Source organism: Triplophysa rosa, linkage group LG24 (genome assembly GCF_024868665.1).
Source record: "Triplophysa rosa linkage group LG24, Trosa_1v2, whole genome shotgun sequence".
Classification (NCBI taxonomy): Eukaryota; Metazoa; Chordata; class Actinopteri; order Cypriniformes; family Nemacheilidae; genus Triplophysa; species Triplophysa rosa.
This window is the reverse complement of record NC_079913.1, coordinates 15,485,393-15,557,481: the sequence shown is the minus strand read 5'-3', so window position 1 is coordinate 15,557,481 and position 72,089 is coordinate 15,485,393. Positions and strand designations below refer to the sequence as shown.

Below are 72,089 nucleotides of genomic sequence, written 5' to 3'. Positions count from 1 at the left end.
TAATGTACTCAAAAGCCACCTCCTTGATAATAATGGATCGCGAGAAAGCGCGTTTGACGTTCAGTTAGATCTTTGTGAACCTCCCAGCTCGTATTAAAAGTATGAACAATGTACATTCAGAACAACCTAAAAGAAAACTAGAATTCTGAAACTATTTTACCCAATTTGTGTCTTTTTTTTAAAAACGTCCCATAATGGGGTCCTCGCCATTTTATCTAATGGCTAAATTCAGGGATAAAGAATCCAAAAGGTCACCAGGACTTCAGCACACAAAAAATATTCTAGGGACGTTGTTCTAACATTTTTATAACGTTGTGAAAACGTTCTTTCAGAAGTTCTACTAAAAAACTGTAAGAATGATGTTTTAAAACCGTTTAGCAAGCCACACGATGCTCTTTTAATGTTACTGCGAGTACATTTTTTATTTTAGAAAATCTTTTCCAAAGTTCTGAGAATGTTTCCTGTTAACTTGAGAAGCAGGTGTCAAGACTCCTCTGTAACAGACGTCAATAAAACGTTGATCAGTAACCAGAGGAACGCGGATGTTTGGTTATCACAAACTTTGCGGAACATTTATGAAAGACGAAGCCGTTGTTTTATGGTCTGATTTGACTTTATAGACAGCAAAAAGACCTTGATGTTCACAAATATTTCCCATCTGCTTTGAATTTATGGTCTTCATGGAAATGGTGTGAGTCACAGGGGATGTGCAGTCCGTCCTCATCCAGAAGTCACATTGAGTAGAACATCATGGAGTCTTGATTACAGAATATTGAGCTCTGCAGAGATCAAGATTGAGCGTGCATCAAGTGTACAGGTTCCTGTGAAGGAGATATCTACAGCATAGCACTTCTTTCTTCTTTCTTATCTCCAGCTTCTTCTTACCTTTCGCTTGCCCTTGGTTTGTCGTCTCCGACAGGATGCCGGCTGAAACATAAAGCCTTTTCTAAAGCCACAGAGAGAGAAAGTTTGTTAAACGATATTGAATATTTCTGGGTCTGCCGGTCAAGACCTGTTTCTTTTATAGATTTGCTTCTTTGAATTTGACGGTTATGTTATTTGACAGGATGCACAATAACGAAAGTTAGGGTAAAAATAGAACAATTTATCTCGTACACTGAATAAGACTGTATGTCAATGTTCTGTATGTACCCTCTTATCGCACACATTTGACCTAATGCATTCTCTCCTAAAGTCTAAAAGGATGCACGACCCTGATTAAAAACATTTTCTTAGTCATTTTTTTTCAATATTAGCACATCAACAGAGGGTTTGAGAGAAACAGGAGTAAAGCGCTTCATGGCACATGTACGTCTTCCTGTGTAGTTCGTATTCACAAGTTCGGACATTCGCAATTACGACGGCATGTGCAATTTCATATTGTTTATGTTTGAAATTGAAAAACAAACGACGAGCATTAGATCAATTGATATATTTTAGCATTCTAATGCTGCTGCAGAGAATTATGGGAAATGTAGTTTAATCGCTCAAGTCCGTCAGATCATACCAAATTATCGGTGCGTTCTGACATCTTCTCAGTTCTTGTGTACAGGCTACATTAATTACAGAATGTCAGACTTCACAAAAACAATTTGTGACAAAGTCGTTCTCTTTGACTGGGATTGTTAAATTGACCAGCCACCGAAAATGAAAAATCCATTTCTGCATTTGTAAATGCGTTTTTTCAAACACAACCTGAACGCGCCATTACTTTCTTTTCTCATTAGTAGATGCTTATGATATACACCAAAGTATAACAGCACTAAACTTACAAATGAGATTTAGATACCAAATAATAGCCAAATACGAATTTTTTATTGCAATCGATGTTTATCAACATATGACATAAATATACCCCGAACCCAATAGGATGCATGACCAATGAATTCCCTAGAATCACATCTCTAAGTGTTTGTGATGGTGTTAAGAGCTAACAGTCTCGTACACATTACCGCGTTCTTATTTTGTAAAGTACTTTGACGTGAGAAGCCTATTACATTATGGATATGTCATGTTCCTGGAACAACATTCCCATCGACCCATTGTTTGTAGGGAAAGAATGTAAATCACGGCAACGATTGACACACAGGTCACCCATGGCTATGACCCATCCCATGCAACACAACACAACCGTGAAAAGCCATGCAAGCGGTATAGACACCATATACACTGTGCATGATTGTGCGAGCTCTTATCCGATACAGTTCCACTGTAAACAAGATTTGTTTTCCCGTGAATCAATAAACAGCTCCCAGGTCACGGTTTATCCGGAGATGTGCGCGTGTTGACAGCGCTGTAACAGGTGCGCATGCGGTCACTCTTCTAAGTATAGCGAGTGGCGTACCGGCCAAACGTCTTCTACTGTTGGATTGAAATACAACGTGCTTTAAGTGACAGGCATTCATGAGCTGCTGCCTGCTGAGGTGCCGAATTCTGAGCCACCTCGAACCCTTCCGAGTTTAATCCGTGTTGAAACGTCATGACATGCACAAAACATTGCTTTACAGTAGTGGAGGTGGTAACTGACGATTCGCAGGTAGCCTTTGAAGCGGATACACCAGCAGTTCAGGAACAAACAGGAGAGTTTCCCCGAGGTATTTCAGGCCAAGGCATGGCCTCACGAATAACTGACCAGGATCCAGAAGAGGATGCAGGTTTGGCGATAAAGCAAACCCCTGAAGGACAGAATGGTGTTTGAGGTTGGAGCAGGTTGAAGCACCTGCCACACCCCACTAGTTAAACTCTTCAGGGTCTGGAGCTCTTGAATTCTTTCTGAAAATGTACAAATCCAGTTAGTCATCTACCTAAGTGTGCTAAAATGCTTGGTTATGAATAGAAGCGAGGTTCTCTTGAAACTGCTCTGGATCATCCAGACATGACGTTTTGGTGCGTTGAAAGCTTTCTATTGAGGATGCGTCAACTGACTAGGCAGTTGCCTCAGGTTTCAGACACACAGCTGTAGCCATTCCAAGGTTTTTATGATATGAGATGCGAGCAGATGGCATCCAGACCCTAAGAGTGCTGGAAAACCCCATGTTTGGCGTTAGGACTATGAGGAGACACCATGGATTCTGATGAAGATGGTACACTGGTCTCATTCTCAGACCCAAAAGATTCAGACAACAGGTACTGGGAGACAAGGTTATCCTCATAGGTTGCTTTTTTATAGTTCAGGAGATTTGATGGAGTTCTCAGTTGGCACACAGCAGTTGTATATTGAAGTGCTGTTCTAATGTATTTGAAATGATACTTTTATAAGCTTACATGTCGTTGTAACATTCCAATACATAGAAAGCCTCTTCTATATACCACTGCGGTGTGCTGCAATGTACAGCATCTGCTAAATTGAACAATTTTCTTACCAAATTTCTCTTCTCTCTGCTTTGAGTCTCCCCATTCGGAAACGTCCTAGGGTTCTTCCGGTGAAACGGGAGGTGGCCAAACAAATGAAGGAAGGCGGGATTTCCTACGGACAGAAGCCGAGGTTAAGGTCCGCTTTAACTGTGAAAGCGCCAGCGCGATAAGGTAGCTAAATGTTTAATGATTGATAACTGTTTTATCATAGAAATGTTAGGGCTGTTCACATGTCGCGTGTAAAAACACGTGCAAAACTCTGGCTGTGTCGCTTTTTCCCTCTTTCTGGCGCTTGGGAGTTTGCGCTCCCTTGGGGTCTGCCAGTACTATTTGAGCGCGATTGACGCACATCAACATTTAAATAACAAACCTGAGTAAACAACCCATGTCCAGTAATGCGCAATACGGTCGCGAACAGACGGAGGTGGCCCGTTAAACGTTTTTGCATATGGGCCCGTACCTGACTAATACATTTTTATTATTATTAATTATTGTTAATATTTAAATATAAAACACACACAAATAGAATTATGGAAATGTGTAGTTTTCAAAATCTTTAACAAATGCAAACTGTTATTTCATGAAATGTTATTTTATACTATATCATTTTACAGTCTTGAAAGTATCCACTAGTTTTTAATTTTATGATTACATATTATATTATGTACTGTCATATCTAGACACACACTAGTCAACCCAAAATGATTCCAACTTTATTTACTGTACATGTATGAAAAATGATGCAAGACAATGTCCATTTGATTCATAAAATGTTGATGACGTACATTGTTTCAAGGTGATATACAGTAGATTTTTAATCAATAATTGGTTTATAAAATTGTGAGGAAAAAAGTGTATCAGATCCTTTATACCATGTTTGGCCTGTATGAATTCAATGAATGATGTAAATTAAAAAACCTTTCAAGAACATGTTTAAGTCACATAATTATATTTTTTTAATTAAAAAAGAAAAAAAATGTTTTGTTTATTATGCTTTTCATTTGAACATTTTTATGGAATATTCAAACACAAAAATGTTTTTTTATAGTAAATGTATCTTACAAATGGAAAAAAAATGCTATCTATAAATACTTCAAAATTGACATAACAGTATATAATTTTCGTTATGCGTTGTAATATTTAATATTAATTTGGAGTTAAAAATGAGCTGGAAATAATCCAACAATGTTCTGGAAAGCCGCCGAACTGTGGATGTGTATGACATGTGAGTGTGAATGGGTTCTGCTGTCAGACATATATCATTTATCCAAGAATGATGGGCATCTCCTCACACACTTAACCTTTACCACATCAATAGTGACATGAACATGCCAAGTTTTACTTAAGGCCGTAAAAAATGTATTGAGCAAATAAACCTTCTGGCTTCTCCGTTGAGAAGAAGCAATCTCATCAGCATAGTGGTGCGGGTCACGGCTGTTAAACTACACGGAGGTCAAAGACCATCCATCAAGGTTCACGTACGACTGCCACGGACAACCCAATGTGGAACTTTCCACAAACCTCCTGTAGGACTCTGCCGGAGATACGCTGGAGAACTTTAACAGCTTGCCCTATGGAAATTTCCATGAGGCCGAGACCAGAAATATATTGCGTCATGCAGCCAGAGCGTGCAAAGAAATGGAGACCTCTGAGACTGAACCTATTTGAGCTTAAACCGCAGGGACACGGGCATCAAGCCAGAGAGCAATATCACCAGACGGCTGAACCAGCAACATTTAAAAATGTCACAGACAGATTTCTTTGTGATGGACAAGGAGCATATTTTCATTAACGTGTCACTTTTGCTTAGATTCGGGATCACACAATCTAAAAACATGTGGAAAACGATCGCGGCCACTCCTCTATGGTTCTCCAGAGGAGATCCCTGTGGACTTTTGGCCCGTCTCACTATTAATAGATCTATCACGTACATCAGCATTTTATTCCGAATCTAGACCCAGACCATCCACAAATGTCTTGGTTCCATTTTGAACGAGAAGGTCAATGAGCAGGCAGAAGACAAAGGGAAGCACCATTCTCATCTTTATCTCTGGTTCCTGTAACTGGTTCCGTCTCTTATCGCCTCTGTGTCCTATCGTTGTGTCCCGTGATACCTGATAGAGTCAGACAGAGCCAACGCAACGCAACGCAACGCAACCTGTTCATAAGATTAGTCTTTATGAACTAGCACCCATAAAACCATTATCAGAACAATGAGCGGTCTGAAATAACCTGATAGTTTCTCCGAACACATTAGCTTGAACAAGACTTACTACAAAAATGTTTACCTATAGTTATATGCTGTTAAAATATGACGAATGTATCTCTGTTCATTGGTGAGTTGTGTATTATTCCATTTATGTATAAAACGTAACACAATACGCACAGTAAGTTAAAGTAAATCAATTCCCAATTTCCTTCAGCTAAAGAAAATTTAGATGACATGCAAATCACGCAAGGTTAAAGAGTACCTGAAAACCATACTTAAGTAAAAGTACAGATACCTTGCAGTGAAAATTACTCCATTACAAGTTACAAGTCACCAATTCCAAAACGACTTGAGTAAAAGTCTTCGAGTATCTGATTTGAACAGTACTTGAGTATTTTACTCATACTGAATGTAGGCTCAAAGAAGCACTAGTCCTCAACATGTCAGTGGAAAAACTAGAAACAGTCGATTTGTGAGGAGAGCAATCGCATTTATTTTCTTAAATCATAATAAGACTGAACACCTCAAAATTGCAACAAATCATGGCCGACATCATAACCTACTGTACGTCTATTACAAACACCCAAGTCTCATTTAAGCTCAACTGCTCATAAGTAAACCAAACTCCTTCAAAAAGGTCTCTTCAATATAACGGATAAATAAAGTAATGTTAAGTAAAATCAAAAAGTCAAAGCCTTTTTGCACTGGACATGCTGGTTTGGGCCTCATGGCCAGCTGCAGTCATGTCCTCATTTCACATACACTGTTAGCCCTTACCTGCCATTTCTACAGTAATATACTGTATTGGCAACACTGTTGCCTGCTAGTTACTGTAGGTGTTTTACAGTAAACTACTGCAATGGCTGTTTGAAGATACATTAATAAAGAATCTATTAACGCACTTAAGTCACACAGTCTTAGATGAACAAGTGTAAATAACAGATGAACACAATAAATCTGTCAAGATTTCACCAGAGGAGAATTAAACACAAACATCAATAACATCTTCACATATTACAGACACCACTTTCACTTTATTTCTGTCATCTGTGTAAGATCTTATTGAGATTGAACTCTAGTTCATAGTGGTTCAATTATGTTTTAAGTCACCATTATGGCGATCAGTGTTTGCTTTGGTTGGACTCTTTGACTTTCTTGTAGCTTTAAAATGTACACTTATACAATAACACTGAAAGGGACTTTACAGGAACCGCAACTTTATGTTTGCTTAGTAACTGAAGATACATCTGAAAGAATTCAATCATTAAATAATAATAATATAGCATTTAAGATTTATTAAGATATGTTTGGTAAAGTGATTACATGTTATAATGGAAAGATCTCTGTCAGAAAATCTTTCTTTGCAATTGAGACACAGTTAGACACTTGACATACAAACCTCATCAATGGTGACAAACAATCATGAATGAGTTTTGTACTATGTACCCAGCATGCATTGCAGCATGAAGCTGTTCAGTTGATTGTCACCATTGTTGAGATTCATATGTGAATTGTTCATTTCTCTGTGTCCGACTCATTCTATAGGTTAATATTTTGTCTATATAGTGTGAGAGCACTTTTGAAAATTGAAATACTATACATTCTTTTTACTGGTTTACATCACTTCATGGCAATAGTCCCACCACATGGTCAAATTTTGAGCAAACATGTTTAGAGCACATTTAGGAAGAGTTAGTTTTAAAAATAAGAGCTTTTGTAGATGTGTGACCTACAGTAACTAGCTGGCAAGAGTGTTGCCAATATATTACTGTAGAAATAGCGGGTAAGGGCTAACCGTGTATAAACCGCCAGCGATTGACATCTACCTGATACTGCACTCATATTCATATAAAGAAGCCATGTTGACAAGTTTTTGTAAGTTAGAGCAAAATCCACAAGATTGTAGTACCTTCATTGCCCTGTAAATGGCAATATTAATTATAAGATAGGTGTCATGCAAAATGTAATGTGTAATTGCATTAGTCATTACAAATGTAGTGGAGTAAAGAGTACATATACTTGTTCAAAAATGTAGTTAAGTAGAGAGTAAAAGTTGCTAATATCTTTAATACTCAGTACAACTACAAAGTAGCCAAACAGATACTTAAGTAAAGTAACTAAGTACATTTACTCCAATACTTTACACCACTGGCAAATCGTTACAAAGCCACTGACGATGGTTAGAAATGTTAATTTTCACAACTGACTCATGAATATTAATTAGGTGATGTAATATTCACCCAATAGTGAGTTAAGTATAGAGCAGTGGTTCCTAAACTGGGGTACGCCAGGTGACGGAGGGGGTACGTGCACAAAATGCTGAAATGTACTGTTTACTTAATTATTACGCACCTGACATTCAACCAGGCATGCTTTTCTCACAAGCTCAATCTCTAGTGTACACACAGCAAAATAGTAGTCAGGTAGTGCCATAAAAGGTCAAATTCATGACATCCAATAAATATGCGTCCACTCAAGTGTCACGCTTAAGCGCACGTCTTTACTTACCGCATTCACAGTAATTCGACTGCACGCGGCTTGGAACGAAGCAACAACTGCTTGTAAAGTTAAAATGGATAAGTGGCTGCAAAGATTTAGGCCCGCAGCCACGGAAAGAAAATCGAGTCACAGCAGCTCGGATGATCCACAGTCCTCTGACTTCACCCCGGGCCCGTCCAACAGCATTTCGGCTGCATTTCGAAAAGACAGTTAAGATAACTCGGGAGTAGTAGGGGAAAGGACTGGAAGCATCCTACATGGTGAGTTACAGAGTGGCTCAGGCGGGCAAATCCCATACTTAATTCTGCCTGCTGCAGCTGATATTGCGGGTATTATGCTTGGGCAAAAAGCCAAAAAAACAATAAAGAAGATGCCATCATCAGACAACACTGTCTCACATCGCATCGAAGAAGTTTTAAATCAGCTATTGCTTCGCATAAAATCCATCGAGTTCTGCGCTTTACAAATCGATGAATCAACTGATGTAGCTGGTTCGGCTCTGCTGCTGGCATATTTATGATGGTTCAGTTATGAGCTGTCCTCGCAGTTGCGCAGGTACGTTCCCGAGACGGACAATTCAAACACCTGGATTCGCCATCCATTCTCTGCCACCAGCACAGCGCACCTGCCTGTTTCTGAGCGAGAGAGTCTCATTGAAATCTCTACGAGTGGCGCTTTGAGAATTGTACGCCATTGGTAAAATTTTGGGAACCACTGGTGTAGAGTAACCAATAAGAAGAGGTTTCTGCTTGCTTCTTCTCACTGTTAAATATTTTCTCATATTCCAACTTAATATGCACAGTTGACTCCATTCTAACAATACCTGTCATGAACGTGGGTGGTGAGGACAAGGACAGAGGACCCAGACGCAGACAGCGGGTAAGGGGTTAACAAGACATTTAATAAACTATAAATACAAAACAAACACCCTCTGGGGGTAACATAACAAAACAGGGCAACGGGAACAAGGACTAACTAGACTAGACTAATAATAACGCTTGACATATAACTACAATAAACTAGACTACACAAAACACAGGTTCTCACCACAGATGACACAAACACAACAGTACAATGAACCAGCACAAGACAAGAGACACGAGGTCAATATATAGGGAGATAAATCAAGAGGGGACAGGTGCGGGGCATGAACTAATAATTATCACTAACGAGGAAACAAGAGGGCAGGAACAATGACGAGACCTGGACAGAGCATATAGAAGGCCAGAAGGGTCAAAATGCCTCTCTCCACATGAAACAAGAGGTTCTGCCATGGCTCTGCCACAAGATCAAGAAAAGCAAGACAAGATGGGGCAGAGCCATGACAATACCAATCACATCTGTAAAAGTCACATGAGGTTGCAAACAGTTACGACATTTTGAGCGCTTTTCCACCATCGTGCCGTACCGTTCAAATCTCTGTCTGAAACGGTTACAGTCATGTTTAAACGTGAGCTTGGTTCGACACGGCACGATTACAAACACGATTTGTCTTCGGCTCGGAATTTTAGACAAGCACGGTTAGACAACCATGCTGAATCGTGCTAATAGAAAGCGCTCTTTGTGTTGGCATGGTTTGGAGCTCAACCTCCACCCTTCCAAACTCTCTTAAAGGGGTCATATGGCGCGAATACGTGTTTTTCTGTGTCTTTGGTGTGTTATAAGTTGCCCATGCATGTATTAGACATGTAAAATTGCAAAAATTGTGTGGGAACAAAAGAAGCATTCTATCTAAAAGCGAAAGCTCACCCAGACCTGCCTGAAACGCCTCGTGTAACCACACCCCAGCGAATCTACGTCAGTTGGTGGTATGAGTTGATTAAAGGGCTCAGTATAGTCCAGGCGAATTGTGCTTTCGTTCTGCATTTGGGGGTAAAACGAAGCTCGAAAACGTTGAGAGACGGTATAGTGTTTTCGAACAATCCAACACCCCTTTGTTTCTGGAGGCGGGGTTTACATGACGTATCCAAATAGCCTCTGCGCACGTGACACACAAACAACACACCCACCTATTACGTAATGGCCATGGACCAATGGTGGCTCGAGGGTGTTTACCGGCCAACACAAACTTTCTCGGAGGCTTCTGTTTGGTTTGCTGCTGCGAACTAGTGAAACGAATTGTCGTTTGGACCAGATTTTGTTCGAAATCAGATCACAGATGGTCGTTTTTCCATTTCGAATATAGTATGCTGAGCCCTTAAGACCACCCAAATGTAGACGCAAGTAAGGTGGGCGACCTGTCATTACAATTGAAGATGAACCCGATGTTCCAAATATGGTCAGAGGCGTCACATTTCCCTCACACGCTTGCAGTATTCCACCAATCACTACGCACTGGTGAACTGGCCAATCATAGCACACCTCGCTTTTCAGAGCCATGAGCTTTGTTAATAATCTGTGTGTTTCAGAGAGGCGGGGCAAAGAGGAGATACAAATATGCACCGTATGTGGAAAAAACAGCGTTTTTAAACCTCAAATCTTGTATACACATTTCATTACATCTTAAACAAACCATAATATTAGTTTTAGCCGTGTCATATTACCCCTTTAAGATGTATGTTTGACATCTTGAGTATTTCCATGAGTATTAACAGGAAATTTTCGAACGTGAAGTCATCCACGAATCACCTTGAAATATCATTGCCGTCCCCCGGTCATGTGGTCCTCGACACAGCTCAGTAAAACACAGCTGAAGTCATTACAGCCCGAATCAGCTGTGCGAGAGACTATTTATATTGTGGAATCTCTCATGAGCAGTGAAAGCGCTGTGTGGGAAACGAACCGAGGGCAGATCGACTGCAACATTGCAGACAGACGCTTTGACTTGACTTGCTGTATAGCCACATGTGAGGAAATATGTCTGTTCTGCAGCTTTCCCACCCCAAAATCTTGTGTTACCAAATACGAATAGTAAGGGTGGAGTAATACAGTTAACAACTAATTCGATGAATTAGAAACAATAACAATATTTCCATGAAAATATTGTCTGAAGCACTTGATATGAGAAAGCAAAATATAAATAAAATATAAAACATTATATTATAAATCAATAATTATAATGGGTATTATTATTTAATAGATGGTCTAATAATATTATTATTAACAAAAATAAAAATCCACGGTTTTATTTTGTATAATTTCATTTAATTTTGTTTTTCTTTATTAATCTGTATTGACCTGATAGAGGGAATTCAAATGTTCTTTATAGTAGAGAATATCTACATGTATTTTGCTTCTCTAGGGTTGTATTGATCCAGCAAGGTTTGATATTCACTGATTGAACATTGGCTGTGGGTTTTCGATTGAATGTGTGACTTCAGTCTTCAGTGCTTTGTAAAACAGCTTCATTATCCTGCTGTTTCCTCGCTCGCTTTCAGATCTGCGCTGCATTTAGCACAGAAGTCATTCGAGTTGGCTGGAAACTCCGTTAGCATGACAGGGTAACACTAGGTTTCCGGAAGCTACGGCTCCGAAGAACATGTGCAAAATGGCCATCAATCCCCCGCGGTCGCTTTCATGTCAGAGATATGTGATATCACAATATGACCCAAGTGATGACACAAGTGATGAATACGGGTGAAATGAAAAGCAGAAAGATGTTCATTTCAGAGGTTGCATCCTCCAGGTCCCATTCGCGGGCCATATTGATGTCTCGTTTAAATAACCGTAATAAAATCGTTTATGGCTCCTCGTAAGTTGTAAAATATAGTACTTCTTTCTAAGTTTGTAACGTAATAGTTCCTGAAAGGGTGGAATCTGCTATCTCTGACCCAGATCGTTTGTTTGCTGCAATATGCTGTGATTGCCAACTGGCAACCGAGCTGTGGAAATACACTAGTGGGTAAACCGTCAGTGGGCGGGGTCACACGGACCAAAACCAAAACATACAATCCGGCACGGAACGCACATTTCAGAGTAGCATAACTGGCTATAGCGTTGTTTTTTGGACAAACCAATATATGAACTTGGCATGTTTCCTAAACGTCTACAAACATATTAAGGTATTGTTTTGATTTAATACAGTAAAATTAATACAGACAGCACTTTTAAAGAAACGACCTACGAAGGAAAATTCCGTCATCATTTTACTCTAGGGTCATCTCAGCGGTGTATGACTTCATTTCTGGGCGTTATATTAAAGGGGTCCTATTGTGCCTATTTACGAAGTCTGTATTACGTTTTTGATGTGCTAAACAATAGGTGTTTATGTTTCAATAAAAAAAAACGCTTTATATATGACATATTTCAGCTGTGTTTTACACCGTCAGTCAACAGGCTGTTGAGTATGAAGTCCCTCCTTCCAAAACGCTCTGATTGGTCAAGCTGCGCCGGTCTTTTGTGATTGGTCTACTGCTTAGAGTGTGTGTTGAGATGTCCCGCCCATTACCCTATCTGTGTTCCAGGGGGCGGGGTCAATGTACATTTGGGGATTCCAGGAAAAGGTTTGTTGTAGTCCCAACGAGCCGTTCATTGTAGTCTTTAAAAAGTGAATTCTGTTAACGAAAATATCTTCCTGTTCTGTGAACTTTGAGTGTTGCGACTTGGCAGATGTTGTTTATGCTCAAGCAGCTATACTACTCACTAACTCAATTTAAAGACCCTAAACTACATCAGACCTCCCCTTTAAATCATATCCTGACTTCTTTTAGCTTTGTATTGACATGAATGGTGCTCAAGTTTTTGAAGCCCTAAAACACCACATCCACCATCTCCTTAAAGCTTAACCTTGAGTGACAGATCCAGCGGAAACTGCGAAACGATTCTGACTAAACACCAAAGGTAAACAAATCCAAATCTCCTTTAGTCCTTCATAATATAAAGAATCAACACATTGTAGATGAAGAACACAAACAGTGCTTGACAGAACTTTCCGAACTGAGGCGAGTTTCACCAGAGCGGCTCGAGAGAAGTTTCCATGGCCACCGCTCCCTCGAGACGACCCAAAAAGTTAGAGATGTAGTGGCCCGTTTAAAGTTCGTTGACGTTTTGGACCGTACAAATAATGTGTCACAGTCCAGATGACACCTGAAAAGAGCAGAATCCTCCATCGGATTGTCACACAGTACACTGACCAGCGTGAACTTCATCTCACACCACTTTCCTCTGCTGAGGAGATATCAGCTCGTCTTTGGCAGTTGACCAGCGCTTCCTCTTTTCTCTCCACCCACAAACCGCCCAAAGTGGTTATTTCTGTCCTGGCGGGTTTACACCGTTTTTAGAATCGACATTACATCTTTCTCATAATGTGGTCACAGTAAATCGTCATTTAATGTACTTGTTTATGTAAAGCGATTCACGAGATAATGACCAGTCTTTGACACACTGTGGTCATCTATACCGTTTTCGTGTTTTGTTGTTTACAGCATCTTTTTCATTTTCCATGTATATTATAGCGTGGCTAGCACAGCCAGAGGTCTTAAAGGGATAGTTCACCCCCAAAAATGAAAATTCTGTCATCGTTTACTCACCCTCTTGTCATTTCAAACCTTTACGACTTTCTTTTTTCCGCAGAACAGAAGAAGATATTTTGAAGAACGTTGCATGGGCCCCATTCACTTCTTTCGTATGGATGCAAAACCAATCCAAGTGAATGGGGTCCAGGTAATAGCTTTTTTCAAAATATCTTCTTTTGTGTTCTGCGGAAGTAAGCATGTCATACAGGTTTGAAAAAGTTTCACTTTCTTCTCCCAACACTCCAAAAACATTCACAACAACATTGACACGCTCGTTTTTTATCGCTCTAAACATGAAGAGGCCCAAACGGGTTTAGAAAAGGTCACTTTGTGAGCTGTGTTTAATAACAAGCCCCGCCCACATTATTCAGTGTGTCTGAGGCATCCGTCACTATAATTAGCCCCGCCCACATCATTCATCCCCTTACTGTGACTGGTGTTGTAATATTTTGTAGCCGTTCTCCTGATTTCAGTTCCAGGTAAAGTTGAGGTTTCATTTTATTCAGAAAAGCTTATGAAAAGTCAACGCACCAAAGCTCCCAAAATATCAATATGTTTATGTGAATCAATATTGACTTTTCCTACGTTTTTCTGACATTATTTGTTTTGGTCGAACACCCCTTTTTCAAGTTGATGTGCGTGCTTTTGTTGTACGTTGTATTTACTTCTCATAAAATAGATTCACAAATGTATATTTTAATATTGCTATGAACATTTCAAACTTTTTATTGAGCCCAGATGAACCATGCTTGGTTTTGTCAATTGTGTTTGTTTATTTGTGCAGCAGTACAATATTTAACAACACGTTCAATAACAGATTGTCTGATTTTAATGCTACGGATTATAGTTCAGAAAAAAGCACAGAGAAAGACAATGTTGGTTTGTTTATTTAAGTTTTTTGGCCTGAGGATGAAATGTTTAATAACAGTAATAAGCATATGAGCAGTCAGCTGACTGAAGTATAACGTGTCATCATGTTTAATGTCTCAAGCTAACTTTACGGCACAAGCATTTTTGTTGATTTGATAGTTTTACATAAGCTGCCAATACGTTAAATACATTAAACTTGAAGAAATGTTTTGTTCTAATTATTGTTTACCTCATTTAAAAGCTGTTTTCAATAAAAGCATCTCCTCGATAAACCTACAATGTAATGATTTTTTTCAGAATTAGTCTAATGTGACATTTACCAAAGCACTGAGAAATAGCGTTTATGCTCATCATACCACGTTTAACTTCCTTTGTCTGTGTGTTTTTAGAAGGCACAACTCTAAATGTTGCAGTCTATTATCCCACATTCCACCTCTCCCGATTTCCTGCTTGAAAATATCAGACAACAAATGCAGTCTGACCTCAGGCAGTCACCAGAAAATCATCCATGTGGAATATCGGAAGAAAACATCTTATGATTCAGTCTGCAGACATCACGCTGTCTGAAGTGTGTTACAACTGCACATTTACACACGAGGAAGCAGCTGTGCGTCTCATCGCCCTGGAAACAAATGTGACAACTATATCAGCATGGATTCACTATATGGTATCGCTCTGAACAAACACCACAGGGGTGCAACAAATGCGGTTAAAATTTTACGGTTTACGGTAATTTTACGGTCACAGAATTTCCACATATTTTTGAAAGGCAGCATGCATGGAGAACATGCAAATGTACAAGTGTGGAATAAAAAACATTTCATTTTAAAATGCTATTTTACAGGGTTTTTTCTTCTTTATTTTTTTTTTACAGTTTTTACGTTTTTTACAGTAAAGAAAAACAATGTTAGCGTTTATGATAATAAAAAAGGGCCATGAATTCATACCTACAGCCACTGAAAAAAATTCAAAATTCAAAAACTATGTATGTTCTTTCTAGGTATGTGTTTAGGTAAAATGATCATTTTTGTTTCATTCTGTGAACTACTAACAACATTTCTACCAAATTTTGAATAACAATGTCGTTTTTATTTGCATTTATCTTAAGAAACTGAAAACTGGAGAAACAGGTGAAAATAACAGAAAATATGCTGTGTATTTTTTCAGATCTCAAATACTGCAAAGAAAACAAGTTCAGATTCACTTTTAAGCAGCACAACAGTTTTATTTCTACATGTGTTTAGGAAAAGTTCAACAATTATTTTTTTAACATGATCACCTTGATTTTTCTCACAGTCTTTCACTTTGCCGTTGGATGACTTTATGTCACTCCTGAGGTTTGATTTGGTCGAAATTCAACAGACGCTGGACTGGAATGACCACAAGAGAGAATAGGGTGTTTTATTCTAATATATACAACAACAAAAAATGCATAGAAGAACAAAAAGCCCAGTTTTATCTGTTATGAATATTTGTCGATTGTCTCGTGTGGTCATCATCTCTGGCCATTCTCTGAGCTATTTTTTTCTTCATGCTCCAAATGCTTTCTGAAAAGCCGATGGTAACAATGCACCCTGTGAAAAGTGCTTTTCAACTGAATGTCCCTTGGGATGGAAAAAACATGTTTGATCATCAAACAAAGTGTGTGAGAAACACACAACCTTCATCTCTCGCTGTTCTCTATTCTATCAAATGTTTCAGTGTGTTTTTGGTGTGGCTGTAACCACAAGTCGTAACGTTGTGTTTGGTCACAAAGTGTCCCGGATGTGTTTGCACTGATGGGTGTGTGTTTTGTCTGCCATTAGTTTCACAAACAAGCGTGCATCCCTAGGCCATGCCCAACCTACACTATTTACACCAAAAAAACTCACCTGAAATGACTTTCATGCCCTTTCCCAATGCTGAAGTTCGGAGTTGATCAGACCTCCGTCACATATGGGAATACAGTGTTCAATGCGACTAATAATATGAATTTAGCGGAATAAACCACTCTTTGAAATGGAGATCCACTTACTTAGACATCACGTAAATGATAATTAGATAGGAGAACTTGATGTTTGAACAAACAATGGCTCTAAAAAATGTATGTAAGTCACATGTACAAATATCTGAATGTCATTGCGTTAGACAACATTAGAAATATCCAAGAACCAGTGTCAATGTGATACACTCCCCAAAAAATGGTGCTGCGCATTAAAAGTGGTTCTTTGCTTGTAATCATAGGGGAACCACTATTAGTGCTATGTAGCACCTCAGTCATCCAAAGAACCGCCGAAGAACCACTGAAACGAGCTTCCCCATGATTACGAGCAAAGAACCACTTTTACTGCTATATAGCACCATTTTTGTTTAGAGTGATGCTGTTATATACAGTAAGACCATGACATTTTGACATTATAAGTATGACGCAAATGTCTAAGCGACTGTATTTACAAGAAAAATAATTTTCAGGTAATTGTGCGATTGACTGTTTATTATCAAAGCATGAGATGTGGTGCAATAACGTACCTCCCAACACACGATCCCAGTCACGTTTATGCTTTTTGAAGTTTCTCTGAACTGTACGATCATCGTCCTCCGAGTGATTTATTACGGAAATGCCGCAGTAATTGATATGAAGCACAGCTCTGTTTTTTTTCTGGGTCTAACCATGTCAAACCAAGGTCAAGATCTCAATGCACTGAAATGATGGATTGCGCCAATTTACCGCTTTTCTCCATTTATAACCCGGGGAGAATAATAGATGTTTATGCAATCGTATAGCAGCGCGGTAAGTGTGATGCATTGACGCTTGTGTGGGGGGGACAGTACACATGAGGCCGTGAACAGGTGAAACTGGTAGACCTTGACATGCGCGGGAGAATCAATGATCGCCCGCTAACTTCCCAGCCCAAGATTTTTGGTTGCCAGAACGTTAGTCAAATGCTTTTTAAAGGTGTGCTTTTTGTTAGCCTGGAAAGTTATGTTCTTAATCTAAGAATGTCGTTTGATTTTTGTTATAAAAAACCTCTCTGCAACGTTCTGGGAACGTTTTTTTATGGTTGCAAAAACAACGTTTTGTATACGTATGTATATGGGAACTAAGTTTAGGTTTGATTATTCCGGGAATGTTATTTTATCACAACAACGTTGTTTTGTTTGCAAAAATTCCAACCAAATAAAAGACCAAAATGGAACCAAATAGCGATAAGGGAAGGTCTGTCTTTGCTTTAGGTTTACGTGCTACAGGCTCCTCCACGCAGAGGTCATTCACAACATCGACACAAGGGCATGTTATCACAGTCTGATCTGCTGGGCATTGTGTCCTGTCGCTGGTGATCAGATTGACCGTCATGTCATTTGGATGAAAGGACTCCACGACCTTATGTGTGTCTTCAAGCCCACTCCACTACATAGCCTACACAAATCCAATTGAAGAAGAGTCAAAATAATGAAGCATATTAAGTGAGGTATATTTTAATACAGTAGTACTGCAATAGCGTCATCTGCTGGAATAGAAAGAGATGTTAAGATAGAAATACTCGGTAACTTTATATCCATACTGAGGATTTTTGCTTGAGATTTTTTAAATGATCATACATTGTGATGCATAAGGATCATCTTACATTAAAAGGCAACATTTTAAAACGTCTTTCATATTAATACAAAAAGCTTCATTATTACTGTTACTTCTTATTTCTTTATAAACATTGTTATTTGCGCTATAGATTGAGACTATTTAAGCTGGTATTTATAAAGAGTCGTGCTGTGCCCATGGACTACATGAGCACAACATGAAGTTTAATTGAATTCCCACAGTGCACTAAATATACATGAGGAATGACCCAACCCAGTGCCTAGTGTGCTGATTATAGACTAAACGTTTACATCTGAGATCACCATCACACTAATAGCAGCTGTCTCTGTTGACATGGGTTACAAACAATACTGCACTTCACTATTCACCAATCCAAAGAAATCTTTGTGGTTAATATGCATATATGTTTGATGTTTTGTTTTTTTATTCCTTTGCATTACATTTATTTAATTTGAATTTGCACTTGATCTCAACATTGAGCGTAAATTTGACTGTTTTGTTACTAAATATACAATGTAAGTGAAAATTAAAGGTAAATTATCATGATTTTTAGAATCGAACATATTCAAATGTAAAAATTAACGTTAATATAGCGACGTTGCTTTTTATGTTTTGTTGTCATTTCTGTTAACATTTAATTTTCGTTATTGTTTCTTGCAGAGCCATTGAAAAACAGAGTTACGACACTCGCATAGACGTCCGTTGGAAGAATGGAATGCAGAAAGTAACTCGTGTCATGGAGTGACAAATAGGGAGCCAAAGAGATGACGTGTTTTTGTATGCCAACCCGAAAGTTAGCGGCGCACGGGTTCCCTCGATCGAAAGCCTATGCATTTTTCCCATAGACTTTTGGAAAATGGCAAAAAATATCCTCTGTGTTTAACAAAGGGTTATGACACTTGCACGTTTTGTTTATCAAGATAATGTTTACAAGTTGACACCACATTTGTTACTTTTGAAGCTGAAATACAATCTGCCGAACACAATGCTATAAACAGACTACACTTAAGGTCGCTCTAAATCAACGTCACCACCACCAAGCCTCCGACAACTCTTTCAATCTTTATTAAAAATGTGTTCCCTGGTGAGTAATTACTCCGTGAAGAGATTTGTGCCCATGTTGCATTATTTGTGAACTTTATATGCGCGATGACGTCTAACGTCCCCGCCAAAGGAAGTAGTCACTTTTAGCAACTTGTTAGCAACCGCCATTTTTAAGCACAATAAGGCTTTAAAAAATCACAAGCGGGTTATAATTGGTGTGTTTTATGTCATAGAACGTGAAAATATTTTGAGGTTTTGTTTACCAGACCTTATTTCGGGTGATTTACCAAAAACCCATTCAAAAAACCCATAGACATTGAAATGCGATGGAACCGGAAGTCCTAAAATGCTAACTCGCTTCCGGGTTTTGCATACACAAATACGTCATCTTTGAGCCTCCCTATAGACCCCTTTACGGCCGACGTCACCATTACATCACGGCGCTAACCGGAGTCAAAACGAAGGGAAAACTGGAGGCGTCCAATACAAACCAGCACAGATTCGGCAACATAAGGAGATTAAAATATCATCTTGTTGTGTTGTTTAGTGCCACAATCGACAGCATACAGTTTCCAATTTGATATTTTAACACATTCCTGCTGCAATTGCAAAACAAAAACATTGGTTCCTTCCGTTAAAGTTCACATTTTCACAGTCCCAGGCAGTACTGACCGTACACATTCAAATAAATTGGATTTTCTCCAGTCATTGTCAGAAAAACAAGCTAATCAAAACATCCTCGCTAGCGTTAGTAAAGCGTCCGGGGGAATCTTTCTGCCTCCACCTATGCTCCGCCCACAAAAACCCGTCACAGTGTTTACTCGCAAAAAAGGGGCCTATAGTTCCAAACACTGCACTGAAGCCCATTCATTTCAATGTCTCCCAAACACATTTGGTGAAATAACATGTTTATACATTTTAACGAGTTGGCGGACATATCTTGTATTCATTGATCTTTTATTCATATTACTCCCCAGACATGCTGCTGTAAATGTAGTCAACGTAGTATTCAGTGTACACAATGCGCTAATATATTTAGCAAAATTTATGCAAATATAGTTGTTGTCTGTCCCGCTAAAATCCATTCAAATAGGTTGACAGCACGCATTTGTTTGGAACTATTGAGCGCTCCATGAACCACGTGACCACACGGTTGCGAGATCGAGTGTCGTAACTCTGTTTTTCAACAACTACTAGAGTAAAACAAATAATGCAGAATACAGGTTATATGTGACGCGTGGTGCGTTTGCGCCACCTGCTGGACTGACCCGGACTGTGATGCTCTGGTCTCATCACACAACACACATTTCATATTGTACGTCATTTTCCAGGATTTCTCCTTGTTTATTATGAATCAAGTTTTCAATGGGCACAAAAAGGTGAGACTCTTTACAATTGATCAACGTCCACCACTCGACTTGAATAGATCATAAGATGATGTAAAAACTACATTGGCATATATAAGACACACACTTTTCTATATGTACTATCCACTGGACAGTCCCCTTCAGAGCGAACAAGACAAACACGGCCCAAAGACGTCATGAAGACATCTCGGTCTTAAATCCTTCGTCTTGCCGTCTGCTCCTCCGTCGCAAACGTACACATCACATGTCGTAAGCCAAGTCAAAATGCATAATTAGCAAATCATAAAAAACACTGTGTCTTCCCTCATTTGTTCATTGATAAAAGAATAGATTTTGTTTTTGTTCAACCAAGTGTCGAGTGTAGTAAAATAGATCTGTAGAAGCACAGCACAGTTTCTCCCGGAGAGGATTTCTGGAAGGTGAGTGACAGCGTGTGAATGAAAATGATATGCAGATTTCTTTACGAAACTGAAAATGAGGGGCTGCCATGTTTGCCTGCCTCCTGTCTTGTTTTCTAGTTAGAAATCAAATATAAATACAGAAAAAATAAATACAAATAATAAAAGAATACATAATTTACTTGAGATAATATGAAAATAAACAAAACTACTCTTATTAAATATGAAATAAACAAAGATGTTCCTATTAAATATGAAATAAACAAAAATACTCTTATTAAATATCAAATAAACAAAAATATTCCTATTAAATATCAAATAAACAAAAATACTCTTATTAAATATGAAATAAACAAAAATATTGCTATTAAATATCAAATAAACAAAAATACTCTTATTAAATATCAAATAAACAAACATATTCCTATTAAATATCAAATAAACAAAAATACACCTATTACATAGCAAATAAACAAAAATATTCTTATTAAATATCAAATAAACAAAAATATTCCTATTAAATATCAATGTTTTGTACATTTAAGTAGGTAAGTACATTTATTTTCTTTACACGAGACGAGTGATATTGTGTTGTTGTTGTTTTTGTTGCAGTGGCACATCTGATTTTGTTCAGTATTTAGCAGGTGACAAACCAGTCCGACACATGATATGCATTCAGTTACAATCGTTTTCTGATCATACAGGACCCGAAGGAGACATTCTGTGGGCTTTTGTAAAAAAATCAATGCATAAAACAACAGCACTTTTAATGAAGTCTGTATATATAACGCATTATAAGGGTCGGCCTGTTTATAACGCCTTATAACACAACACACCGTAACGTCTTTTTACATCGAGAAACTAAAGTCACGCTTATTAAAGTCTGAACGTCATTGCGTCCTTGCACATGACAAACATAAGAATCAATTTTTAGTAAGATGTTTATGATCAAATGCGTTCAGTCGTTTCCGGCATGTTGTATTATGCGGCATTGTATTACAGTGAAAATATCTTTTAATGCATTTTCTTAGATTATATACACAGACTTCAACTGACATTGAACCCAAAAGATGTTTCTTTTCGACTGGAAGAAGACTCGTTATTTATTCCAGATGTGGTTTGATCGAAGTTTGTTAGCCCTTAAAGATATAAACAGATAATGGTGTTACTCGTTTCTTTAAATATTGAATGAAATCTCATCGACTAAGAACGACAGTGCCGTTGCAATTGTTTGTTTGTGACTCTGTCAGGGGTTGTGGTTTCTTTAAACAAACATTTGAACTGAAACGCAGCGGAAGACAAACCATTCAAATCTCCAAAGTACCATTTCAAGGATTGTTCTAGGGTCTCATTTTGATATGACTTGATGATATTCATCAGGCAGTGTTTACTTCTAAAAAATAGAAATAATAATAATGCAGCTGTGGTGGATGTCCATGACGTAATGAAGGATCATAAAAAGAAAACAAACAACACGTAAGGGAAAATAAAAACAGACGGAAGCGAGATGAGATGAAACGTCAACGGTACAAAACCGCTCCTGGTTTTTGGCATATCTTATAAAGTGGGCAAACAAAATCAAAGTTTTTGGATAATGGGATCAGGCACTCAAAGAACTTAAATGGCCTTTTGCTTTTTTTGTTGGGACAGCCAAAATAACATAAATATATGTACAACGACGATCCCTCCCGCCAATACTGGTCTGAAATGATTCCCAGGCATCCGCACGAAAATACTCAAATCTCCACTAAAAAGGCTAAATTCTGTTGTTATCGTAAATACTTTGTTCTTTTAACTCTATTAATACTGAAAAAGTTCCTTGTTGTTTATTTGTCTTTCGTGTTCGTCTGCTCGTCCGTCTCGCTTTAACCTGAATTATTATGGCAACCGCTGTTTGCTGAAAATGCTAACCATCTATTCAAATATATCAATGTACAGTGCTCTCTGTCTCGTACGTCGCCTGCCAAGACAACTACAACTACCGTAACCCTCCCACCCACAGACCCCGCCCACGAACACCGAACCCCCCTGTAAAAAACGCAAAGCATAACAAAAACGCCTCTAGCTATGTAGAACGCTCATTTCATATATCTGCGACGGCATTTGATCTAGTCATAAATACAGTAAGGCCAAGAAAAATAACCCATTCAAAAACGGTGAGTAAAAAAAATCTTGTGAGCACTGTGTGCGTGTTTGGCTTTAAAAAATACTCATGAATCGAAAGACGATTATAACTTCTTTTGCGCTTCCCCCCATTCGCGTTACCAGAAGACAACGTGTCTCAGTACGAATGTGTTTGGTGATCTGGTGTGCGTCTGGGGTCAGTTGTTGTCTTGCGGTTGCAGCAGGGTTTTGTGCAGTACCGCGGCGGGGCCTACAGATGGAGGCGTGGTGCTGGTGCTGCCGCCCGTGGCTTTGATCCAGGGCAGGGAGAGCAGCGACGCTCCCGTGGTGGTGGCCGTCATGGTGAATTGAATCATCTGGTCGCGCTGGATGAGGCGTATCAAAGTCTTGAGGCGCTCCAGAGAGGCCTGCGTGTCCCGCTGTTCACTCAGGAGACGCTCCTTCAGCTCCATGCATTTCTGTTGAGCGCACACACACACACACACACACACACACACACACACGGCTTAACCTCACGACATGAGCGCTCGTTGTGTAAACGGTTGCGTTCATCTCTGCTGGATGTTAGCGTCAGCGCGGCGAATCAGCAACTCGATAACAGGTGTCAGACTTTAGCGAAGCTCTTACCGACAGAGAGTTGCCGAGTCTTTGGTCCTGTTCGCTCAGATGTTCACACTCTTTCTTCAGTTCACCGTTTCTTCTCATGAGCTTCCTCCTCTCCTCCTCTCTCACTGGAAAATCATCACATCGTCACGTTAATCTAGCATCGCACAATGTGAAGAAATGCGGTTGCGATAGCGAGCGCACCTGTTTTGTGCGTCACATACGACTGGATGAAGTTCTGTGGCCACGTCAAGTTTTCTTTGTTCAAAACCTGCAAAACACAAACTGAAGATGAGCACATTCCTCCAAATTCAGTCGACACGGTTCCACAGTTGTCGAGGTGTGTGTTGTGACGTACTTTCTTCTGGCACTTGGGACACATCCACATGGCCCTGCTGGCAGTTTTGAGAGGGGGGTGCAGGCAGTCGGGGTGGTACGCTCGGGTGCAGGTGTGACACGGCTGAAGATCTCCATCTTCTTTACACACTGCGCAGTGATCATCATGCTGCAGCTCCTCCTGTGTGTCACACAACCACAAGCCCGTTATATGCAAAGTTAGAGTTACCACCACCACTACACAACACCCCGATGCCAACCACACAAGCCGGCTGGTATATCCAGGACATTGTGGAAATGACACGATCCGTTCAGAAGATGGCAGCATTTAAGAAGGAATGTGAGATAGCACGGTTACCGACAAACGTTCAGAATTCACGCATGCACACACACAGACCGGCGGTGACGTTACAGACGTACCTTCCAACCCAGTTCCTCAGAGTCTAGCGTGTGAGTGAAGCAGACAGTTGGTTAGTGTTTATTACACAGTGATCACACACATGCTGATGTGTGGTAATTATCAGCTTAAAGCATTAAACATCACATCGCTGTCTGTGTTTAGATTAGTCAAAGTATCAACAAAAGCACACCAAAGCTAAAATAACAAAAAACTTAATAGTGGACCATCTATTCAAAGACGATGTCCAGCATCATCATCAGCTTGTTTTCTTGTGTGATTTTGTTGTGAAATCGTTGTCATGTATTAATATTATGGTGGATTTCATATGTTAAGTTTTGATGCATGAGTAAAACAAAGACGCAAAAGGTGAAATCAACCAAAGTGTTCGGTTGAAGAAATAAGCACATCGAAATGTGTTTAGATGAGGGCTTTTCCTACTTGATACGGTTAACCCCGGGTTATTCTTAACCCCAGGTAAACAGAATCCTGGGTTATCTGTATCACACTGCTTATATTTTACCAGGGGTTAAGCGGTAACCTAGCCCTGCTTCATTTCACACCGCACACGTCTGGCCCTGCAATGCTTCGGAGCAGGGTTTCATAACCCCGGGTAAAATGCGGTGATAACCCCGCTTCAAAAGGGTTAAAAAGCAGGGTTTAAAATGAAGATAACCCGGGGTTAAGCGCTGTGTGACAAGCCCTATAGTGTATGTGTGAAAGCCTTCAGTATTCATTTCCGTAAAGCTGCTTCGCAACAATGCAAAGTGTAAAGAGGACACAACAAATACAATGGAACACGATTGAATTTGAAAATAAAAACAATTGAAATGAATTCACTTCCAGCTCAGCTGCTGAGAGAAGCAAAATGAACTTTACCTTTTGCCGACAGAAACATCGCGCTGTTCAGGTAATGCGAGGCGAGGCGTTTGCGCTAAAAGTGAGATACAAGACGTTTACAAATGACCCGAGTTGTGTAACATTTAAAAGAATTATGCGCCATTGACGGACAAACAGACAGACCTCGGGTTCGAACAGGCCGCTGTACGTAGGGTTCGCTGTAGTGCGTCGTTTCCTCTCCTGTCTTTTACTCTGAATCTCTGAAACAAAACACACGGCAATCTTTCAAATCCAACAGTCGTTTTTCCAAACGTTGCCATTGCGCACCACAAACATTTGTTTTTAAGGTGACGTTTCGCTCAAATTTGAAAGCTTGCAGTAGACTGGAATGGAGTTCTTTAAGAGGGACTCATGAAACAATAGCTTTTGAAATCTCAAGCTTTTCGAAACACCTCTAATTCATGCCGAAAAAGGAATTTATTAACAACTAACAGCACATGGCACACACTCACCCTCCAGATGTTCTGTCGTCACCAGACCTAATGACACCATAAAGGCAATTTTCTGTGGAGAAATGAATACATTAATATGTTTCTTCGTCAACTAAAAAGGTTCAACCTGCCACAAGCACGGATGACACAGTTTTACTCAGCTGTCATTGAATCGGTTCTGTGCTCTTCTATAAGTGTTTGGTTTGGGTCAGCCAGCAGATCAGATAGAAGAAGACTGCAGCGGACCGTTAGGACAGCTGAAAGGATAATTGGTGTTAACCTGCCCAACCATCAGGACTTGTACAACTCCAGAGTGAAGAAACGGGCAGGTAACATCATCACAGATTCTGATTCGGACGCATTACGGTTACATTATACGGTGAAATTAAACATATTTTTAACGTCTTTCCAACAAAAATGTTCTCGCAGTAACATTACCGGAGCATTTTATTTGAACGTTACATGCATTGCTAAATGTTTTAAAAACTAAGGTCCAAAAACATTATTTTTACATTGTTACCGAAACGCAGAGCCGGCCCTCCCTATAAGCGAACTAAGCGGCTGCTTAGGGCCTCGCCGCCACTAGGGGGCCCCCAATAGCACATGAAATTACAGCTTTTTTGTGAAATATTCACGACACACATCCATTTTCTCACGTAGGGCCGTACCCGCAATTTTTTCTGTGTTGTGTTTCAAAATTACACTAAATACACAAAATAAAAAAGATGAAATCATCCTCAAGGGCTGTGTGGCTTTAAAAGGGGAAACCTTATAGGTTGTGGTTAAAATAAAATAAAAATGAATTTTGAAAGGAAATCTTTGCATCTATTTAAATGCATTGAACAATAAATTCCACAAGCTTTGTCTGGTCTGTGCTCAAAATTTTAAACGGACAGTTCGCCTAAAATTGGAAGTAATGAAATGACCAAATGTTTTGACAATCACAATACACTTGTAATGCAAGGCTTATGTGTTCTTGTTTTTATGACATTCCTACATCCCAAACACATCTACAACAAATAGAATTGGGTGTGTTAGGTTAAAAGTGTGCGTACACATCTACAACAAATAGAATTGGGTGTGTTAGGTTAAAAGTGTGCGTACAAATAATCAAACATTGATAATAGTCGACTGTATTGGGGCACAGGGGGACCCCAAATCAAATTCTGCTCAGGGCCCTATAAAGGCTTGGGCCGGCCCTGCCGAAACGTTTAGAAAAACAAAGATAACATTTTTACAGCTTAATGGAAATGTTAGCAAAACGTTGGTAGAAGGTTTTTGGGTGTGATCCAGAAATGATACGGACTACACTAGTTTGTACTGTACCTCTGGATCCTCTTCTGTCTTTTTGGCTGGGGTCGAGGGATCGGGGCTCGGTTCACGTACGGCACTGTCTGTCTGTGAGGCTGGAGAGCTGCTGGGAATCTGTGGCTGGATGATTATAACCTATAACATCACAGTGCTTACATTAGTTATTCATTCCTGGTTAATGGGGATGCACCGAATGTTCGGCAACCGAAATTATTCGGCCGAAAATAACAAACATATCGTAAGACACAACACGGGAGTACATTTCCAGACGAAAGCGTCTTTACCGGTAGACTGTACTTCAGACGGGAGCGAAGCCACACAACTCTCAAAATCTCTGACATCGCACAGTGGTGGCGTGCGCACAGTTCGCCGTACCAAACAACTTGGAATGTCAAGCTACTGTATGTCTGTGCATCCCTAGTGCACCTTCTGAGAGAACAGTCAGTCAGCTTTTGTGGGTGGAGTTTAGAGAGAAGTGAACTGTCAGTCAGTCTCAGCATGCATTGCTTGCATGGATGTTGGCTTATGTTGAATGGCACTTTTTAATGAACTACTTTGTTGTAGGCGAACAGAGTACATTACATTCTTCCGCAGTCAGTTAGTCCATTGAATAAGGGAGAGGGCTCAATATTTTTATTTGAATTGACTTTGTTTGCTCAATTTTATATTTTAAGTTCAATTGTATTATATTGAAAAGCACATATGATCATTCAGTTTATGCAATAGTGAATAAATTGGCTACGTTAATACATGCAAACAACCATGTTCGGCCTTCGGCCAAGTGTTTCATTTTATTCGGCTTCGGCCAAGAATTTTCATTTCGGCGCATCCCTACTGGTTAATATGCAACGTGTAGTCTCACACAGCAGATCACATCACATCAGATACCTCAAGACAACTGGGCACATTCTGACCTTGCTGTCCGGGCTGAAGATCAGAGGCTGCACCTTGATGGCCTCTGTGACTCCCAACACGCCGTGAGTCACGGGCGAAGCCGCAGAGATGATGGCATACGCCACTCCGGGGTTGGCCGTGGAGACGCCGGGCACGGCCATTGGCGTCGATGAACTCTCCTCCTGCCTGTTGGACAGTCTCTCATTGCGGAAGGTGCTGTTGGCAGTTGGCAGAGATGCGCCCTGGCTCTTTGGGCTGATCACAGCCATGCCCTGCGACACGGCCAGCGTCTGGCCCGACTGCTGCTCTCGACATGGACTGTGGGGAAGGCTGTCTGGAATAAGAGTCTTTGGCCTAACCTACAGAGACGAAAACATGTTGATGGGTGTTGGATTAATGAATTGTTAACGACGCATGTATACACTCCGAATTGTTCCGAATTATTTTGACTTCCGCTCACATTTAATGACCCGTTTCAGTATTTACCCATGATGCATCACTCTTCAATTAATAAAGCACATGTAAATTGCATCATATAGTTATTCAATTATGTGATAGGTTATATTTTTTAATTATTAAACTACGTAAAAAATGTGTCCCGGATTTTCATGTCACTATCGAAACAGTGTATGTTTTAGTCCATTGGCTGAGACTGATTTTAGCCACAACCCTACATTTTTTATCAAGAATTATTACTGTGTCCCTCTCTCTAGTAGCTGCATGGTGAGCAGGTCGGTCATTTTGAAGTAAATGTGTTCAAAAGACTGAAAATCTGTGTGACCAAACAATCATGACTGAAACATATCACTGGGTATCATTGTTTCGGTAATGACAAAAATGGTTTCGGTAGTGACGAAAATGGTTTCGGTAGTGACGAAAAGGAACATTTAATCCTTTATTTGGGGAAATAAACAAAACTCTGTACAGTTATGCAAATCATTAGTATTTTAGAATGTTTTAGTAGTGATATAGTATGTGAGCTGTAGGTTTTCTATTAGATATTTATCGTCAGATGTGTCTGCTATACAGTATGTGCTGGCTGTGTATGTGCAACACAGTTATTTGTATTAACATAAAATGTTGAACGTCTGTTTTAGCTGTGCAAATTAAATATCGTGATCAATACCAAAATACTGAAAATGTGTGTGTCACGACAGTTTTGTCTAAAATAAAGTATATTCAATTATCAACTAAGATGTTATGATCTTGGGTCAATGCATATAAAAACGAATTAATCCTTAACTTTGAAATCAGTTCGATTTACAAAGAAAAGATTGAATTCAAAATACAACAAATCTCATAAATTACACTTGAAATATTGTTAAAATTGTAACTGTTATTGATTATCATGTAAAAACATTTCTTAAAAATAGAAAAAAATACGTATATTTGAAAAGTAGATTTAAACAAAATCTTAATATGTAAACATAATCCTTCTTATTAAATGATATATAATTGTGTTTCGGTAGTGACAAAATTTGGGGAGAGGAAGAACGCAATTCACACAAACACGCAGCTCTGTCTAATGCACTTCTTATTATTCTTAGCACAGACCGATTTTTTCGTAGCACTGTTTTTTGTCCAAGTTACTTGTCCGGTCGGGCAATTCAAATTCTCTCTCACTTGCCCATACAAAACATTCACAAGCGGACAAGCGTTAAAGTCGAGCCCTGACTATACCAATAAAGATTAATGAGGCACTTTGCATCATGTGATGTTATGTCAAACGGTTGTGTAAACACTCATGCGTGTCCATTAAGAACAGTGTGATACCTGAGGTAGCACGCTGGGCGAGTGTCCCGCCAGCCTCTGAAGACAGCTCACGTGAGGCACCTTGATGGGGATCGCAGTGAGGGCTCCCAACATCTGAGAAAGAGAGAGAGAGAGGGTCATGCTTTGGATTATGCAATGTGACCAAACAGATTCATGTCTGTGAATCAGTTCTTCCATTTACAGTCGGCAGATGAAGGTGTGTAGTGTGTTAAGATTCCATTTGTTTCGTCGTTATCAGTCATGCTCACTTAAACTCTTTTGAACATGTTTAAGATATTAAATGGCACATGCAATCGATGACATCACTTCCACAGTGTACAAATAAAGAGAGAAGTGGCGACAAAAAGTGTGCCAAGTTTCATCAGTTACCTAACATTAATCTTTTAATAATAATAATGCGTTTTTGCATGATAAGAATTCATATCAATGAGATCGAGCTGGAGTTTTTCACCATTTTGTTTGTAGAAAACTTCACAAAAGTAAATATTAACATCAAACCAGTTAGGGAATTCTGGGAAATTATGTATATGTTCTGGCACCGTGGTCAAATAAAAATTAAGAGACCATTTCAAAATTGTTTTCAGTTTTTTCTGAATGTACTATTTCTAGGTGTGTAATGCTCATTTTTGTTTTATTGTGTGCACTACTAGGGGTGATATAATACATTGATATCGTCGATTAAATTTCTAACGGTATGATGCATCAATGCCTCGCGTAAAATATCAATATTGAGGTACCTTTATTTTGACACTCGCCACTTGTCGCATTCCTCACGTCCGTATAACTGTATTTTTTCGTTAGTTTATTGTTGTAAATGTCCCATTTAGAGTGTGCCGCTTTTTAAAGAGTTTAATTCATCTTACATATTTTGGTTGCATTTGTGTTTATATAAAAATGTAACTCCTTGTGTAAACTAGACAAGTAATATCAAAATATCAATTAAATTAATCGAATGGTATCGTATAAAAATTCAGAGGTACCAGCAAATATTGTATCGCTGGCGGAGAAAATCGATACTGCATCGTATCGTGATGAATTGTCCGATTTTCACCCCTATGAACTACTAACAATGTTTCTCCCAAATATCAAATAAAAATATCGTTTCTTTTTGCATTTATTCGCGGAAAAAGAAAACCGAAGAAACACTTGAAAATAACCGAAAAGATTATCTGTATTTTGTCAGACCTGAAATACGGCACAGAAAACAAGTTCATATCCACTTTTAAGCAACACAACAGTAATAGTTCTACACTTGTTTAGAAAAAGTTTAAAAAAAATGTAATAACGTGGATTTTTCTCACAGTCTTGTTGGATGACTTTATGTGTCTGTTGACTTTAATTCTACAGACACTGGACTGGAATGACCACAATACATCTAGACGTGCTGATTAAATAAAAACTTGGAATGATTTTTTTATGCGGTTACAGCGTCATTAATACAATGAACCTTTACTATGGGAAATGCAATCTCACTATTGTCTATACGTGTGTTGTTATATTGTACTATCTGTGTATAATTACACTCTTGACTCTTGCCATGATCAACACGTATGTTCAATGTAAGTACAACGTGCTTTTTCTTATGTTAATCCACAGCAGTTCGACTAAAACAGAGTGGGTCTGTTTTTTTATTTCATTGAATTATAAATTGAAGGCATTTCAGTGCTAAGCTGAATGACGCACAAGTCTGACCTTGACTAAACATCTAAATATTTCTTCTTCCCAGCATGCTTTGGTCATAAATAAATGACTTTTTATTTAACGCAATACAATAAGATAACACGTATCGAGCTATCGCTGTGAGAGATCAGAATTCCTGTATCTCAATATACAATATAAACAGTTGTAAACGCACTTTAACTCGCTCTTGCAGATGTTCCGTGCGGATGTATTTGGCGGTTCTCTTCAAGGGTTAATGTGAACTCCACTTCTATTGTGTAGCTGTTCTCTGACTGGGGTTTGTATAAGACGACACATTGAGCTCTCTCTCTTTCTCACTCATCTGTGTTTATTGTGTGATGGCAGGCTGACGGGAGAAGGCGGCACGGCCTCAAGCCTGTTCCCATGACAACAGCTCAGATGAAATGTCTTGCTCCGTCAGGGCTGTGATTTGAGTAATTGCTGAATCCCGTAACCTTGAGCGCCTTTATTCTGCTTTATGTTGGGAAAGCTCCGAATTAATCAGCAGGTCTGCGGTAAACGTCCCGTCAGCACGTTACACATGCCGTACGAGTATTTAAAACCAGAACAGAGCACCCCGGCGATCGCTACCGTAGTATTCTTGATACTTGATTGAAAACATGAACGATTATATGGAGAAGATAGTTCATCTCTATAAAGACGTTTATTGAGAAAACATAATGGTTTCTATTGGTAACACTACATTTGTTCTATTTTATTTCATATTAATTTCATATGTGATTTGCAGTTGTTTTCTGCAGAACATACAAACAGACAGTTAAAACTTTAGCGGTAACAACACACAAAATGTGGCACCCCACATTTATTTTTTGATAATTAAAGTAATAATAAGAAAACGTTTTCACTTCTAACAACCTATAGACCAACTAACTAAATATCAACAACTTGTTCAACTGGACTACAACGTTTTCAAATATTTTGGCGCTACACATCGTGAAGCGTTCTGTAAATAATCAGCTAGATTTCTAGTCCAAACAGTGCCGTAGTGAAACATGTCCAGCAGGATGAATTAGCTCACATCTCATCCTGCCCTGGAATCCCATGATGCTTTGGGCTTGTTGTGCCAAAAACAAGACTTAAACAGTAGCACCTATTTTTAGTTTAGAGTGCATCCTGTATTTCACGTGACTTACTTTCCTGTCAAATGATGGATGTCTTATAACGGTTTATCAAAAATATTGCTTTGACGATACTATTTTGCACTAAAATGAATGATTAATAAAGCACCATAAATAAGACAGTTAATAAAAATAATCGGCAACGCCATGTGGGGGTCACAACCCTTAGGTTGACCTCAGGATCAAAGGTTTGTTGCAGACGGTCATTAAACTTTTGTTTGTGTTAAATGAGGCTGTTAACAGCTGCTCTGGGATCAGTCTGACAGCTGTTTAAGAAAACAATGTACAGAGTGACATCACATAACAGCTGTCAGTTAAAAATGATGTTTTGTGGTCTCCTCCAACACTTCCCCCTCCCATCAGTTGCCCAGTACCAGTTTACACCACATGGCGGCGCTGTGAGCAGATAAATAGCCACAGTCTTCAGTGGAATAGTGTTTTACACATGGGGGGGGGTATACTTGATGTTTATCCCAATAAATGCCCCACTGAACCTCAGAACATCAGGGCAACTGTAACAGTTACCCAACTGTACCCAAATCAGTTTTGGAAGTGATAAAAGCAGCCCGACATGACATTCAACACCGGGCTGTTAAAAATCGACTTCATTTTGTACATTAACACCTGGGTCCTCGTGTATAAAAATTTGCATTGGCTAGATCTATAATATTTAAATATTGCATATAAACAGTCAAGAGTGTTTGTAGGTTGTAATGTACGCTATTATTTCTTTTTTGTTGTTTATGTACATTTCTGGGCTTTGAGGATAGTATTTCAGATTTAACAACATGTGAAAACAGGGTTTGATAGATACTAAAGATCATTAGAATCCCACACACCCAAAATACAACCAGTATTTAAATGCATTGTGTTTTCTTTTAGACGGCTGGTTATAATGGACGCGATTCAGTATTTGCCATACTGTAGATTCATTTACACAGTCGGTCAGTCGAGTACTAACTCTGACACACTTCACAAACTGCAAAGGTTTTGTGCGAGTGCAATTTTCGGAGTAATTGTTTCGTTTCAACAAAGGCGATTAAGCGTATTCAAGAGATTCCTGGAAACATAACTTCTCGAGTTTCCAGGTGAAATAAGAACCGTTCCGCTGGGAAACAGTAAAAAGAGACGCTTCTAAGAAGGTCAAGACATCTTAAGAAAAAAAGTAAGGGGGAAGGGCAACAGACTTGCATGTATATGGACTCGAGTAACATAATTCTTTAACTCAATCTGTTGCCTCATCCATTCTCTTCATCTGTTACAATGTGGTTTGTTTTCAGTTTCGTATGCTAAAATGTATTTTACAACTATTATTAAGGTGTATTATTCATTAAATACACATACTTTTTATTCATACAATAAAACAAAAATAATAAAAGATCAAATCTACAAACTTGCGTTGGGGCCTTTGTTTACATGATTTAACTGTCAAAATGGTATGAAACGGTCATAATATGTTCGTCTTATTTTTAAAAGTTGTAACAATCAGGCCTTCATTTTCAAAAATGGTTTATCTATCAACACACAGCTTCAATCACAATTAGGAACGTTTAACGATTAATTAAACCAGCCAGAATAAAAGTTTGTGTTTACATAATATATGTCTGCGTACTGTGCATATTTATTTTGTATTTATAAAAACATACAACTAGTAGGATTTACTTAATGTTTTCTGCGCTAAATTGTGCATGTTTTGCCACACAATTTAAAAAAACTGTGAAATAACTTTTTTAAAACATTTTAAAATAAAGTGTAATAAAAAAAAGTTATGCAACTTAACACGAAAAAATTCAAGTAAATCCTACTTGTTGTTTTTTTCAGTGCATGTATATATGTAGGAAATACTTGCATGTGTATATTTATATTTGCACATAATTAAAATTATATATAGACATTTATCTATTTTAATGTGTTATATTTTTCTTAAATATATGAATGTATGTGTTTATAAATACAAAATTAATACGCACAGTACACAGACATACATATTACGTAAACTCAAACTTTCTTCTGGATGCGATCAATCGCGATTAATCAAGGAACAGCCCTAATCGCAATTAAAAAAATTGCCGTATAAAACATTCAATGATCCAATTACGCGAACTTTGTCCATTTTACAGACTTTTCATTCATTGCCTATTGATTCAGCAGGTTTCTTAGGAGTGGGCCTAAACAAACCTGCACCTTGTGAAAGTGAAATAATGCTGCGGACCCCAAACCCCTTATTATCCTGTTCCAAATGACTAGACAGGTGGTCCCGAGATGTGTCCGCCCCCATCCCGTAGTCATCAACACGAGAGAAAGGCCGTGATTGGCTGTCCTCCTGCCGTGTGATGGGTGTTTTTAGAGTCGAATCGGTGAGCAGCTGGAGGAGCTGAAAACAGCTTCAAATCTCTGAAACAATACAGCCATAAAAGGCAGTAAAACAATCCAGGCGCTCCCGGAGGGGGAGGGGCTGGAGAGGAGGAGTGAAAGGAGCGGGGGGGGGCGACTACTCATGCGAATGAAGAGTCCTCTCTGTTGGGAAGTACTCTGGTATTATTATTATTATAAGTCCTGCCCTGGCAGATACACTCCAGTCAGAGTAGACGACATCCGTTTGACGTAAACGAAAGCCAGCGGAAGATTTCGTAGAAATAACTAAAGGCATAATAACGTTACGTCGTAATACCATTGCCTGCGTTTGTTAAGATTTTAACGTTTCGTCGGCTCGACACGCAGGAACACAACAGTCAAACATTCTGAAGTCCCTCGCTGTCTTACATTGGCTTGCGTCAGATTAAATACGTTATCTGCTCTGACTGAAGTTTGTGTGTTGCGTGAGATTTTTGTACTTCCAGCCTGAGCAGATGAACGTGTTACGTGTCGCTCCGCGATGGCGTGAAATGACTATGATCACATGTGGTGAGGTTGATGGAGGCCGTGTCGGACTGATGTTCTTTCAGTATGTGATTGAGGGTATTATATTCATATTCAGTGTTGTGTTGTCGTACCTTTGAGGGTCTGAAGTTTGTGTAGTGTTGTTGTACTTGCGAGTGTCTGATGGTTTTGTAGTGTTGGTTGTTGTGTTGTTGTACCTGTGAGCGGCTGATGTTTTGTCCGGCGGGCGTTTGGAGGTTGATGGGGGACGTCTGGAGCGTCTCAGAACTCAGCGTCTTTTGTCCGTTAATGTGTGCCGTCACCATGGAAACGGGAGTCTGGGCCGGCACCACAGAGACGGCGATGCTCTGGCTGGGCGGCTTGATTAGGGCGAGGGGTTTGGCGGCCGCCCCCACAGGACAACTTCTGACGGCGAGCTTCTATCGCACAAAACACAAACAGCAGCACATCACTAAACCTGAATGTGCTGCAGGACTTTGATTGTGAAAGTGAGCGTCAACGGAGCTCTTTTTACACAACTCTCACTTTGTTTGTGTAAGAATATCGCTATTTACACCTAAACACAAGGTGTTGTTTACACTCGTTCAGACCAAAGTCTAGTCGAAACTTCAAGCTTTCGTTTGAATTGGGTTTTTTTTCTATGACATTCTCGTTTCTTTTCAACTCTAGAGAGAAATATTACACTAGATGAACAAACGACAGAAAGCATGATTCGTAATTCTCCTTTTTACGCGAGGAGAAAAACTGCATTTCATACTAGAACATGTTTTAAGACATCACTTCACAAATCAAGTTCTTTTCATAACCCGTCAGAAAGCGTTCACTAAAAAGAAAGCCGTAGGTGTAATTCTGAAGCGATCTTACGGCGACTTCATCGCATGGAGCTGTTTGTTATTACTCGCAATATCCCGGAGAAGCTTTCTTCAGCCGAGTTCACATCAGAACTGCTCTCAATATTTCATACTCCGTTCCACGGTTCCCCTTCTCATTTCTCAATGGCTTTTATGGTTTGGTGAGGGCCGTGAGACCTGGGGGGAGGGGGAGACAGCGAGAGAGACGGGTCTTTCATTTTCACACACTGTCTCTATGTAAGGGACTTTTCAATACGTCCTCCACATCCACATCGGAGCCAAACACAGGCAATAAATCCTGACAGACAGCCACTTATATTCATAATGCCGTTTCTCTCCAACGCTCACTTTATGATGAAAGAATCAAAGCCTTTAGACACAAATCGCATTTCCAATTTACGTCGCTGCGGTGCTCTGACTTCAGAAGGCATACGTGCTCAAAGTTCTTTATTGGCGTTTGCGCGCATCACACAAGCAATTTGATCATTGAGATTCCTGAGGTAAACTTTGTTAGAAGAAAATACAAATTGTTAATTTCAATATGATACGATATAACGTAATAACTGCAATGCAATACGACGCACAAATGTAAGGTGTTCTTGCGTCGAGAAACTGCAGGGTAGAGCGCAACAGAATGAACCTAAGCGCAGAGGTCTTCAGCTGCTCTTTAAACATTCTTACAACATCCAATAACCTCCGCTTGTGTGTTTACGTCGCCCTTCAAAGTAAAAGTAGTGTCAGTTTAACCCTATTGCCTTGAAGTTTGAAAACTAAAAACTTTTTGAACACTGCTTTTAAAGTAGAGGTGTTTTTTGCATCGCACAATTTTTCCAGCGTTTCTCCTAAGCCCGCCCCCTAAAAGGACAAATGTATTTTATTTTCTACATAGCGCCAGATCACAAGGGAAGTCATTTAAAGTTACCTTTCCTATTGAACAGGTCTATACCTTGTTCTATTATGAAACAAACTAAATAGCCTTATGTTATTTATCTTACTTGCATTATGCCATGTCATGTTTGTCTTTACGTGGCCGCGCGTTTACAACTCTCCTCTGCTCTCTGTATCGCGCACGGCGGAGTTCCGCCCCAATGGTGACACAGGTGAGCACACTCCCACCAGCGGACGCACGCGTCGGAAAACATGTCGCGTCAACCACCTGAAAAGCAGATACAAATATTTGTGTATTTAAACGCTCCCGGGGCGGGGAAGATGGCAACACTCGCTCTCCAGCGCCGAGTCCAAGTAGTGAAAAGACGCACACTTGACAAGCAGCAAAAGTCCAGTCACCACCTGATGACAGGTTTTCACCTAGCTTGGCTGTCAGAGGGAAATTCTCCCTCGCCTCGGCTGTGTTTCATCCGGGCCTGTGTTTCAAAACATCGGACTATTTCTGTAGTTTAAATTGAGCAGCGCGTCTACATAACTGAGCTGCGCACATCACGTACACTCAGGGACATCTTTTGCCGCTATCTCTTATATCTTAATTTAGCGCCAAACGTGCTTCATTTTCCGCTCCGCGAGCGCTCCCACCGAAGATCTGCACACACCAAGAGCTGGTAAATCAACGAACACTTTTAGCTTACTGTAACACTGCAGTAAACGAAAATGCAGCAGTAATAAAGTATTTTTATCGGTCAGTAAGTTTACTGTTTGCTATTTACCAGGTTTGTGACTGATTATAAACCATAACATCTTGTATCTACATTTAGCATTAGAGATATTCATAATATTAATAGCATTAATAATCAGCATGTTGTGAGCATTTCATTATGAATCACGTTTTAACTGGGAAGATTAATTAGAATCAGTTATTAATGCCGTGGAAAGGCTACTTGTAGTAACTTTGTAAGTACTTTTGCTCATTATAACATTTTGTGGTCAGTAGTTTTTATTTTCACATATTAAAAAATAAAATCGACAACTAGGACTTCGCTTTAGCACCAAAAAAAAACCTACATCAAACCTAGTTTTTATTTTCACATATTAAAAAATAAAATCGACAACTAGGACTTCGCTTTAGCACCAAAAAAAAACCTACATCAAATTTTCTCAGTTACCAGGCCTTCTATGTTTCATACATACTGTGGGCATCACAATATAAAATAAACATCTTAGAAAGAGCAGTTTTGCATCCATTCTAAATCCTAAACATCTGACAGACGTCTTCTAGATGTCTATGTGACATGTGATAGCAGACGTCTCCGAGACGTATTGCAGATGAGCAAACTCTGTATTGCAGATGGAGTGTGCTATCAGGGCAGGGAATGTTCTCGAAATACTCTCTTAAAGTTCTCAAGACAAATATCTGGCAGTGATGTTAAAAGAGCATTTAATCAACGTACTGCTAAACGTTCTAAAAACGTTAGAAAAACGTTTTTCTGACATTTTTAGTGGAACGGTAAAACCATTCAGAAACAGTTTTTATAACTTAACAGGAATGTTTTAAGTTACGTCTTAGAACATATTTTGCTAGCTGGGTGGCAGTTAGCATTTCTGCCATCTGTTTTGCCGTAATGCAACGTGTTTACTGTTTAAAAATGCTACTTTTTTCCTCATAAACTCTTCTTTTTTGTTTACGGCAGTGAAAGCTGCTATGCGGCACAAACCGTGACTAAATCCTTCTCCGGACCCCGAGGGCAGGTGCAGCACAAGTCATTTAAAGCGTGCTAACGCCGCTCAGCGCTACACACGGGCAGATTGTTGGCATGTTACTCATTAATTCCCTCACAATGCATGTGGCGCTCTGTTGTTTCAAAGGATCAATGTAATCCACAGACACCCTCCCGACTGGCATCTGGAGGCCACCTTCCACCCTGACGTCCCATTCAATCTCACACACAGCTCATTATGTCAGAGGTCACCCCCCAACACACAAACGCATATCAGAAAGCACAAGATAAAAGCTGAAACCGGGTGGAAAAGGATTGGCTCATATTGCATCTTTCAAAAGGTAAACTGTAGTCGAGCTGGATTAGAAGTAGCTAGACAAGAAGCTGCCAACTCTAGATATAGAACTAGAACTAGAAAACCCTCGACCAAAAGATCGTATTAGATATACGAAGAAAACCAGTCAGCTGAACAACATCAAACCCTGAGGATGAATCTGGAACGCCGTGTCCGTCAGTCGTCTCTATGCATGCGTTTAATATATTTACAGTGTTTGACCTAACACTGTATGTTCAGTCAGGCGGCCAGCCTCACCGAGAAGAGGAAGACTTACGTGTCGTACGTTCACGTGAAGAGTTATTTCCCAGCATGCCGAGTCGTTCAGGTGATGATGAGCTTTGAATGAGGGCCTTTGACACACAAACACTCATTAAAGACGTTTACAGCGCTGTAATGAACTGCTCGACCCGTCCTCAGGCTCAGCATTCAGCTTCCTCTTTCATTGTGTTCATTGTGCCGAATGACGAAAGGACGACCAGCAGCCCTTGGTCTCACCGCAGGGACACCTGAGATCTGCAGATGACCTGAGCTCCTGCTTCCGATAAGTCAGCGGCGTTTTGCACCGTGTGTTTTCAGCAGCAGCCTGAAGCTGGACGTTTACAACCTCCGGCCAAACGTCAGGCCATGAGCCAAACCTTCACGCTCTGATGATACGCGACTGTCTGACAGTGAACAACACAACACAACTGAACATTGAAAGCCACGAGTCAGCGATCTGTTCTCCTATCTCTGATCACTTGTTGATTTTTCCCATGCACTGATACACACGGTGAAGATCTGAGATGCAGAGCGCGAGGAACTGCAGCCTGCGGCCATCAGATAAGATGCACAATAAAACCACAACAGAAACGTGAAAACCACCAGCCGTCCTGATTCCTGAATTATCCTGAATTTCTATAGCACTTTTTCACAACTACTGTAGGTGTCTAATAAAAAATATAAAATACATGCTGTTCTTGCAAATTATTAGATATTATACTTTATTATATTTGATTTATTATGAATAATATATAGCTGATGTCCTTCTGAAACCTCATATCTCCATATTTCGTGATTTTAATAAAAGCATAAATCATTATTATTAGTCATTCTTTGTTTGTCACTGGGTTTTCCAAATGTCAAACCAATAAAATGTATTAAAAAAAGTGCTTGTCAACTTTGACAACACAGTATGTAACGCGATGTTTCAGAAGGACAGCGACGATGTATAAAAAAAGAGGTACAGCGATGAAAGTCCTCGTGAATACATTCTACCTTGAATTGTTGTGTTCAGAATACACAAATCAAAGTTACAGTAATGCACTTTTCAACGAGAGTACACGATGTTAAAATGCTCACAACACTAAACACCTATACTGTTAACATGAAACCAGTGGGATATTGACCTTGTCTATAACCTTGACTTTGTTGTCATGGCAACAAAGCCAGTAACTTTTGTACGATACGCACATGGATGCCAGAAATGAACGTGATGTAACCATCTGTAAAGCAGATCATAGAGTCGGCCACAATCCAAACCTTCAGGAACCTTCACGGAGCCTGTATACTCTCACTGTAAATGTGTTGCCGAGACACCAATTTCAACTTTTTTCTGTGGCGATCAACATAACGCCAAAAAAGCCGTCGATAGAGTTTAACCTGAAGCCGGAAGATCAGACGTGTCTGAAATATGAAGCTTACTTGTGAGATCTGTGAACCGCCTGAAACCGTTCCATCTCAATTATCACGAATCCTCAAAGCCGATTTCTTTCATCTAATCGATATAACGTTACGCGAGTTTGAAGCCGATCGTTTTCTTGTTTCAATTCTCCTGATCAATGTGGAGACAACGGCAGGAATATCGTCTCAGACCGAAGCGATAGGCCTCCTCCATCACGCACGCAAATGAAATGCCACGCGCGACATACGACGGCCGGACAAATCAATCGCCGCTGAACTAAGACAGCCGGCTTCTTCATGACGTACAACAACTAACTTAAGAGACACGGACGCTTCGATCACGTTCGGATCAACGTGCGCCGTCTGCTTGACATTTCTTGATCTGCGTTTCCATTGGAAGAGAAATTTGATTGAAAATGCCATTTATATTCGTATGATGGATTTCTCTCATTGTCTGATTATTAAAAAGCAGCATTTCTACTCATGTGCTTACCCTGCAGGCAAACGTTGTGAAGTCTATATTTCACATCGAAAAGTATTAACAGAGGATAGTGGAACGGATGCATTACATGAATCACATGTGTGAAAGTTGATCACTTCCATCCCCGGCCAAAGAAAACGGCACACGGCACAACAGAGATGCTTTCACACATCTGCTCTGATGTTAGTATTTCTATCCCGTTCATTGAGAGCGTCCTGCTGCGTTTAAAATGCGAATAAGGCGTCTAATAAAAGCCTTCTGGATTACTGGATAATGACAGGCTGGATTTTAAAAGCTGGGCAGGACGTGGCCCTTCAGGAAGAGATCTGAATTACACGACAGTATTGATTTACTGTACTGAATTTCCCTTTTCATGCCCAGTCTTAACACGGAAGCAGGATCTTGAAGGGAAAGTTCTCCTAAAATAAAAATGCGTGATTTATTCATCAATCTGTATGTGACTTTTTCATTAGTGGAAGATAGTTTTGGAGACATTTCGGTATTGTGTTTATACAATGGAAGTCAACGGGTTCGGTGTCGATTGGTTATCAACGTTCTTCAAAATCTCTTCTCTTGTGTGCTGCAGAAGAAAGTCAAAAATGAAAAGTGTCTCAGTTACATCTTCAATAAGTCGAGCGTGTCATGCTCATGATATGTATTGATCGTTCCGTGTATTCTTCTTTTTCTATATTTAGTTTCCGCACGAACAGAAGCGATACTGCACGGTCTACTCTGATGCTCGTTCCTCACTCATTCATCATGTTTTCGATTCCTTACACTTTCTAGATTTGTTGTTTTTCAAGGTAGTGAGCTGTCCTTTTTTGTGCGAGCTTCGAGTACTAATTCACAACAGGAATGTGTACAACTTGCAAAAAAGTGACTCCATGTCCCTCCACTTTGTGTCGGTCTTTCACACATCACTTACAGTGACCTTGTCAGGAGCCAATCACAGCCTCGTTCTTTACGATGGGCGGCTCTTTGTTCGAGTGACATTTCAAGGACGGCCTTCTCTGTCCTCGTTTCTCCCTCGGTTTTCAAGTCTTTTATTGGCCACTTACAAAGACATCAGTCTTAAAACGCAGTGTTGGGGAAGTGACTTTAAAACGGTAGTCCTGAAAATAACAAACTATTTAAAAAAACTGCATTTTTTACTAGCATAAAAATGATCAATTAGGATCTCGAATAGTGTGATAAAATAAACTAAAAAAACCCAACTATTTTTTATACTTCGTATTAAATATTAAATTCAATTAAGTGATGACTTTAATAGTTCGTCTGATCTGTCAAAACAAACCGTTTCCTGACGTCTATGCGTTATACATGACAGTCAACAATCTAGAAAAGCGTGTTTGAACTTCGCTCAGGCACATAAAACGACTGTGATAAAGCATTTTGTTTGCGTTACATAAACCTTTATAAGACGATCGTAGTTTAACGTCATCAGAAAGTTACTCATCGAGGAATCTGGCGTCACTTTTCTGTACAGTGGAGAACGGACACAGCTGATGTCCTTATTGATTACCACAGTTAACATGGTCGGATTACACCGGTTTAAAGAATTCCTACGGATCCCACTGCTTCCTGGAAAATCTCTGAGGATCATGGTCCAGACACCAAACGCACGAGACACGGATGTCCACTCGATGGTGATCAATCACCAATATCACACTACGGCGACCTCAATGATCACTTTTAACTCATTTAAACGAGTCTGACCAACTCTTTTAGTAGGAATGGAACTTCCATAATGTAAATCTATAAATTAATTTATTCCTTTCACCTGCTTCATCAGACACATTTTCCACTTCTAGCTGAAGTGCATGCAGAGTCATAAATCTTGAGTTAGTGTGATGAGAATACATTTCAGCATCTTCAATAAAATAGCTAAAGGCCTCCGGTCCCACTCGAACCCGTGATCAAGGGCATGAGTGTGGAAGATGAGCGTCTCCCCTTCCCTCTCGTCTCTCTCGTGTGTTTAAACCCCCTTCAGGCTATTAATAGCTCCAGCGCTTCGCCTGTACAGGCTGAATATAAAGCGTGCCACCTTCTGGTTGCCAAACACGAACGACACCGGGTCACACGCAGAAGAACACAGCGTAGGGCAGAGATGACATTGGACAAATCGTTTTTATTAATGAATGCTAATAAAGCTCAAGCGGGATTCAAACCTGCAACAGTCCAGATGCTAAACCGCCTTAATTTAACACAACACAATTAACGGAAATAAACATCTGAGATCGCTGTTAACATGTTCAGAGAGCCGTGAAAATTGGATAAAGTAGAATGACTCAAAATTATAATTAGTTTGACTTCAACGTAATTTTACAGAATGTGAAACTGTAATTGGGAAAGTGAATTTGTTCCACACAGAACCACTCAAACAGTCCTAAAAGGAATTATTCGTCCCAAATGAATGTTCTTACCCTCATGCCGTTCTAAACCCGAATTATTTTCTTTCTTAAGGTGATGCTCGAATTCACATTTATTTCAACGGAGAAAAGACCAGTGTCGACATTATTACAACATCTCCTCTTGTGTTCCTCAGAAGAAGGTCAGTTACACAGGTTTGGAACGAAATTAGAGTGATGACAGAATTTTTATTTTTATGTGTACTGTCCCTTTAAGAAAGCAACCAATTGTTATTATAGTGTCTGCTGTTCATTCACTCTTATACCAACTGTATTGGGCATGAAACCCACAACCTTCCCATGACCTCCAGCAGTTCTGCACTAGATTTTGAAAGATAATTTGTGAAGTAAACTAGAAACCCATTATCAGCAGTGCAACAGTGACGCCTGGAGCTACGGCTCAGATCCTGAGCAGATTTCACAGTGATCACGCCCGGCCATCACAACAATAACAAATCGATTACAACATAAACATCCTCCTACGCTACCACTAGTAGAAACTCCATTGGGTCACCTGTCATCACAGTCGAGCCGGCTTGGTTATGAACAAATCCAATTTGGTGCTGCCACATCTGAATTATTACGTGTTCTTAACAAGTTCTTCCATATTTAACAAGCAGTGTAATTTGTTATGAATGTTTTCTTTGAGAACATACTGGAACTAAAATCGTCCTCTTCTGTACAAAGTATATTTCAAAAGAGTTGTGTTTTCCTGATATGACTCCTTCAAGGCTTCTGCAGGAAATGACATCATGGATTGCAGCACAAGTGCTTGTTGGGTTTTAAGTAGCCGTGTGCGGCAGTAAACTCTGGAATTGCAGTACGTGACCCATTAAAATCTGCCCAAACATGACCTTACTCCATCAATGATTTAGGGCTCTTTCTGTTTGTTAAAGGCAGTCTAGCATAACATGCAGGGCAGGTGGCGGGGCATACCACAACCACAAGACACGCCCCCTTTGTCCTGCACACTCTACATAATATATACTCCACCAGGGATGTACGTTAACTTTTTTGGCACACAGCACCAGTGCTAGTACAGAGTTTCAAAGTTTTGTAGCACAAACCAAACAGTCATAGCACAAGTATACGTCTGTTATCATCTTAAAAATACACAAGTGCAGGTCATCACATAAATAGACACGTAACTGAAAAAGGACATTAGGGCTGCAGCTAGCGATTATTTTTGTAACATTTCTAAATGAGTAAACATCAATAAAAAAAGAGAATAATTTCAAAGGTAAACAACTAATTTCAACATGCATATGATCTTTTTTTTGCTATTAAATAGTAATATATTTGTCCACATAAAATACCGAGTTAACCGGACTTTTATTTTGGCAGGTTGTCGGAATGCTTATTTTTTAGTATGTCTTGTTTCTTCATTCAAACAATAAAATGTTCGTGAAATAAACTCTCAGAGCAACTCTGGAGATGAAGTTCATGTGTTCATGTCCTCATTCAGCGCAGACTCAGACAAATTCATGAGCATCACGCGTGTAGCATGTTAAACTGTGCAGTTCATTCACTCAGACACGCAGAACAGACAGATGACATGTGTAAATAACAGGATTCGGCATCCACAAGTCCGCATCTAGTTTGATGGACTCAATGCAGCCGGACAACATGTTTCACTCGCAAAATAGACTAAAACAGTAAAATAGCAGTTCACCATTTCAATAAGCTATCAGTTATTTATCAGCATGAGAAACACGCGTGTGAGCGTGTGAACAGACTAAAATGCGTGTGTCTCGCGGTGAATGCGCGAGACTTGAGAGCCCTGTAACATGAACAGAGTTTAGCGGGCTGTGCGTCAGTAATAACGGTCCGTGGGGAAACGCAGCGCTCCGTGTGTACTGTAGTTAAATGGATTAAACGAATCTTCGAGGCAACAAAAATTGCCTAGATCAGTGGACTCGATGCAGCCGGAGAACAAGTTTTAATTGCATAAACTAAATAAAACGAAAATAAATAGTGGTGCGCCATTAGTTAACCTCACCCTCACACACGACCAAGCACAACGACAAACGCACTTCACACAAACAATTGGCTTTGCCAAACTGTATCGCACGCGTGCTACACTATTAAATTTATTCTTAGCACAGAACGTTTTTTTTCGTAGCATGTGCTACATACATGTACAGCCCTGTACTCCACTGTACCACACACGAGAAAATATAACAAAACAAAAAAACTGAAAATATCCCACCAATATGTCCACCATGCAAATAATGATATCCCCAAAATCTGTTAATTCATCTGCTGTCAACCAATCAGCATCAACAACCACAACTGTTCAGTTTATAAATCAACTCATACTTATGAGTCTTTGAGAAGACACCTGATCATATCACATAAAGTGAGCTTCATAGACAGATCGCAAATGTTTGGAACAAAGCCAACGAAGTCATCACTTCACGTGTCGGCTTTAATCCAAATCGAGTAATCCTATTGGTCATCTAACGTGCTCTAATCTCATTACATCATTATCGTCTCACGGCACAGAAAGCCGCAGAGCGTTGAGTCAGATATCAAAGACTTCAGCTACAGCTTGAATCATGAAGTCGTGAGGAACTGTTTTTATATCAAACATTTAATAACTGTACAAATACTGTCCGTTTAGAACAGATGGTGCTGCTGACTCTCAATTCTGATTGGATGAATCTTTGCAAACAGATTCAAACACACAGAAAAGATTCTCACAGTCACAGTCTGAATCATTTCAACGAATCGCTTACTGGATTTGTTAGAACAGTTCCTGATGAATCATCTGATTTCATTTACTGAACCATAAATCACATGAATGCCAAGTAAGAGTTTTAATCAATGTGTGTTTTGAGGTCATGTATAGAATAACAGATATTTAATGTACGTTATATATCTTCCAGAGGAAATGGTTTAAAAATACTGATGACTCATCCTGCACTGAATAGATTTTCGTCCAGTCAAGTTCTGTCAAACTGAGAATGTCCCTCCCCCAACACCACCGGCAACCAATCGGCAATCAGCAAAATTCCTCACTGCGATACTTTGAAACGTCCTGTGCGATTCTGTTTAGTGTTTCGTAGTAATGACTTAATATTACAGATATCTAATTCAATCACATAATCTGAAGTTACAATCGTTTTATAACTATATTTGAATGTTTTGCATTGTCTTAAAATTTCCCAATCTGACTTTTAAACACTTCCCGACTCTTTTATCGATCTCATTGTTGGTTAGTTTGATTCATGGTGTACTGAGCATTTTTTTTAGATCTCTCTGAAGAAAATGAATGGGCGCACCAGTGTTTTTGGAGTTACTTCCGCACAGATGACATGGTTTTGAACGGCATCACCATGGTAACCATCTAAACTACCTGAAGGAGAATAATAAAAAAACGTAGTTGATAAACACGATCGCCCTGTGTTGTCTGGAACTAGGGCTGTCACGATTATGAAATTTGATTGACGATTAATTGTCTAATAAATCATTGCGATTATGGCGATTAATTGTCTGTTTTAGGGCTTTGTCGATTATGATGATTAATTGTCTGTTTTTGAGCTTTGACATTTAATTCTCATTCATTTTTGATTCAGCGATTGAAACGACCATATTGTTCTGAATACAAGACTGTTTTTTTCTTGGAAATGCATCGGAAAAAATTGGGTCATCATATATTTAAGGTTTAGGCTTTTACCTGTCAATAATACAACCACCAAATACTTGTAAATGAAGTAAATTGATCAGGTGTGAATTGAAGCCACCATTAAAATTTGATTTCAAATTTTTTCTCACTTGCAAGACTACAGTAAAATTTTACTTGTGTGTTAATGAAATTTTGGTAGACTGGTTTTCACACTGAGATTTGCTTAAATAATATTAAATTGTACTGCAGGTAATTTGTATATGTTTTTTTTTTTTAAGTGATTGTGTTGTGGTGGTACATTTTACAAGTATTACCATGCTTTAGTAACAATATATACACTAAAATATGCAATATGCAGATGCACTACAGCTCCCCCTAGTGTCTTCTATAGAGATGTGCGATAATTGCGATGATCCGAAATCATCGCGATGAGGTCAAACAATCGCGATGAGACGATTATTTAATAATCGTGACAGCCCTATCTGGAACAGAAGCGTCTTCAAAGAAAAGCCGATTCATATTTGCTTGGGGATAAAGTGCAGTTGATGTGGTTCTCGGTAATGACAGTGATTTACCGCAGGCAGCGTTGCTGTGAGATACAACAGATCAAAATGTTAAAAAGCCTTTGTGTTCATTCAAATAAAGCTTCTGCCATCCATAACAAACAGCTATTCCTGGAGAAGCGATTCCTCTGTACAGTTTTGACTCTATAAAAGTAACAGTCTGTAATTACTCGTGAACTTTCGTGGCTCTTGCTATCGCTGCCCATAACATCGGCTGTTGTTGCCATTGGATACAACCGGTTTGCCTAATCAAATGTGGATGAACTTTGCAAAATATCAATTTTGCCAATATAAATTGATGGCCTGCGCTTTAAATGAAAGAGAGAGGGTCAGAGAGAGAGAGAGAGAGATTTGCTCTCCAGTAAGTGAGATACTCTGCTTTAAATAAATCATTTTGAAGTCAAATCTGTAGATATGGTCACAAATAAATTGCCCTTGCATATCCTAAAATATGTAATTGCCATTGTTTTGTCTCAATATGCACACCAGTAACATTTTTATCGAAGGCATTTTAATAAAAGCGACTTAAATATCCTAATTTAAGTAAGGCCTAGTCTTGGCTTAAGTTAAGCCTTGTCTGTGAAACCGGGCCTTAGTGTCTTTATTTAAAGTCACATGAGAGCTTTATTTGAGGAACAGATCCAAATTTAAGCTGTTATTTATATTCCGCTCTGCCTCATCGTCTGGTGGTGTCCAAAGATGCATCCAGTTTATATCAGTGACCACAGCTGTCCATAAACGGAATAAAAGTATCCCTCGCTCTGTGCAAGAATAAATTAACACCCACCATCATTCACTTTTTCCAAACCATTTTTGGCTTTAAATATGTAATTGTAAAGATGCATTGGCCTTACATGATCTGGAACCAGTGACCCAACTCATTGGAAACCAGGCCAGTTGCTCTCACAATGATGAATGTACGAGCTGTACTTATTTGATCTATTATTAAACGCATAGCGTTTTACGCATTGTGTATTTTTATGAGCTGTACATTGGCTTTTATATTTTCATTTGCCTTTTGCATTCATGTGTAAATGTTATAGGGACCGTCGGCCTGCGGTACAGGGATACACAAATCACTTCGGACAGAACACTGGGCTGCTTTCAAACCAAGACATGCAAGCCAACTCGCATTTGTGCTTATGCGTCAAACTTAGGCAAGCTGTAAACGCTTCTGTTTCTCTCAGGGTCCTGTTTTTATTAAAGGAACAGTTCACCCAATAAAATAAATAATAAAAATGCTCTTCTCATTCACTCACGCTCACGCTGTTTCAAACTGGTATGACTGTCTATTTTCTATGGTACACAAATGCGTAAGTCTTGAGATTGAACGTGGCTACGTTTTTGGCCAATGAAAGTGAATAGGGACTGGGGCTGTTAAGCTCCAAAACGAGACATCGATATGCTACTTTTATATTCCCAAGGGGTTCAGTAACGTGAAACTGTATCAGTGAATTATCATTTTAATTTTGTTTCCTGTAATGTAGCACACAACCGTTTTTATGTTGCTTTTCTGTACATTTGAGCGTTACAGCCCCAGTCCCCATTCACTTTCACTATAAGGAAAAGAGTGGCTGAATTCTTTAAAGTCGCCTTTTCATTTAATCACATTTTGTGTTCCACTAAGCAAGGAAAGTCATACAGGTTGAACACAAAAACGAAGATGAGTATATTTACTTTTTCGGGCGGATTGTTCCTTTAAACTACATAGGAAGGTAAGTAACAAGCACAATCCTACAAAACACACATTAGATATGTATCACTTCATGCTTGGAAGCTGCGTCTGTTCTTTCATTTCCAAACAGTAAGACAAGCGTTGTGCTAATGTCGGTTTTGCATTGCACGTAATGGACACGCTGTGATCATTTCGCAAAGGTGTTGCAAGCTTTTAAGAAGCCCGAAAAATATGTTTTAAAGTACAGCAGAGAGCAAATCAAAGCTGGGATTTTACGAGCATTTCTGGATCAGTGATGCAACCCAGAGAAATAACACAACAATGCAGAAAGACTCTCACGCAACACGTATTTCAAACTCCAGAGAAAGGACTGATACTTATATGTGGACACGACGCGTTTGCCCTGCGGGGAACACACGATGACTAAACCTTCACACGATGATGATGTTGTCAGCTAATAGAAGCCGGAGGGCTGTCTGCATTCATCTGCATTTGAAACATCTTTAAAAGGACATTTTTGCTGGAATATGAGGAGGGTGGATCATTATGGGCCGGGCCCAGCCTCAAAAAGTGACCAGAATAAAATATAATAGTGTTAACAGTATTTTGTTGTAAAAGCACTTTATTATACAACTTGAATCATCACAACTGCAAGATTTACTCAAAAGTAATATGATTAATATATATGTGCTACATAAATGGGAAGGTTTAAAACACTTTAGAAATGCAGACCACTTTACATCAGCCATGAATACATAATATATAATTCACTTCAATTTCATACCGTATTATATATACATTAAAAGACTTGAATAATACAAAAATCTGTCAAATGATTGGTTATAAATTATCCAGAAGGGAGTTTACAATTAACAGTTTGCTGTAAAGTACTAAACTGCTTTAAAACATTGTAATCGTAAAGCTCCTAAGAAACGGTTTCATTAATGCCACAGATATTATTAATACATTACAGAGAAATCTGTGCCTTTGAATACACATGTCCTATTATGTATTTTCGTGTCATTATAACGAATTTACAAAGTATAATGTATTGAAACATATCGCATATTTAATGCATACTAGTGCAGATCCCACAAAAAAAGGAACATTCTCTGATCATTGGGGAAATGTGAAGGCCTCATGTCTTGTGTGATGATGCTGACTTGGGTTTTCTGCTCCCTTCCCCCTCTTCAGAAAGGCCATGAATGAGCCCTCCCTCCCCCAGCCCGAAACTCTGCAGACTTTTGCTCCATGTTAGAAAGGAACCGACACCCCTTCGTCACAAAATGGAAGCTTCCACTATCAAACAGCGAAAACCTTCACAACAAACGCCAAACACGCTAAATAAACACAAACGCCGCAACGTTTGACGTGCGCGTCGCTGTCCGAGGTGCTGAACGCCGCCGCAGGACGTCAAGTCCATCGAGCGCACGCGAAATTTGTCGGCTGATTCAGTGAAGGATTGTGGGATGATAAATGTCCACGGGCGAGCTCCGTTCGTCAAACAGAGGACAAACAGACAAAATGCCCGTAAAACATCGATATAATCGCGAAGGAAAGATGACCTTGCGTTTCGTGTGCGATTGTAAAAAAAAGTGGAAGTGAAGTGCAAAGATCGAATCAAATTCTACCACGTCGTCATGTGACCGGCGCAAGAAATAAACCCCCTCAGCAAGACTGTCAATAAAGTACGAAACAAGTGCGTTAAGTTAATAAAGTCTAAATTCGCGAGGTTGAAACATTAGTTAAGCTAAATGGCAGCGTTTCAAGGCAGCATTTTCTAAAAAGTGAGCGACTGATACTCCCTTCACAAAACTCTCCAGAAACATGTCGAGCCACTCAAAATGGACGCTAACATTTCCCAACACCTCCAATTTCACAGTTTACCAGACAGATGCTATTTCTGTGTCAATGAAAACACCCGGTGTGTCTCAATCCACAGTTCACGTTTCAACAGTTTTACAACATTTTAAGGGAGGGCAAACGCGTTCCAAAATGTCCTTTAACGCTCACGTGAAGTGTAACTGAACCACTAAAGATTCAGTACGAAAGAACTATGCATGGAATCTGACTTGTTTGCCACTCAAAGCACTATCTCTGGATTGATTTTCGTGTAGTTGTCTTTTTGAACCCTCCGTCCTAAAAATAGTCACACACGAGCAGTGTCGTTCCTGCCCAAAAGCAACCAAAATAAGCTAGTGAACACTTTCGAAACTTAATGAAACACGTTGCGTTATTTGGCAAAGTCACGCTAAGGACAAAGCAGCCAACGATGGGGAAACTGCGAGGTAGATGGATGCTGATAAAGTTTTTCGCCCGATGCAAATGGCCCGTTCTCTAATGCTTGAAATAAAAAATTACCTGTGGGTCTTGCTTCATCTGTGCAACTAGTTTCTAAACGGAGTAAAGGAAGAAAATACGTTACGGGTAAAGTAAGTTACGATGTGAGGGAGGAACAAAGCGGCGAGAGCAGCGAGTCAGTTTGAACCTCATAAATATTCAAGTCTCGTCCCGATCGCTCCACAAAACCGCCGCATTATTAATCCAAAACGCGAAAAACGCACCGCGGCCGCGAAAGTGCATCAAAGAGCGTTTCCACAATCTGCTTTTAAAGTGATTATGGCGTCATAACGGCGAAAGAATGTTACCGTTATATCGCCCCGAACGCTTCCCAAATGCAACCAAATGTAAACATTCAAACGCAGCGGATTTCTCTCTCCCGACGTGCAGTCGCGTAAAAAGCCCCGAAAAGCTCCCGTAATAGTGCCATTTTTATTTACCTGATGACATTGGACTTCTACTTTCAGTGCCTCTTGAAGGCCTTGTAGCTCCATATTGCGACTTCAGAAGCACTTTTCCTCCACTTTCGACGCGATCCGCGTTATTTGTGGCGTATTCCAAATATTTTTAAAAGCAACAATAACAATCGAAAGAACTACTCGGGCTGCACAGCAAGTTCTTGCTTCTTCACTGGCCGCGAGACTCATCACCCACTTTACGCCAGTATAAACAAAAGTGCTCAAAACACGAGCGAAAGATGCCGCCGCTCACGTAGATCGGCTCCGTAAACGACGCCGCGAACGCGTTTTCGATCGATCCCAAACGCGGGGGTCTATTTGCGGAACTTTGAGTTGAAAACGGGGGACTAGATTTTGTCCGAGTGCGCGGCTGGATTTCACATTGCCTGAGGAAAAAGTTGCGCTTCGGTTGTCAATGCTAATTCGGAAAGTGCCCGGATGGAGCAGTGAAAGAAGAACTCTCCCTTCCTCCGGCACGCGAACGCGCTCCTGCGCGTCTCCGCCAAACAGGATAACTGTAGAAAAAGTTCATTGTGACTGTACGTCACATTTATGGATTTATCTATTAGAAGGGAATATAAAAAATATATATTTTTGTAAGACGATATGAAAAAGTGGTATTATTTAATTTTATGATAATTTAACAATGATGCTACAATGATGTTTCTAGTTCATAATTAACCTCAAACCTAATCTTAACCCTCAGTGATGTTCATGTGTCATGTTGTGGGTTAATGTCACTCAGTACTTATTTGTGTAATTCCAATGTAGAAACCTTAAATTATGTAAAAGCATCAAAAATCATAAAACGGTCATCAGAAAAACACAGTCTGTTGTGTCTTTGTGAACTGTAGCTGGTGGGTTTACTAGCTTGTACATAAATGAGAGTGTTGTGGCCTGTGTGCGTGTGTGATTGCGAGGGGGATTTGTGTATAGACAGAACCCCCCCCCCAGACCTCTGTTTCACCCACACGTAGCGTAAATTAACGCAAATCCCTCCAGCTATTAAGATGCAAATATGCTCCGCTTCACTGGCTTTTATTAGTGCTTCTATGGTTTGTGTTGTAGTATTCAATAAGTTTCTTAATCAACATTTCGTTTGCCAACAGCATCACACCAGAGGCATCTATTTTCGTTTATATCTCACTCCTTTAGTCGCCCTAATATCGAAACCTAAACACTCTTGATCATGTATTTTTATGAGTAGAATGAATCTTTTCAAAGCGAGCGCACACACTGATCTGTTTTTCTGATCTGACTCTCCTGTTCTTCACTCTATCATTGAAGGGTTTTACCCCACCCTGCCCCCTCAACAACCCCCCATCCACCACCTGCCCCCATCAGCCTCTTCGGTCCCCCAAACACAAGTCGCAACGGCATTGGAGCGTCGAGAGACGCGTTCTCCGCCGCGGCATCCAATCAGGAGTTGCGTGTGTGGCACGTGCCTACAGACAGCCAATAATCTTTCAAGAGAGTGAATGTGATGTGAAAGTTAATGCGATTCAGTGAGGACAAACAGTTTATATGTCCTCATGTACAAATGTTCAAGTGTTTGTGATGTCACGTTGCAAACTTAAAATAAACCAAATTAAATCAGAAGTGAAAACACAAGGTATTTCTGGCCAATATCTGACTAAAAAGATCTAAATATAGAAGCTAGATTCATACTCGTATGTGTTTTCAGACAGTCAGTCATACAACAACAGGGTGGCAGATGGCTGACGTAATGCTAATATGTATGTATTTGATGCATAAAATGTTAGCTTTGATCATCGACGATGATGAAGATTTTAGGTTAGGTTTGGGTTAAGTTGTAACTTAGTAAAGTAAGTATGTATGTCTAATGGGAGTGTAATTTTATTTGCAATTGCAAAAATGTTAATGTTCTGTACTGTGAAAAATAGTATACATATTGATTTTTGTTTTAGTGTCCTCATTATTATGACTTTATAATGCATGACAGTTAAACAGAAAGGAGTAATATGCTTAAAACCCTCATGTTTACATGTCACACTGCAGCAATTCCCAAAAGTATTTCATGTCAACATTAAAAAATGATTCATTGTCTAAGCTGTTGTTATTTTCTGGTGCTGACACATGGGGGCGCCACATTACACTTGTTTCACCCTATGAAACTGAATGAAAGAAAACCTCAAAAAAGTAACTGTCTGCACTTCTCATTATAAAACAAGGTAATATTTGGAGCAGTACATTTAGCTTCTTAATGAATATGTATACGTGACGCTTATTCTCCATATGATGCATGCATGGGATTGCATTCCCAGTGATGTTGTCTTAGTATTAGCCAAAATAAGGCAACTTAGAAGGTTGCATTATTAGGCCGTTTATCTTTTAGAACGTGGCTCACTGGTTTCCCGGAATAGATCTGCGTGTCACTCGAGCTTGGCTCTTACTGTAAGTTTCACTTCAGAGGCCCCAGCAGATAAACGGTCAGATCTGATCACGCTACCCTTCTGCCAAACATCATGTCTAGATCTGGTAATGCCAAACTGAGTCAATTCTGATAACCAGTCAGTGGGCAGAATAAACACAGGACGAGTCATTTACATCAGGTGTGTACTGACCCTAGAACCACCCAAACCCCTTTTGGGCAATGGTAAGTATACTTAAAGAGCTTAATTTATGCTTGGACACAGTGTGAGGATAAACACAGACAGCAGATTGCATTGGGCACTAGACTATAGCACTCGTTAAACAAATCAGTAGTTACATCACCTAATTAATATTCACGACCAAGCTGAGGGCATGTAGACCACCCCCAAATGTACTCTTCATTTAGGATGAAATCTATTGATGGCATGGTATAGTTACAGTAGTACACATTTGAATGGGGCAGAGAGATGATTCCATTAAGAGAAACCAATTCAATTCCCTTTTCATTTGTCCATTAGAGCACTAATTACAATGTGTTAACTAAATCTGCATAATTACACTCGATTGACATTCAAATATGTCATGTGAACAAATGAGCTATTAGACACGCGTGGCGAGAAATGATCATCAGCTCTCGTGACTTCATTAAGAACTCGACCGCTGATTCATCTGCGACTTAAAGAAGCATGACGAGCGTTCAGATTCACATGACCGTGCAGACCCGAAGCATGCTGGGATACCGTATCAAGACATGTTACATATCTGATGTTGATGTCATGAATGAAAGAATATTTTCAATTATTTGTGGTTTCAAATTCTTAGTCACATTTCACTTCGATTCACATTTATTTGTATTGCACTTATAGACTTTCGCTCTTGACCAAGACTTCGGATTTGTAAAATGTAAATTTTGCATTTTACGATAATTATTTGATAAAATATTCATATCTATGAAAGGAGGTTAATACATACATAGCTATACATTGTAATGTATCAGGTGAGACTGTTCACAATCAAGATGTTCATTCACCACTTTTATTCAAATTACACCTCTCTTGCATAATTACTTGAAAGTCCAATTCATTTCCACCAATCAATTCATTCTTTTCACTTCAGTGAATAAAGATAAAATATATCAAATGTATATTCACTTCAATATTTCCTAATATGTCAGCTGTATGTGTAAGACATCTGTGTGATGTTATCAACCTATTGCTGTGTTTGTTTTTAATATCAAGAGCGACATTTTCTTAATCATTGGCTCACTTATCTGAGAATGTATTGGTCCAGCCAATGGAAGTGTGTATGTGTTCAGGCAGGTGACAAACCGAAATAACAAACGTCACCTTTAGGATTTAATTACATTTTTCATGTTCAGGAAAATGTCCTTTCCCTGATATTTCTGATGCATGGGAACTCCGCACAAGTCATAAACTCATATACGTGTCTGAACTAGCAGCCAGCAGAATGATCCAGCCTGGTATTTTATCAGCCTTTAACCTTTCATTAATGTCATAGTCATAAATCACCACTATATTTGGAATGAAATACTAACAAACTACTTGTTCAGCACTGTGTTATATTTGTAAAAAAATAGAGGTAAAGAAAGGTCGTGTCGTGCTGCAGTGCATTGTGGGATACAATGTTTGACACTGCATGTTGCGTACCGAACAGTTTAGGTCATCTCGCTATACAGAAACACCCACAAGGTCTAAAATCACTTGATTTCATAGGTCTTTAAAATATTCAAAGGAGTGAATGAAGGCATTAAATAAAGCGACCTTGAGCGATGGAATGGCGCTGTACAAATAAAATGACTCTTGGTCCACGCTCTTGTGATCGTCTTTCCTCCTGTTTTGGCACAGAAGTGTGGATTCCTGAAAGATAAGAGATCAATTGGGCTACAGCCATATGTTCTTCAGCGCCGCTGCACTCTTCACACACTGTTGAATATAGTCTAGGTAGGCTACTTCTATCTAGTACACAGGGAACACTGTAGAAACACTCTGAATATCTCCACCCACACTGACTGAGAGGCATCTTATACATCAATCTGTAACTGTGCACTGTATGTAGTCATGCAGAATTACAGCAATTGTCCACTGTGTGTCTTCTGTTGTCGATAATAATACAATACAGATATATGTACACTGAATGTAGCAGCACACACACTTTTAGTCCAACAGAAAACTAGCCAATCAGAAACACTGTCCACCTTAACCCTGTGAACGTTTAGAAAATTTCTAATAACACATAATCAGAGTGTAAGGGCTTCTTGAATAAGAAAAAAACGTACACTGTAAAAACGAATTTGTTTACTTTACTTAATGCAATTGTGCAAACTCGTTGCCTTGATTCAATTAAGTAAGTTTAACTAAATTGTATTAGAAAAAAGTTTTACTTACTAAAATAAGTAAAACATTTCTTACTTTTCTGACTCAAATTTACTTAAATGAACGAAGTTGAAATTACTAAATGTATGTAATTTTATGTTAACTAAAGTCTATTCTACCAGTTTCTTTATTTTACATATTTCTTAGTCTTGATAAAACTTATGCAACACAAAATGAGCAAGAAGAGACTGATCTCATAACTGGCATTAGCATAGTTAGTCACTGGTGACATAACACATGTATCCTCCCACAGCCTAAACACATGCACCACTCTTCTGAACAATGGTAACCACGAAACTGAAAATATGTCAAACTCTTCTAAATATCTAAGATAAGTGAACATAAAAAAATACACTAACAAGTCTTTAACTTTACTGAAAAACACATCAAATATTCATATTCTTTCAAATGTACTCCCCTAATGCAATCTGACGCAAAGCATGCTGGGAATTGGAAATCCTTCTTGACGATGTTTAAATTAAGTAAATAGAACAAGGAGCAAATCATATATTTTGAGTTTTAGTGAAACCTTCAAGTTAATCAAAAATAATCATTAGAATTTACTTAAAAGTAAAAACTTAAAATATTTAAGTAAGTTTAACTTTTTTCATGAAATTAAGTTTACATTACTTAATCTGTTTGATTATTTTGAGAATTTGGTTTTACAGTGATAGGGTGCACTGTAAAAAAACTTAATTTTACAGAATTTTTCTTTTTTTACAGTTTTTCCATGTATAATGTAATGACTTTTCATGTATTTTTAAAATACGGTCAAAACCGTAAAATTACAGAAAAAAGATACAAATTTACAAGAACAACAGGGAAAATATCTTATACAAATATACCCAAATTATATACATTTTTCATTTTTTACAGTGTGGGGCTTCATTTTAACCTTTGGGAAGTGAGTGGATTCTTGAAGTTTGGCCATTGGACAATATGTCATGCAGAGATGTGACTTGAAGGGGTACGTTTATGATGTGGGGTGAATTCAGGTTGATAGGGACACTTTTTGACAAATCAAGATCATATTAATGTCAAAAAATTCCCCAATCAACCTTAATTCACCCTAGATAATAAGTTATTTATATTTGATTTATATGCATATTTTATTAACGCAACATCGCTCTCATGTCGGTATTCCCTCATTAAACACCGCAAGATTCCATTAAAATAAGAGTTGTTTATTTCAATTTCATGGTGACCTAAAGATCAAAGAGGAAACACAACATATTCGTTGAATATTTTGTCATTTGATTTAAATGTATTATTTTTCTTATCCTAAAGATGGCGACTCGTATATACAATTCAAATAAATGTTTAATAAATAAGTTTTGATAAATGTATCAAATTCGTCTCCTATTCATTGGAAAATTGATCAAATCCTAATTTTCAAATGGGGTGTACTCATTTGTGCTGAAAAATCCCTGTCGGCGCCATACTGCCGTAAGACCTCATTTCCCTGGAGGCGCTGCGGCTCTTCGCGCATGCGTGATGTTGCATGTGGACGCGCGAATATTCCGTTTGTAAGATGGCGGTGTGAGCGCACGGCCTGCTGCTGCTGTTCCTGTACGCGCGAGGTTCCCGCGAACATCACTCAAACACTCGACACTGTCGGTTTGACGCGAACGGCTGGCGGGAAACGGTGTAAGGTACGATTGTAACGTTATTTAACAACGTTTTATTACACACGGACCGTCGTCGCTTCATATTCACCTTTACTCAGGTAACGTTACCGGCCCGCAATTCGAGTCTTTTAAAGCATAACGTGCGCACACATACTCGTGTAGAAATAGTTCACGTGTCGTTTGTTACGATTTGTGTCAGAAATGAGTGGTTCGAAATAACGTTTGAACTGTGAAATGTGTATCTGCCGTTAGTTTGCGCGATATGTCGCGTCATTGAATGAAAGCCGCTGGAAATGAGGCAACAAATGAGCAGTCACTCACACCCGTGTGAAGTTTAGCCATGTATTTTATATATTTATTTATAACGTTAATTTGATTTAAACGTGATGAGTGACAGACCGAATGTGAAAGAAGCGGTCAAGCATGGAGAACGCGTTCTTAACCTTCGACCTCAACAAACCGAAACTAACTTAAGACCTACATCTTAGACTAAACTTGACGTAACCATAAAACGCATCTAACATCGTGGACTAGCTCCGTTACAATTGTAACTTACAACCTAATTTGAATGTCGCTTGTGAACCAAAACATATGGGATGTGTTACCGTGGAAACAGAATTGCTTCTTTGTTAATAGATCAAGTCAATTCTAGTCGTTTTCATCATTTTATGAATAACTTGTTTATATTTGACAGGTAAGTTGCGATGGCTAAGCGGATTGCAGATAAGGAGTTGACGGACAGAAACTGGGATCAGGAAGATGAAGGAGAGGAGGTAAAAAAACGACACACCCTAACCGTATTGTTTTCAAAACTTTGGTTTCCAGACCTCTAAAACAACAAGTGTTGTGTAAAATCGTCTTCAGGCAGGAATGTTCTCTCTCGCGAGTGAAGATGTGATGAAGAACCGGGCCATCAAGAAAGCCAAGCGCCGTAACGCAGGCGCAGAGGTAACGGCCCTCACATCTCCCAGCATGCATTGGGTGTCGTGTTTGATGGTCGATCCTACCTGAGCTTTGTTGTCTTTAACGCAGGGAGAGAGCGGAGGAGCTTTTAATGCCTTCAAGGGTTTCGCGCTCACCACTTCAAGCGGCACGGCGTCGTTCCCGAGCTTTGGTAACGGCGCTGGCTTTAGGCCTTTGTCCGGCCTGACCAATGGCAGTGTGGCGCCGGTCGCGCCATCTTTCGCTGGCTTTAACTCATCCACGCCGGCTAAGACCAACAGCGGTAAGTCTTGTACAGAGAATTCGAGTCCGAAAGGAATTCCTCTGATCAGCGAAATGTGACATTTCTGGTGTTTTGTACTCTTAAACGCTCTTGCATGTAGAACTCGGTCTGGGCAAAAAGAGAACGTCAAGGTGGGTAAATGAAAAATGTGCCTGTTTGGTTTACATTTGTGTTCAGAGCTGTTGCTATGACGACAGCTCTGAGATGACGTCATTGACAGCTGAATCCAGGTTAAAAAAACAGGTTCAAACACATTACAAAAAACGTGGAAACATTCCAGATCAGACTTAAAGTGATACCAAACAGATTGCAGAAAGTCTGCTCAAATCGGTCATTGGTTCATGGAATGGATCACCGATCTATTAGATCAACATTATTCCACAAAACATGTGTTAACTTATTTTGAGATTCCTTTATTTCTACTCGGTTATTAATGGCGTTGACTCGGCGTGAAGGATGAGTGTTATGAATACTGCATCACATTCATTCTCTCTCCTCCGCAGGTCTCTTAACGTTCAAAAGCTCCGCCCCGTCCAAACCAACAGACGGTGATGTCACCTCCAACGGCTCCACCTCCGACAGCAGCAGGAGTAAAGAGTACAATCGGCAGCTCACCGCGCTCAACTGCTCCGTGCGCGACTGGATCACCAAACACGTCAACGACAACCCCCTGTGTGACCTCAACCCCATCTTCCGCGACTACGAGCGACACCTGGCAAGCATCGAGAAGAAATACGGCAGCGGCGCGTCAGACGGCACGGGAGAACAGAAGAGCGGTGCGGCACCGTCCATCTCCGTCACAGGCGCGGGGGCGTCCGGCAGCGGCGCAGCACCCTCGCTCTTCTCGTTTAAAGGGAAAGACACGGCAGCCGCAGAAAAACCAGCCGCTAATGCCGGCATCTCCTTTAAGTTCGGCCAGAAGGTGGACAGCTCTGTTCTCAGCTCGCTCGGCTCCGGCGGAGCTCCGTCTTTCTCCTTCTCGACATCGTCAGGGACGTCTGCGTTCGGAGCAGCTGCTCCTGCAGTTTCCACCTCCGTTAGTGCTCCCGGAAACAGCCAGACTGCAGGTACACGAGTGTTTTAATACTGTAAACATCAGGTTTACAGAGAACAGATACGTAATTTGCTTTTTTTCTAGATGAAAATGAGGAAGAGTCGGACGAGCCTCCCGTTCCAGTAGTTAAAGATATCAAGGAGAAAGATGCCTTCTACTCCAAAAAGTAAACGCCGAATGACACGCTCGAGTTGTTAAATGTACTCATGTTTGCGCTAGACTCGCATTAAACGTCCTGTTTCATAGGTGCAAGTTGTTTTATAAGAAGGACGGCGAGTTTAAAGAGAAGGGCGTTGGGACGCTGCATCTAAAGATGGTTTCCGAGAGCAAACTTCAGCTGTTGGTGCGGGCAGACACGAACTTGGGTGAGTTGGTTTGGGAATAATTGGCATTCTTCTGCTTGGAGAGTTGATCAATAGTTGATCAAGTGTGTTTTTCACCCAAATGCACACGGAGTTCCTATTTCTGCTCTTTTTAAGATGTCTACAAGACGTTTTCCCAACGTTCCCCGTTAACAGATATAGAACATGTTTTTTTTAGTTGCTAGCATGTTTTGTACTCTGTGGGAAGCGGAAAACAAGCTTACGTGGTCCCTCTGGTCACTTCTAGGGAACATCTTGCTGAACATCATGGTGTCGTCCTCCATGCCTTGCTCACGAACTGGCAAAAACAACGTGATGGTGGTGTGCGTGCCAAACCCTCCCGTGGATAAGAACCCCAGCACGCCCGTTCCGGTGCTCATACGGGTGAAAACGGCAGAGGACGCCGACGAGCTCCATCAGATCCTCCAGGAGAAGAAAGCTTGACCCGTCTCCACCCTCTCCCCGTGCTCATGTTCATACGTGTTTGTGACTGAACGTGGCGTGCACATCCCCGGTGACATCATATACGCATAACCGAGTTCAGTCGAACTGTTCTTTTACGTCTTGTTGAATCATCTGTGTGACTGAAAGCAATCCCGCTCACATGCTGTGAAATCACTTGTGGTTCTACTGTAAAACGCTGTCCGTCGCATCAGTTTTGAGAAGAGTTGAATGATAGTGAGGAAGGACCAACAGTTTTAATGGAGCTGCTATTTAAGAAGTACTTTGAGGTTTAGACGGAGCAGACTGTTTTATGTGGGAGGTTTTGTTCTTAATTCAATGACAGTTCGGGGAATATGTTGGATTTTGTAAGTATGGCGTTGTGTGCAGTTTTCGGGGACACACATGTTGATAAAGAGCAGGCATCTAGAGGTCAGTATTAAGCGTGCTGAAATAATTATTTGTGTCTTGAGTTTTTTTCAATCTGAAGATTTCTTTTGCTCCAGCTCAAACATTATTTACCCACAATGCAGTTTGCAAGCAGAAATCGATCTGATCTGCTCGGTTATTTAGTATAGATGATTTTCTCCCCATGTTTATTCTGGATGAGGAAGATTGTGATGTCCACGAAACCTGTACGAGACAAACGAATGAATGGCACTCTCCTCTGTGTAAATGAACGTTTTTTGTTTCTTTTAAGTGACCTTTTTACTGCCTTATATATATAAGGTGTATGTGTGTAAGTGTCAAACAGCACTAGATCTACTTTAGATGAATGGACTGCTAAATAAATCAAATGATAATGATGAATCTTGTGTTTTATATTTGACTTGAATGAATTGAGAGATGATGCTCGTTTGGTTTGGTTTTGTTTTCCCGTTAGCGTTAGGTACGAAATATACAACCGTTTGTTTCAACTTGTAGTTTCTTAAAAAGAAAATGTCTATGTTTGTGCATGGGATTGCATCACAATGTTAGTATTAGAATCGACTGCTAGTTTTCTTCAAACTGTTGAGTTGCATTAAGCGTTGGTTTTCTTTAATTGGTGTATATATGATAAATAGTTTTCACATTCTTGAGTGATATCAGTTTAGTGGCCATAAAAAAACTGTTGTAGCTCCAAATTATATTTCTGGTTTTGTAAATTAAGATCGTATTATTGAATCAAGTGCTGCCCTCTTGTGGTTGTCATGTTACAGCTGCACTTGATTGCATTTCTGTGATGAAATGTGTGTTGTCAAGGGTTAAAAGTGAGGTTTTGTGTAACACCTGGGGCCTGTACCATGACCGTATCTGAACAAACTCAGGGTTACAGGATTAGTTTTGGGTTGACGCAAGCTTTGTTGATACCATGAAGCAGCTCATGGAGTTTCTTTGTCAACTCGAGCTTTGATCCTCAAACTAAGATTAGTTCGTGCGCGTGCACATGAACGAGTGACGTCGGCATTGCAAACCCAATCGCATTTAACATGGATAGAGGGACTTTGGTATGTCTTTTGGTCACATATGTAATTCATTTAGAGGGTTTTGTATTGTTCCCCGTTTGCCCCGTCCCTCAAAGCACTGACACAACACGGATGCATTAGGGAATGATACGGGCATTACAGCATTAAAAACATCTTATACGTTTTAAAATGCAGGCTTACTGTATGATAGGTTATTTAGGTGAATTCTGAGTGTAACTTGATAAAAAAAAGATTAAAATAGCAGTGTTCAAAGATATGTGATGTCAGTGTATGGTTTTGTCTGTATCTTACTGTAGCTGTTTGATAGATTTCTTCAGTGGACAAAGAAGATAAACAACCTGGTAACACAGTGAAACTGAAAGTGTTCCTAGATGTGCTTCTGCGTCACAAACATGAATGTAAAAAATGCAAAGAAACACATATAGTGTGTAGTAGCGTACAGTAAAGGAAAATAAATACATTTCTTGTGAGTGTAAGGGAAAGCAAATGTTATCTCTAAAATCAGATTTTAACAGTAACCATTGTATTTGATTTTATATTTGTAATAATATTTTATATATATTTATATTAGTATTTTTATTTTATGACACATTATTAAAAAGAACTAGCCATTGTAACGCGCACTGCGAATTAGTTGCTATGTAAATTTGCTCGCAGCTGATTGGTTCAGTTTCAGTGCGAGACCTCTAATCTAGATCATAACCTGCAGGGTAATTTACCATGGCGATGAACACCAAGCTACTTTCATGGTTTCTTAAACCCAGGTTTGGCGCAAACTAATCTTAAACTTACCTGGCTAGCCACTTAAACCGGCTTCATGGTACAGGCCCCTGAACCGATATTTTATTCACATTAATACTGTTGACATGATGTGTTCAAGACGACACAATTTTGACTTGCCAGTAGTTTTTGTAAATTTAGTAGTTAGGACCACATCACATCTCAACATCAGCAGGTTTGTGTCAGGTAAAGTTTAGGAATATAACATTTCAAATTTGCCAATATGAAAACTCATACTTCCCATGCTGGGAAACGCAAATTTAACAAGCAAAATGTTAACATACAAACGTCATTCATTGGACCGATATGCTCATACGGGGTTGATATTACATTTGAACTGCTACATGCATGATAGGATTGTTGGTTAAATTGATAAGTGAGTCCCACTGTGGGAAACTAAAAACGTATTCTCTCCATTCAGTTAGCACATCATCGATATCCTACAATACACGTTTAGTAACGGCACAATACAATAATTTCACTTCAACAGCAGCTTTTTTTTGGGAATGTGTATTTTCATAAAGTCGTACAGAAAAAGTGTGGATATATATTAACAACATAAATATGACAACGTGCACATTTACTTTGCTGAATTACCATCGATACAAAAGCGCATGTAAAGCAGGGCTTTCTTACAAATTGTTCCACCGAAGCCTTTGACCTACAGCAAAAAGAAAGAAAAATGGAATATTCACATCGTAAGAGTTTCAAAACGCAGCTGACCTACAAATATTAAAGCTGTCGGATCAATCGTTACATTCAGCTGACAAACACGTACAAAATGAATACTGACAATTTGGGTTGGCTATAGACGTTCAACTCCAAAAGCCCTTTAGTGCAAAAGATTTCTTAAAACCAAAGCTCATTGCGTCAGACGAATCTAAACAGTGTTCGTCCCTATACAAGCACTCGCAGAGAAAACGAAAGAGCTGTTGTGTGTGATCGTAGTGTCGTTGATGTGCTCTGGTGTGGTCCTCAACTGATCCACTGCGTCCTAACACTGAATACACATCCGCTCCTCTTCCACGTCGTGTTCACTAGTATCTGGCTATGACAAAGACCATCAAACACAGTGAATAACAGACAGGAGAACGTTAGCCGGGCTGCCCCACGCTTTAAAGAAGTCGCCATGCGGACGACGTTTGTTATACATTGGCTGGTTAGCGACGTATTAAGGCCTATGAGCTGGGAGGAACATCCCTTTGGAAAATATACAACGCACAAAATGAGCAACATCGTGACACCTACAAGGTCTCTGGAGGGGGTGGGGCATAGAGAGGGGGCGGGGTCAGTACATTTCATTGAGCATCTAAGCAGCAGTGTATTTACAAGAACGACATTCGTTCGTTCAGTTTCTCGTGAACGTTTCCCTTTTCGCCTCGGCGTCAGGTGTCTTTGAGGCTCCGGGGGACGTTCCGGCGGATGCCGCGAGCAGAAGAGGCACTTTGTTCTTTAGCGTGGTCTTTTCCTCTTCTCGTACGCCTTTTGTGGAGTTTTTGGTTGTTCGATGGCTGGTCCTCAGGGCCTGATGTGAGGAGGCACTTGGTAACGTGGTGTTCACAGCTCTGGAGATGCTATGTCATCAGAATGGGCTTTTGTCTCACCTCCAGAATATCTGAAAACAAAAACAAATATTTTCGAAAATCAGCCACTTATACACATGAAATCTGTCAAAGATTCATGTTAATATACAACGTTAATGCCAATGTTACGTTGCGGGTTAATAAGCATTCACCTTCACCCGTATTTGCTCTACCTGTGGTGATGCGGTGGAGGGGAAGAGTTACGTAAGTGAGATAAGAATACAGCAGAAAATACTCCTCCTTTTTGTTCAACTTGAGCCAGGAGCCCACCAGAGATCGGCCCGTGCCCGACAGAGATCGAGAGCGCAGGTTTGTGGCGTTACACAGGTCTACAGAGAAAGAAATAGAGCATTGTATTGGACAAAAGATTCAGGAGGAACCCATAAAAAGTATTTTAGAAAGCCCGGTAATGACTCACCATCCAATCATGACTTCTAAATGTCAAATATTTAAGCTCCTTTTTACTAACCCAAACCTACTGGGGTCGTTTCCAAACCACTCAGAGTTATTGTGTTCGCAGAACTCATTACCGTAACACATCCAGCTATGTCTAATGCATTGTAATGTAAACAGAGTCAAATGAAAATATTCTGGGAAATAATTGGATTCTACTATAGTTCTCAAATAACAAAGAAATGACAGAATATTCATGTACAATACAAATGAAGAAATGGTGCAAAACATGACTGATGTTTTCACCCTCCGTCACATTTTTAAAGGACTGCTTACATACATCTTTACAATAAGCTTGATTTTGTGTTAAGTAACACATCTGGTAACCTGGCAGCCGTTTGGAAGGGACTGGCAGATTTCTTTATATTCCTCTAATCTAAGTGTAATGTTCTGTTGTCATACGGTGTACAAAAAACAATATTGGTTATCATTACCGTAACAGTTAGGTCGTTTTCCACATTTCCACAAAGAAAAGTTACATTTATCATTTTCTATAGAAATATACTTCATTCATGTGTCAAGACGTATGATGAATACGATGAAACTGGCTTGGCTTCTAACATGCTATGGTATTGACATTTTCAGAGGGTTACGGTAATGATATCGTTTTGACAAATTTGTTCAAAACATGTTAAATGGTCAGAAAAGGTTTTGAAATGAATGCTTTTAAACATGTCGGACATTGATTTTAACTCAATGGCAGCATTTAAATAAAATGACATCTTTGAAATCAAGATTTCGTGAGAATCACCCACTGACATGAAAACCGAATGCTGTTAAAGGGATAGTCCACACGAAAATAAAAATTCTGTCATGAATGACTCCCTATTTTTCCCAAACCTGTATAAATGTATTCGTTTGGTAGAACAGAAAGAAAGATACTTTGTAAAAACGTACACTTCTAGAACATGATTGACTACCATAGCGGTAGTCAAAGGTGCCCCAGAACTGTGTGCTTTCCTAAATTCAACAGTAGGAAAAAGGATTGTATAGTTTTTTGTTCTATGTAGTCAAGAAATCTCAACATTTTTCATGTTGATCAGAACAAAGAAATGTATACGGGTTTGGAACAACGTGCGGAAATTATTTTCATTTTGGGTTGGAGTTTCCCTTTAAAGAAGATCGGCAGTAATGAGAACGTTACCTTCATCTTCTTCCTCCCTGAAGAACTCCTCGCTGTCGTTCGCCGAGTGCGATTTCTTCATCTCAGCGTTTCGGTTTCTAGGAACTTTGCGCCGCAGCGACGGCGAGAAGAACGAGGGTCTGTTTCTCTCCGGGGTCGGAGGGGTGCTAAACGACGTCACCTGCAGGAAGCAAATGGGTTTTAAATCAAAAATGTCAATAATTCAGGTTTCATCAACTGCTTCAAAAGTATGTTTTAGCTGAAATATAGCTTCAGAAATAAGGCCGAATGATGCTCACTCTCTCGTGGAGGGGCGAATCTTGATCTTCCTCTGTCCCGCAGGGCGACGTGTCTCCGGTGGGCACCCGACTGACTGCCATCTCAGCGTGACCTTTGCCCTGAGGACCCTTCATCCGCACAAACTCCATGTTGTTGAACTTGTAGAAGCCGAACGACATGCGCTGAGCCATTTTAGCTGCTACGCTCACCTGTAGAGACAAAAACACACACGAGACGCATGACAATCCTGCATCAAAACACATTAAAGACTGACTGTGACACACTCTAAAATGTTCTTTTAGCTACGTGAACTTCCTTAAAAAAAACGAGGTCATTTAGAAGAGCTTTATCTAAAATGTCCAACAACATTGTGTTTGATATTGTGTTGTATTAAGTTTAATAACATTAACAGCATAATTAAACTTGACTATTATAATGAAACAATAACAATGAATATCCTTGTTGAAAAACCAGCATGTGCTGGTTTGGTATGTTTTGATGCTGGTTTAAACTGGTCATGTGCTGGTCCTTAACTGGTTTCAAACCAGCATCAAAACATACCTAACCCAGCATATGCTGGTTTTTTCAACAAAGATATCAGCATGCAATTTCAGAGTAATATCTTTCTTTCATTATTCATTTTAGTTTGATTTTTTTGTTGGAAGAAAAAACAAGGACATTTGATACAGAACGAAGGCTAACATTTAGATTAGCATACCCGGTTGTCATAGACCTTCTTGAGAGCCTCGTAGCGGATGGAGCCCTGAAAGATCACGCCCTGGAAAGTGTTGCTCTTATCACTGGCCACCAGCTCCACACAGACCATCTCACCCTCACCGACGGTCATGTCGCCGAACACCTGACAAACACGCACAAGCGTCTTCATTTTACTCTTCAAATATAGATGGCTGTGATTCAGTGCCATTTATTTGATCCGAGAATGAAACGTTTCACAGTCCTGATAATCATTCCACACGTATCTGGTAGATTGTTTGAGGTGCATTGACGTAAATGCACTTAAGGAGACAAAAATAAAGATGGTCCCTGCACGACGAGGGTTAATCTGTGTCTGAGTAAACAGGGAAAATGTGCTTGCGTAGAAAAATGTTGACCTGCTTAACCTGTCTGTGCACATCTCACAAACAGAAACATATCGCTGTGAAAGATATGATACTGCTGTCATTGCTCAATCGTTGCGATGTCATGGTTCAGCCAGGGTTACCTCCTCAAAGTTGTCGATCATGAAGAAGATGTTAGGGTAGCTCATTTTAGACTCTTCACCTTTGCTGTCCATGGGATGTTTGCTCGGGGTGGCGAACACTTGCTGTAAAATGAACTGACATGTAAATTACACTGAGAAAAGAGACGTTTTTTAATACAGCCATCTGACTGAAGAATGTAAACGCACAGACGTTATTCTACCTGAGACTTCTTCTTGTGGATGTGGATGTCTCCTGCGTCTGAGCGCGTGCAGACTGCACACGTGACCACGTAGTCCAGCTGAGGGAGAGAAGAACTTTATCAGTTATACACAAATTTCATCAAAGCCATTCACAAACTACAACAATACATTAGTCAGACTACATCAGCAAACTACAACAATACCGTACACAAACTACATTGTTATCGTCCACAAACTACATAGATACTCTACACAAACTATATGCAAACTATCTATGTTTAACACAAACTACACTATTACCGTCCATAAACTACATAGATACTCTACACAAACTACACTCATACTATACGCAAACTATCTATGTTTAACACAAACTACACAGATGCTGTACACAAACTACACTGTTACCGTCCATAAACTACATTGATACTCTACACAAACTACACTCATACTATACGCAAACTATTGATGCTGTACACAAACTACACTGTACCATCCACAAACTACACCGATGTTGTACACAAACTACACTGTACCATCCACAAACTACACCGATGTTGTACACAAACTACACTGTACCATCCACAAACTACACCGATGTTGTACACAAACTACACTGTACCATCCACAAACTACACCGATGTTGTACACAAACTACACTGTACCATCCACAAACTACACCGATGTTGTACACAAACTACACTGTACCATCCACAAACTACACCGATGTTGTACACAAACTACACTGTACCATCCACAAACTACACCGATGTTGTACACAAACTACACTGTACCATCCACAAACTACACCGATGTTGTACACAAACTACACTGTACCATCCACAAACTACACCGATGTTGTACACAAACTACACTGTACCATCCACAAACTACACCGATGTTGTACACAAACTACACTGTACCATCCACAAACTACACCGATGTTGTACACAAACTACACTGTACCATCCACAAACTACACCGATGTTGTACACAAACTACACTGTACCATCCACAAACTACACCGATGTTGTACACAAACTACACTGTACCATCCACAAACTACACCGATGTTGTACACAAACTACACTGTACCATCCACAAACTACACCGATGTTGTACACAAACTACACTGTACCATCCACAAACTACACCGATGTTGTACGCAAACTACACTGTACCATCCACAAACTACACCGATGCTGTACACAAACTACACCGATGTTGTGCGCAAACTACACTGATGCCGTACACAAACTACACCCATGCTATACGGAAACTACACTGTCACGGTACACGAACTACAATGATGCTGTAGACAAACTACACTGATACTGTGCACAGACTACATCGATACTGTACACAAACTACAACAATGCCGGATTAGTATGGGGTGAGGAACTAGCTTAAAAGATGATTTTTATGATGTGTTTTGATTGTTTTAGATGTCAGAGTGGAGGTGTGCTTACTTTCTGCAGGATCAGGTTTAAATAGACACTCTCCTCCCAGTCGATATCAGGATCTCCCAGACCGGGCAGCTTTTTAGAGTCTCTTCTGTACACCTCGACCTCCACCTTAACAAACGACAGAGACGACAACAATTAGGATCACTTGCCGTGCTAGAAGCAGTTTGTTTTTGTGTGACATCTCACATACACTGCTGATTGACATTCACTGATCTGCAACTAAGTCTGGACCAAGCTATGGGTTAGCATTCGTCTCAATCAAGAAAATCATGAGATGGCTCTCCGAGTACCTGATCAGCAGTTTGCTCATGAGCAGCCAACCACTGACGCTGAAAATGTCACGTGTCTATCTATGGTTTTAACCAGCAGGGACTAACTGGACCAGAGCTTACCAGCCAAACCCTGACCTCTTGATGAGCGCTTTAGCAGAGCAAAGGAGCATCACGTGACATCACACGGAGTGATGGAGGGTTGTCATAGTTACAGATATTGAGTGATGATGTCAAAGGGTCAGGCCCAACATGTACAGATGCCAAACCAAACTTTAGCAGATCATGAATCGATGTATATTTAAGATAGGTTGAAAATACACCTAGATGTTTGTGACTTCAATTCACACTTTCATTTCTTTCAGTTTGTGATTGGATCAACACTGTGGGGTTTATAAGAAAAAATGATGTAAAAACAAAGCTCCTGTCACTTTATTTGATATTACAAACCCACAATTTCACTTAATTATAATTTGGAACGTAACTTCGTGGAGAGTATTTTGGAAATTCATCGTACCTTCTTTCCTTCCGTGTTGTCGGTGCTGACGTACGAGAGCTTGCGTCGCACATAGAAGAGCATATCATCCTGACGCGGCGCCCACTTCTCCATAAAATACGCCGAGAACATCCACGTCCAGAAGACGATACGGTCATCCTTAAAACACCCTAAACAAACAAAGACAAATGTCTTCACCTCTTTGTTTTAATAATAATAAGCCTGTTTTCACAATCTTACGTAAGGGATAATCCACAGCTAGCCGTGCGTTAAAGGCCAAGAACCACCCGACGCACGGCTAGCCGTGGATTATCCCGCTTATACCATGGTCATTTGCCAAGTTAAACCTTTTATGGATGTTTACAGTGTGATTTTAGATCAAACAGGTGAAAATGACGGTTATTTTGTCAGTTCATTTCAAATGTAACCAAACTGACTGGAGCTACCCGTGCGTTAAAGGCTTTTAATGCACACCTTCCAGCCAATCAGAATCCAGTATTTAAACCGACCATGGTATAACTTAAAATATAACGTTCACCACCACTGAAGTGAATTCTGATGATTACAACATCATAGCTCATTTTTTACGGTCCAATCAAATGCGACAGATTATCATACTATTTTCACGCTCTTATGTTGGAGTATGAAAGTGTGTTTATGTTGCGGTTTTGTGTAAATCGAGTAATGAAGCCGGTCAAAAGAAGATAAACAAACGATGACGTTTCACCTTGTTTTATGTGGACCGAAATGTTAAACGTTGAAGCCGTTCATGTTCACAAAACATCTCACTGTTTAAAAACACACGATGGAATAGGAATACTTCACATTCAGGCAAAAGTGCTGCGCAGGCAAGAATGCATCTTGTTGTTCACACTTGCGGCTTGCCGATGTGAAACATTAACTAGGAAGTATAACTGATGTTCAGTTTCGCTTAAGAACACAAGTTCATTTTAAATTGTAATGCAAATACTGTAAACGTATGGATTATGTTCAGAGATTATAAGGAAGTGACAGACCACTAGAAAAG

General features: G+C 39.7%; 3 protein-coding genes across 6 annotated transcripts in view; 1 reads left to right on the top strand and 2 right to left on the bottom strand.

Annotated features, from left to right (window-relative positions):
- Positions 1-22,172: 22,172 nt before the first annotated feature.
- Positions 22,173-52,662, bottom strand: phf21b (PHD finger protein 21B). Of its 4 annotated transcripts, none has more exons than XM_057323960.1 (13): positions 52,231-52,661; positions 35,437-35,655; positions 29,541-29,633; positions 27,788-28,126; positions 26,889-27,008; positions 25,584-25,635; positions 25,255-25,331; positions 25,111-25,165; positions 24,255-24,277; positions 23,857-24,015; positions 23,703-23,769; positions 23,523-23,626; positions 22,173-23,353 (listed from the first exon to the last, which is right to left on the bottom strand). In XM_057323960.1, exons 1-13 carry the CDS (start codon positions 52,282-52,284, stop codon positions 23,093-23,095), a joined length of 1,623 nt encoding a protein of 540 aa, XP_057179943.1. In that variant the 5' UTR covers positions 52,285-52,661; the 3' UTR covers positions 22,173-23,092. The 4 variants fall into 4 exon arrangements, with proteins under 4 accessions (XP_057179943.1, XP_057179942.1, XP_057179944.1 ...); XM_057323959.1 differs by having other exon boundaries at positions 35,437-35,658; positions 52,231-52,659; XM_057323961.1 differs by lacking the exon at positions 52,231-52,661 and adding an exon at positions 36,104-36,432 and having other exon boundaries at positions 35,437-35,658.
- A 5,869-nt stretch (positions 52,663-58,531) lies between these two features.
- nup50 (nucleoporin 50) lies at positions 58,532-62,555 on the top strand. Its single transcript, XM_057323971.1, has 8 exons — positions 58,532-58,687; positions 59,358-59,436; positions 59,528-59,611; positions 59,696-59,888; positions 60,392-60,955; positions 61,027-61,108; positions 61,189-61,307; positions 61,552-62,555. The coding sequence occupies exons 2-8, from the start codon at positions 59,368-59,370 to the stop codon at positions 61,746-61,748; spliced, it is 1,308 nt and encodes a 435-aa protein (XP_057179954.1). The 5' UTR covers positions 58,532-58,687; positions 59,358-59,367; the 3' UTR covers positions 61,749-62,555.
- A 1,917-nt stretch (positions 62,556-64,472) lies between these two features.
- Positions 64,473-72,089, bottom strand: part of kiaa0930 — an 8,662-nt gene continuing 1,045 nt past the window's right edge. The window contains exons 2-10 of the mRNA XM_057323972.1: positions 71,084-71,232; positions 70,301-70,405; positions 68,852-68,929; positions 68,652-68,753; positions 68,148-68,288; positions 67,450-67,638; positions 67,172-67,331; positions 65,748-65,903; positions 64,473-65,606 (exon numbers count right to left, since the gene is read on the bottom strand). Coding sequence (XP_057179955.1) covers positions 65,566-65,606; positions 65,748-65,903; positions 67,172-67,331; positions 67,450-67,638; positions 68,148-68,288; positions 68,652-68,753; positions 68,852-68,929; positions 70,301-70,405; positions 71,084-71,232 — 1,121 coding nt within the window. The 3' untranslated portion in view covers positions 64,473-65,565. The remainder of the gene's footprint in view (positions 65,607-65,747; positions 65,904-67,171; positions 67,332-67,449; positions 67,639-68,147; positions 68,289-68,651; positions 68,754-68,851; positions 68,930-70,300; positions 70,406-71,083; positions 71,233-72,089) is intronic.

Excerpts from the sequence above, each read along its gene's own strand:
- nup50 (XM_057323971.1), top strand. The coding sequence starts at position 59,368 with ATGGCTAAGCGGATTGCAGATAAGGAGTTGACGGACAGAAACTGGGAT. Across the intron at positions 59,612-59,695 it reads GCCGTAACGCAGGCGCAGAG|GGAGAGAGCGGAGGAGCTTT; the intron begins GTAACGGCCCTC and ends TCTTTAACGCAG. Across the intron at positions 59,889-60,391 it reads GCCGGCTAAGACCAACAGCG|GTCTCTTAACGTTCAAAAGC; the intron begins GTAAGTCTTGTA and ends TCTCCTCCGCAG.
- phf21b (XM_057323959.1), bottom strand. The coding sequence starts at position 52,284 with ATGGAGCTACAAGGCCTTCAAGAGGCACTGAAAGTAGAAGTCCAATGT. Across the intron at positions 35,659-52,230 it reads TAGAAGTCCAATGTCATCAG|AAGCTCGCCGTCAGAAGTTG; the intron begins GTAAATAAAAAT and ends TTTGTGCGATAG. Across the intron at positions 25,636-26,888 it reads AGACAGAAGAGGATCCAGAG|AAAATTGCCTTTATGGTGTC; the intron begins GTACAGTACAAA and ends ATTTCTCCACAG.